The sequence below is a fragment of the Marmota monax genome, unplaced genomic scaffold (genome assembly GCF_021218885.2).
Source record: "Marmota monax isolate L192 unplaced genomic scaffold, Marmota_monax_Labrador192_F-V1.1 WCK01_AAM20220418_F8-fsc00031, whole genome shotgun sequence".
Lineage (NCBI taxonomy): Eukaryota > Metazoa > Chordata > Mammalia > Rodentia > Sciuridae > Marmota > Marmota monax.
This window is the reverse complement of record NW_026695197.1, coordinates 2,826,597-2,889,963: the sequence shown is the minus strand read 5'-3', so window position 1 is coordinate 2,889,963 and position 63,367 is coordinate 2,826,597. Positions and strand designations below refer to the sequence as shown.

At 34.5% G+C, this 63,367-nt stretch overlaps 1 protein-coding gene across 2 annotated transcripts; it reads left to right on the top strand.

Annotated features, from left to right (window-relative positions):
• The first annotated feature begins 31,325 nt into the window (after positions 1-31,325).
• Positions 31,326-58,692, top strand: Dsc1 (desmocollin 1). 2 transcript variants are annotated; one of them, XM_058573866.1, is made up of 17 exons: positions 31,328-31,758; positions 34,159-34,243; positions 35,548-35,750; positions 37,320-37,439; positions 38,275-38,430; positions 40,922-41,066; positions 43,101-43,267; positions 44,229-44,363; positions 45,045-45,230; positions 46,237-46,499; positions 46,848-46,990; positions 52,949-53,161; positions 53,837-54,079; positions 55,636-55,757; positions 56,485-56,733; positions 57,456-57,501; positions 57,586-57,802. In XM_058573866.1, the coding sequence occupies exons 1-16, from the start codon at positions 31,696-31,698 to the stop codon at positions 57,489-57,491; spliced, it is 2,529 nt and encodes an 842-aa protein (XP_058429849.1). In that variant the 5' UTR covers positions 31,328-31,695; the 3' UTR covers positions 57,492-57,501; positions 57,586-57,802. The 2 variants fall into 2 exon arrangements, with proteins under 2 accessions (XP_046284321.1, XP_058429849.1); XM_046428365.2 differs by lacking the exon at positions 57,456-57,501 and having other exon boundaries at positions 31,326-31,758; positions 57,586-58,692.
• The last annotated feature ends 4,675 nt before the right edge of the window (positions 58,693-63,367 follow it).

Genomic DNA, 63,367 nt, shown 5'->3' with positions numbered 1-63,367 from the left:
GTTGAATGAGTAAATACACAGGCAAATATACCTTTATAATTTGTGAAACCAACCTCTCAGGAGGAAAATGGAGTTTATGAGCAGAGCTTTCTAGCAAATTATATTTAGTCCTAATACTACAAACATGCATATCATTATCTCTACACTCCTTATTTGGGGATGATAGTTATGTTTGTGAGTTCTGAATGCTCAAGCCAATTTATGAAATTTGAGCAATATTAAATGTGACAGTAGATGGCTCCTGTTTATAGGTTATGGTGGTAATATTCTAAAAGCAAACAGCTTGATTGTGAACTTCCCTTTCAGAGGCAATATAATGTGAGGGGTGAAGGGAATTACTTCACTTTTTAAAAAGAGAGAGAATATAATCATCTTATAAAGTAAGGGAATGTTGTATTTGGCCCATATGTGATTACATTTAGAAATAATTTTGGGGACATATTATTATGAATTAGGTAAAATAAGAGGCAGTTAAATTTAGGGAAAATGACTTCTGGTTTTAGAATATACTTCTTCTCAAAAGATAATTTCACTTGAGGAAAGCATTTTTAATGTCAATATATTAAAATATTAAGTCTTTGCAATGTCTAAGGTCTTTATCAGTTAAGCAGATGTTTAGTTTAAGTTCTGTCTTACAGATCAGCTGCCTGAGGGCTTTAGAACTTCAGAAAGGAGAGCTAAAACTATGAATTGATGGAATGCCTATGTTAAAGGTGTTGGTATACTTATTTCTCTTAATAACTCTGCATGAGGTACTGGGCCTAATTTCCAATTTACGGAAAAGAAAATTGAAACAGAACAGCTTGTTCTCAATCACAAAGAAACTTTATGGTAGGGGGATTGTCCTAACAACTCCTGCTCTTCCTAACACAGCAAAGGAACAGTAATTGCATTCATTTTAACTGAGCTCCAGCTTACCATTCCCTATAGTCAACCATGTCAGCCTTACTCAAGTAAGTACAGGTGCATTCCTGAGGAAAACAGGCTAGCAGTAGTATATGCAACATTCTCAGAATGGAAAATTTCTGGGAACAGAATATCTGGGTTTGAATTCTGATCAAGTTGTTTAACCTCTCTCTCCATTTCAGTTTCCTCATATTAAATAGGAATTAACAAATTTATTGGGTTCTTCTGAGGATTAAATATTATAATATACATAAATTGTTTAACTCCATAATGAGCACATGGTAAATGTACTTCCAAATATTTCATTTTAAAGCATGATCATATTTTTTATTTATTCGTTGAAAGTTTGATATTATTGCGTAACACATTTTATTAAAGAAATAAATAACCTATTTGTGCATGCAATCAACTTACTAAATTATGTAATATGTTATTATGAACCATTTGAGCCCCTGATTCAGAATCATTAGTTGGTCGATGACACTTTAGAACTTGTAAGATATACATAAACATGGTTGCCATCTTTACAGTTTGGAAATAATTTTCATTTGAGAGATACTGAGATAAACACAATGTACCTGACTAAGGTATTTTATGTATCTTTTTGCATGTCTTTCTTTCTCCTTTGATCTCTTTTTTCAAATAAAATGAAACAAAGATAAATTTTATCTCACCATACTGGAGCTCCCAGCCTTTTAATTATGACAATCTTGACTCTGCGACTACAGAGGTATAGCTATTAATTCAAGTTGCCACATTTTAGTATGTTATACTGCTTTTTAGGAAATTTAAAATTAAAAGACAGGTCACTATTTCCCCATGCCTCTCAATAGATTTTTACATATAATCTTATTATGGTTAAGTTTGATTCATTCAAAGATATCCTATTTTATGCTTGAACACATAACTTAAGGCAGATAAACACAGGTACAAGACTTCCCCTCTTGTTCTGTTTTACATTTGCAAAACTCAGTTTGTTCTGGAAGGTGCCAAGATGGAGATTTTAAGTAATTTTTACCTCCTTGTTAAGCAAGGTAAACTTATATAGTTCAATGCTTTGTTTGGTCATAAAGAAGTTAGGAATACTGGGTAACTACACATTTTTAAATTAAATTTCCCCCTTCTAAACCTCATTCTCAGATTCTAAAAGTGTTTTCATCAAATGACAGTTACAAAAACAAGTGACATTTAGACCAATGGAACAGAATAGACAGCCCAGAAATAAATCCATGCTTTTAGAGTTAATTGATTGACTAAAGAAGCCAAGAACACAGTCTCTTCAATAAATGTGGTTGGGAAAACTGAATATTCACATTCAAAGGAATAACATTAGACCTTCATCTCATATCACCTATAAAATTAAACTCAAAATGGATGCAAGACTTACACCTAAAACCTGAAACTGTGAAAGAACAAAAAAGAAAACATGTGGATAATACTCCATGACTTTAGGCAACAAAAGCAAAAAAAGACAAATGGAATTGCATTAAAATAAATAACTCTGTACAATGAAGGAAACAATCAACAGAGTGAAGAGACAGTTTCCAGAGTGGGAGAAGAGATTTGCAAACTATATATCTGATAAGGGGTCAATATCTAAAATATAGAGGATACTCAAACAATTCAATAGTAAGAAAACAAGCAATCTAATTAATAAATGGGCAAAGGGCCCTAATAATTATTTCAAAAGAAGACATATAAATGGTTAACAGGTATATGAACATATGGTTAATATCACTAATTGTGAGGGGAATGAAATGTGACACCCGTTAGAAAGACTATTGTTAAAAAGAAGAAAGATGGCAAGTGTTGGTGAGGATGTGGAGAATAAGCAAACTTTGTATACTGTTGATGGGAATGTATTCTTATAGTCTTTTATGCAAAATGTATGGAGATTCCTCAGAAAACTGAAAATAGAACTGAAATCAGTACATTGAAGAGATAGCTGCACTCCAAGTTCACTGCAGCATTATTCATAATAGCTAAGGTATGGAATCAACCTAAGCATTCATTAATTAATAAATGGATAAAAATGTGGATGAAAAAGAGCTCCCTTCACCTCCTATAATGCACGAATGAAGACAATTCTCAGCAATAAGAAAGTGTCATGATCACTCTAATGGGATGCACGTGTAGTCATTGTGAAGAGCCCTAGAGGAACCCTCCAGAGAGACTTCAATTCACATCAATGTAGAACTCAGTCTTCTTGGAAAGAACAAGAAAAAGAAGATGCTCCAGGTAGACAAAGGGTGGGGAAGTAGAAAGGAACCAGTTCCCGTTTGAATAATCTACAGCCACATTAGAACACGAACAAGGGTCCTATACTGGGCTTCCTGAGTGAACGCTTTCTTCCTCATCAACATTGCTATTCAGGAGAATGGGTCCCTTATTGAAATTCAAATTTTCTTGGGTGAAAACATACATTTGTGGAACTATAAACCACTGAAGAAAGAAATTGAAGAAGACCTAAGAAAATGAAAGATCTCTCATGTTCTTGGGCAGTTAGAATTAATATCTTCCAAATAGTCATATTACCAAAAGCGCTATATAGATTTAATGCAATTCCTATTAATATTCCAATGACATTCTTTATAGAAATGGAAAAAGCAGTCATGACATTCATTTAGAAAAATAAGAGGCTCATAATAACCCAAACAACCCTTAGCAAGAAAAGTGAAGTAGGAGGCATCACAATACCAGAACTTAATATATACTATGCAGCTATAGTAACAAAAATGGCATGATATTGGTACCAAAATACAGATAGACGAATGGTACAGAATATAAGACACAGAGACAAACCCACATAAATACAGTTATCTCGTACTAGACAAAGGAACCATAAATATACATTGGAGAAAAGATAGCCTTTTCAACAAGTGATGCTAGGAAAACTGGAAATCCATATGTAACAAAATGAAATTAAATCCATATGTCTCACCCTACACACACTCAACTCAAAGTGGATCAAGGACCTAGGCATAAGACTAGAGACCCTGTGCCTACTAGAAGAAAAAGTAGGCCTAAATCTCCATCTTGTCATCTTGGGAACCAAATTGCTTAACAAGACTCCTAAAGAGCAAGAAGTAACATCAAGAATAAGTAAGTGGAATTTTATAAAACTAAAAAGTTTTTTTTCACAGCAAAGGAAACAATCAAGAAAGTGAAAAGAGAGCCTACAGAATGGGAGAAAATCTTTGCCACCTGCACCTCAGATAGGGAATTAATCTCCAAGATACATAAAGAACTCTAAAACCTTAATACCAAAAAAACAGTTGTGGCTCAGTGGTATAGCACTTGCCTAGCATGTGTGGGGCACTGGGTTTGACTCTGAGAACTGCATATAAATAAATAAAATAAAGGTCCATTGACAACTAGAAATATTAAAAACCAAAAATACAAATAAACCAATCAATAAATGGGCTAAAGAATTGAATAGATACTTCACAGAAGAAATACCATCAATCAACAAATGTATGAAACAATGTTCAACATCTCTATCAATTAGAGAAATGCAAATTAAAACTACACTGAGATTTCATCTAACTTTAGTCAGAATCACATTTTCAAAAATATAAGTAACAATAACTGTTGATGAGGATGTGGGGGAAAAGGTTCATTCATACATTGCTGGAGGGGGTGCAAATTGGTACAAACACTCTAGAAAGCAGTATGGAGATTCTTCAGAAAACTTGGAACAGACCACCATTTGACCCTGTTATCCCACTCTTTGGCATATACCAAAAGGACTTAAATCAACATATTATAGTGACACAGCCACATCAATGTTTATAGCAGCTTAATTCACAATAGCTAGGCTACGGAACCAACTTAGGTGCCCTTCAACAGATGAATGGATAAAGAAAATGTGGTATATGTACACAATAGAATATTACTAAGCCACAAAGAAGAATGAAATTATGACATTTGCCAGTAAATGGATAAAACTGAAAAATATCATGCTAAGTGAAATATGACAATCCCAAAAAAACAAAAGCCAGATATTCTCTCTGATATGCTAATGCTAATACACAAAAGTGTGAGGGAGAATATAAGTTCATTGTATTAGACAAAGGGGAATGAAGGGAGGGAGGGGGATAAGAAAAGGAAAGATAATAAAATGAATCAGGTATAACTTTCCTGTGTTCATACACGAATACAAAACCAGTGTAACTCCACATCATATACAACCACAAGAATGGGAAGTTATATTCCATGTATATATAATATGTCAAAATACATTCTATTGTCATGTATACCTCAAAAAAGCAAGTAAAAAGTAATAATAATAAAAATAATACCTTAAAAAAGTACATTCATGGGGTTCAGTTGACAACAGGTATTACATGTTCAGTATCTCAAGCCCAGAAGGTGAATTAAAAGTTGAAAGAAATGATATTGAACTTGTTTCAAATTCAGCAGTTCTTTCTTTCTTTCTCTCTCTCTCTCTCTCTTTCTTTTTTTTCTTTTTTTCCTGGAGACTGAGTCCAGGGGTGCTTAACAATTGAGCCACATTCCTGGCATTTTTTAATTTTTTATTTTGAGATAGGGTCTCACTAAGTTGCTTAGGGCCTTACTAAAGTTGCTGAGGTCGGCTTTGATATTGTGATCCTCCTTCCTCAGCCTCCTGAATTTCTGGGTTTACAGTCATGCACCAGCATACCTGGCTCAAATTCAGCTATTTTGCTTTAACAAGTCACAACAGTTAAAAACAAGTATCAGAAAATTTTTGGACAACATCTTTGTTTCTAAAAAGGACTAGTTCACCAGGCAGATGGATAATATCAGAGTTATCCAGTTACAGAAACAAGATCCTGGGTTATTAGGATAATTTGTAATATTTTGATGAGGCAATAAAATACCTCTATTGAAAAAAAAGTGGCATACACACACACACATGTGTGTATATATACACACACAACGGGACTCTATTCAGCCTCAAAAAGAAAAAAACTCCTGTCATGTGTGACAACATGGATGAACCTGGTGGACATAAGAAAGATTAAGTAACATAAACCAAGCACAGGAAGATAAATAATGCCCGATTTCACTCATACATATAATGTAAAAAAAAAGTAGAACTCATACAAACAGGGAGTGATGTGGGGATTGCCAAAGGCTGGGGCAGGATGGGGTGGAGGGTTTGGGAAATGTTGGTCAAAGGTCAGAAAATTTCAGTTCAACAGATTTATTGTACATCATGAGGACTACAGTTTCTAATGATGTATTGCATATTTGTAAATTGTTGAGAGAATTTGTTTTAAGGATTCTTAGCCCCACACCAAATGATAAATATGTAAGGTAGTATGTATGTTATAAAGCTTGTTTTAGCCATTCTATAATATGAATGTGTATGTGCGTATACATATGTATATGTATACATGATATGTAGAACATGATAAATATATACAATTTTTACTTGTCAATTAAAAATAAAGACATACATTCATTTCTCCAATTGCCCCTCCACACCCCTTCCCCCCAAAAGAGCAAGTCTGGATTCCTGGGTCCCTCTGACTTGCTGTTTTACCTGGAAGAAGCCCAGCAATTGCCCTTTAATTTCTATTCTCCTAAGGTTGTCAATATTTCCTCGTTAAGTCTTCAAAATATTTCATACTAACTACCTGCATGAAAGGCAGCTCAGGTCAATTAAAATTAATCACCAGAATATTCATAAGCTGCAATGAGAATAATAGAATAACTTGCTGAAATACAAATAATACAGGGCCTTATTTTCTTTTTAAATTTTCATTCTGGATTTTAAAAATCTGTATGTGTATTCCTTTAATAGGACACTCATTTCAAATACACAGAGCACACCCTGAGTAGTTTCTTTAAGACACGAGAGTCACGAATGTAAATATTTTTAACACTAGCTTACTTTGCTGTGTATTTTATGCTTTAACAATGTCAAGCATTTTCATATGAGCTTTATGTCCTGAAGCATTTTCATATGAGCTTTATTTCCTGGAGGAGTCCATAAAGAAATTTATCTCTGCTAAACCTTGGGTCAAGGTTAATAGCAACAGAACTGTCTACTCCCAACTTCCTGAAGTTGGCAGGGTTCAAATTTTCAAGGCAAAGCTGATAGTGTCAAGGTAAACAGGAAGGTTTTTGATATGGATACCGATCTCTAGGAAGGCACTGTGAGCTCCCACAATTATACCATGAAACCACCACTGCCACTCAGATGTGCAAACGACATCACGTTGTTCCTGATTATCTCAGCCAGCAATCAATACTTTCGCCTGGGTTTGGTCTGAACCCAGGAGACTAATGGGGCAAGTCTCGATAAGGAGGAGCTGTGGGTCTGGATGCCAGGATGGAAACTTGTTCAGGGATGGGTCATAGAAACCATCGCCAGCAGGACACCTGGAAGAGACCTTGAGGCTGCCCTGACATCTTGATCGCTGCTGCTCCCTTCAGACAATGGACACTGGACACAGGCCAGAAATACAAAGTGCATTCCTGTGTCGGTATTCAACACACCCAAATCTTGCATCTTAAACAGCTGTCAGACATTTTAGCTTTCATGTGCTCTAAAAGAGTTTTGATTTTGAGATTTGTCTCTTTTTTTTCAATTTAGAGTACACTTAGTAAATGTGCATTTTAATTTTAACTAGACTAATTGTTCCATATGTAAAGATGGATTTGCATATGTCAAAAGAATATTTTTGGCTAGGTGAGAGAGATGGCCTGTTTCTCTGACATAGCAGACCTTGAGTTGTCACCTCTTTGCAAGGATCATCATGAAGTCAATTGTTGTTAAAAGGAGCATCAGAAGTCAGCTAGAGTCTTGGAAGAAGATCAAGTTTTATCGGCTTAAATAAATCTACAAATGTCAGATTCTGAACTCTTCAGAGCTGGAAGATTTGAATTTGAAGAATTAAGACCCAAGAGAAGGGAGGAGGTAGTAATATTGGAGCTGCTCAGATGTCTAAGGAAATCTTAGATTTTAGATCTGCACAGCAGGAAAGAACATTTTCAATGCGATTGATCATCTTACTGTAAGCAACGTATTACTAAGACCCAAAGTTAAATTTTCAATATATAATCTGATTCTTGATGAATAACTGATGAGGGGGTGACTTTGATTCTGACTCAAGTAAATGAAAACTGGAGACAACATAAGCACTGCTTGTGAAATTTACCTAGATGAAGCTATTTATCCTAAATAATGTACGTGACTATTTCTCTTCTACTTGTGGTTCAGTGTCTCTATTAATAATTTTAAGTAGGAGAAAAGTGGAAGAATGGTATTGCTATGGGTCTTATAGAGTGTAAGAGAGACTAAAGATGAAGATCATTTCAAAAGTTTAAACATGATTTGTAGTTTCACCACCTGAAATTCTAGCAATCACGGATGAATATTTAATTGACAACAATTTTCCAATTGAACTAAAAGGGAATATGCATAAGGTGCAGTTTAAGAATCATAAAATAAGGGAGCGAGGTGAAAATGTAGAACTTGCCTCTTATCAAAAATAATATTTTGGGGTTAAAGACAATCTGACCTGTGTGAGATTCTGGGAGGTTAGAATGTGCTCCCAAAATGAGATGGTCCTGAGAAGTAATAGCTTAATCTGTAGTTTGTTTTATATTTTCCCATGATGATAAGTGAGGGAGAGACCAATGGGAGAAAAGCAAAGTTGTGTTTCACTTGAGTGGATGCCAATTGCACAGTGACTCACCGCGTCCTAATCAGACAGGTGTGACATCTCACTAAAAAAAAAAAAAAGAAGGAGACTCACCCCACCCATCCTGGAAACTGTTCTTTGCTCAAGCTCAGCACACTGAAAACTACTTTCTAGACATGTCACCGTGCCTACCGTGGATGGGCAGGAAGTGATATGACAATGCTGACTGAAGTAGGGGTTAAATCAATATATGACTAAAGCTGGTTTTTCAGATTCAACCATGAGTGCGTGTGGGTCTCTATGTGTGCACTTTTCATTAAAGAACTAAATTCTTTTATTTTTGGATTTGTGGTCTGCTCTACATTGTCTAGCACTTTATATATATGCTTATTTATATGATCCAAACAGTCTATTTCTGGGGGAAGGCTACTAGGATTGAACTCAGGGGCACTCGACCCCTGAGCTACATCCCCAGCCATATTTTGTATTTTATTTAGAGACAGGGTCTCACTGAATTGCTTAGCACCTCACTTTTGTTGAGGCTGGCTTATGAACTCTCCATCCTCCTGCCTCAGCCTCCCAAGCTGCTGGGATTACAGGTGTACGCCACCATGCCCGGCATGATCCACACGCTCTTGATGAAAATTGTAATAGATATCTCTGCTTACATTTCTTTTTCACATCTAATTTGTAGAATTATATAGGTTCAATAAGTTTATGTCTTAAGGAACTTTTTAAAATCATGTGATTTAAACTTGTCATTTTAAAGATGAGAAAAATAGGCCTATCTACTATTATATAAAATTGGGCTTTGGTCAGCATCATCTAACAGCCAGGAAAAATAATCCATTCTTCTCTACTTGTCTTCTCATTTTTAAGAATGGAGTTATTTGAAGTTTTACAAGACGAATTTGCTTTACACATTATCATCAATGAAGTCTGCGAAGAGATCAGACATTTGGGTTTAGATCCGTGGCTTCCCGACATGACTGTGCATCTGAATCATTTAGGAAATTAAAAAAGAAGCCAATAAAATCCAAAGCACTGTAATATTTTAAAAAATCTCTAGTTGTGTCTGATGCAGTGTGTGTGGACCAGTATTTAAGAAATGCCAGTGTTGAACCGGCACATGTTTGCTTTCAAGATGGTTGGATGGAAAGTGGGCTAAAGTATCCAGCCATTTAATAAATGCAATCCTAAAACTATAGCTTGGGGAAACCCCAGTAGTTTTAAATTCAAGCTGTTACTTTCGAGGTTTTCTGCTGTCACTATTTCATTATGGCCTATGTAAAGGAACCTCTGAACACTAAAAGTTATTAGATATGTGCATTGACTTCTTAACATAGGACTTTATAAATGATTCCATAACCAAAATGACTACTAAAAGCTTTTAAAGTAGGAACTTAGTGATTTGATTAAATCCTGACTCCAACAAAAGTTAATGAAGACCATTTTTTTTTTTGGTTAGTTGCAATATAAAGATCTCTGTATTGATTGCTATCTAAGAATAACAAAAAAGACAGAGTCCACTAGGTCATGTTATTGATCAAATAGCAACTATAGCCTCAAGAATGTCAGGCAAAATCACAGGTCATGCTTGAGGTGTAGATGATACATTTCACATAGGATTTTATAAACTTGGGTATTCTTAAAGCCTTTTTCATTCTATTCCTAATTGTGCCCTGCTTATCATTTCAATGAGCCACATAATTAGAAGATTAAGAAAGATGTTTCTGATTGTGTCACTTTTTGATACCCCATTTAGGCTAGACTGCAGCACGTTGGACCCTGGGGACACTTATTCATCACAGTGGACAGCTAATATTTCTCTCCTTAACACTCTTCCATTCTCTTGGGGCAGTACTTCCCTTCCTCTGGTAATTCATTCTCCATTCCTTTAAACTCAGAGGGAGATTTTAATCCTAATGTTCCTTTCATCAGGCCACTGTGTAGACACACATGACACATATAACTCAAAGAATAGCTGCACAAAGTTTCCTTGGGACTAAATGGCAGTTTAAAAAGATCTTCACTTCTCTACTGGAGAAGGCACAAGGCAATTAGGAATTGGTGGAGGCAAATGGAGGGGAAAAAATTAAAAAGGGGGACCACGGGCAGTGTAAGAGTCCCTTTCCTATCATCCTGTGGGCCTCCTATATCCTCCCCTCAATTTTGTTTTTGTGAAGCAATAAGTTTTCTTTTTGGCCTCAGTAGTAGAGACTAGATTTTTATAACTTGCAACCCAAGGAGTATGAGTTCAATAAAAATTCAAACGCCCTCAATTTCTTGTACCATAAGGGAAAATTCACATTATTTGCCTTTCTCCCAGAATGCACCTGTTTGGGAGAAGAAAAGAGACCAAGGCAATTTTACTTCAAGTTATTCTCAAGGAAATTCTTATTGTTGCATATTCTCTGGAAAAATAGGAAGACAAGAGAATGACAACAACCATGAAAGCCTCTTAGAAAATACAGGGGCAAGCCAAGAGAGGGACAACAAAGAGCAGATCTTGTCCTTACTATATTTTGTATTTACGGTTTGTGCAAATATAATTACTTGCACACCTCAGTTTTTAATAGAATACTGCATTTTAAGTTCTACATACCAGTAATTTTGGAAAAACGTTCCTAAGAAAACTAAATTTATTCTTCACATAATTTTAAGTTCTGATAGGGTCTCAGAGACGTTTTCTTCCATTGAAAAGACTTTGAGCCAGGCGAGGTGGTGCATGCCTATAATCCCAGTGACTCAGAAGACTGAGGCAGAAGGATTGGAAGTTCAAGGCTAGCCTCCACAATTCAGTGAGGCCCTAAGCAACTTAGCGAAACCTTGTCTCAAAATAGAAAATAAAAAGCACTGGGGATATAGTTTTATAGTAGTAAAGCATCCCTGGGGTTTTATTCCTTGTACAAAAAAAAAAAAAAAAAAAAAAAAGGATTCTGTGGTTTAACTAATTGTGTTGTTTTACCAAAACCTTCTTAATGATTTGAAATGGTCAGTTTTCTTTACAAAATCCATCATTGTTGTCCTACATTATTTAATTTGTATGTACTTGTGTATGTATGTTTCTGTGTAATATTTAGAAAGAAATAAAAGGAAGACTATTCCTTGTGCTAGGCTGACTATCCATCTGCAGGGGAAGCTCCTGTATAATAGTTTCCTGATCAAATGATTAACCCATGTACATTTGACCTGAGCAATGGCAAGGAGCTTCATACCTCTTAAAGCCCTTTATCCTGTCTTAGTTTAATCAGAATGCTTTTTGTGTTCAACAGATTAGTCCGAACAGAAAGTTTTGGCCCCCTCTAGTAGTCTGGCCCCTGCTGTCTACCAATCTTACGATGTTCATTCAAACTGACGTCTTGCCAGTTAGGAGCCGAGCTCTTGTCTTCTCATCTTAAGTCCTCCAAAAAAGGAGTGTTAGGGTCCATGAGGCTTCTTAGGATTGTGTGAAAACTCACATCTCACTGAGAACTCTACAGGATGAAGAAAGGTGCTTCAACTGTCCTATATTCATTTAGAACAATCCGTTCTAGAAATATCTTTTGTTGTGATACAAGAAAAAGGGAAATGAATAGATAGAGATTTGAACTTCTCCAGAGTTTTCCTAGGTTCCAGGCCCTTCATGGGGAATAGGAATTGTAGACTACATACATCTCCAAGTGTGATCCTCTTCATGACACTGTGGAATGAGTGTCATTCTCTGAATTCTTTATGAGAAACTTGAGGCTTAGAGAGAATAAACAGAGTTGAACATTTTCTCTTCATCCATTGTGGCCTTACTACTTCCTTTCTTCTAAAGAAGGGTCTTTAAATATAAAACTATGCATTTAGACAATTTTGTAAATTCTCACCCAATCCAGAGTGTTTGAGAGTGAAGAGGGAGGGGTCAGTGTTACAATTATGCACAAAATTGTAAACTGAGACTGCTTAGGTAAGCCTGGACCCCTGGTCATTGTTACTTAAGGTCACTAGTAAGCTGTCTGGAGATCCTAGGTAGAGTGGTGGTAGCTTGGGTCTTGACCACAGGCACTGTAGCTTTAGATTCTTACTCTTATGGCTTCTGTCTTTAGGCATAGCATGAGATAGTCAAGTCTTACATTAACTTCCACTCAAGAAGTCTTCTCATTTTTATAAGAAATGAATTTTCATCCAAATTCACTTGGGTTCTCAACAAAATTCTGAAAAAAGGATGTTTTTTCTAGTTCCTTAGGACAGTAGTAGAGATAAATGTTAGTCATAGACGGGGCATTATGCTTGCTATTTCTAAGGCAGGTTCCATTTGGGCTCCCCTTGACTCAGTTTCTCAAGGATTGAACAGGTTGGGACTGTTCTCCAACCTTTGCCTGGTCCTCTGGAATTGCTATGCCTACATACCTCAGGAAAAGGGTGAAATTAATGTTTGTAGAATCCTTTTGAGATCTCTGATGAAAGATGTTTTGATAGTATGAAGTATTATTATAGTAAATAGGCCCTGGATTTTGTCTTTGGTGTAATGAACTATACTCTCAACATTAACTCCGTATGAGGAGATGAACTTCAAACATCCACTTGAGAGTATCTTTAAATAACTTTCATTATATTGGATCAGCAAATGTTTTATCAATCCATAATGACAAATACTTTGTATGATGGTTACTTAACAAGAAACTAAAACTTGTTCTACATGCGAAGATAGAATGAATCATATTCTGAGCTGGGATAAGCAGTAATGATGCAGGTAGAAACTTGTTCAATTATATGCCTTGGAAGAGTCAGCTTTCAAAAAGAAAAAGACTCAAAATTTGTCAGCATTTCCAAGATGATTCCAGAATGGATGTTAAAGTTAACAGAATCTTGTCCAGTTAATTTTCTCAAAGTGTGCACATCTTAAAAATGAATTCTGATTGTTTTGTTACGTTAAGCTACAGAACAAGGAAGTTGAAGTTGAAATTTTCTAAAATTAATTTTTATGCAATTAAAAGGTCTAAAATTAGGAAATGCACTGTGTAAAAATGAATTGACTATTTTAATTTGTATGTTTTCCTTAGTTCTCATCAACTTACAACTTTTAGACATCACTTTTTTAAGCTCCATTATATTTTGGATGATTTGAAGGGTCTTGCTATGATAAGTAATAGAATTGTAACATAACAGATATTTTTGCTATGAAGATTTTAAAATATTTTTATAGCTTAGTATTAGAAGATATGTTTTCAATCATAAAGCAACTTTTAAAAATACATGACTTGATTACAAAAGCATATAGTGAAATGTATCTCACATGATTGGAGATACTTTAGAGCACCAAGAAATCCTAGCAGAAGGCAGTATAAGTAAATTAATGGATTTTTAAAATTTTTATAAATTTCTCTGTATAGATTCAATAAGGTTAGGTTACTTATACTGATTTTTTTTGAGGTATAACTGGTTCTCACCTGTAGAAAGAAATTGAGCTCTCCAACCTGTTTCTTTGCCATATCAAAGGAAAAAATTGAGCCCTAATGTAGACAAGCTGATTATTTATGATTCTGTCCTGTACTAGGCCTGGAGAATTTAGGTAAGTCTCTTCACTTTGCAGTTATTTCACTAATGTAAGCCACAACAGAATATTCACAAGCAGAATAGTTGTAAAAGTGGTGATTTGCAAGCTAGTTTGCATAAATGCTACCTGACCTGCTTGCTAAACATGTAGTTTCCTTGATCCCTCCTCTTTCCCAATCCCAGGACAGATTCTTCTGGTCTGGAATGAGATCAAGAATTTCAGGTTTACAAGCACTTGGGTGTTTCCCAATGCTTGTAATTCAGATGCCACTCAGAAAACCTCCAAATTATTATGGACTGAAACAAGGGTTGAAAATTTAAAGCAAATAAAGTGAAGGTAGAAACATGTGCTGTTTCTCATAGCCTTGTCTAGGGGGATATAAAATTATGTGAGAATCAAAATTTTAAAAAATGTATTGTTTTGCTGTATCACTTCCTTTATTATTAACTCCTTTTTCCCTCTTTTTTTCTAGGATGATACCTGGTGTGAGTTTATAATGAGCCACTTTCCCAGGGGGTGTTTCGATTTTGTTAGGGCATTCTGAATGTATATTCCCCATCAAATGTGCCTCTATTTATAAGACAGGGAGTTTAGCATAATGGCTAACAATGGATTGCCAGGATTCAAATGCTGCCACTGTCATAAGCTGGTTGTGTGTCTTTAGATAGTCACTGTATGCATCAGGTTTGTTATCTTTAAAAAGGAATAATAATAGCTTCTATGTCAATGTCTGCTAATTTATTCACTCACAATTCCTACCTTGTGAGAAATGAATAAGTGAATGTGTAAAACACTTGGAACAGTGTGAAGAGCACATCAAAGCTGGGTAAATGTTACTCAGTAGTTACTATAGTTAAACGAGTGCATCAATTATCTGGACCTAAAAAAAATTGATATGATACTTGAGTAAGGTTTTGAGTTTTGGATTTAGAGAAATGAAGAATATTCTGTACATTTGTCTTTAGAAACCATTGGCTTCTCTACATAAACATAAAGATATAAATATGCAGAGTAATCAGTCTAAAGGAGGCATAGAAGGATTGTGAGAATAAGTTGAATATCTGTAAACAAAATTGAGTCTCTCTTCAATATATAAAATAATAATAAAATTGTTTCAGAAGATACTCAACATAATTCGGTAGCTATTTCTAGTAACATTATTATTATTTTTAAATTCTAGGCAGAGAAGTACATTGTATTAACTTTAATAAAGCTCTGCCAGCTTAACAGTTACTAGAATACTTGCTGGATTGCCCGATTTTGCCCTTGCAGGTGATTGACAGTTGTGGTGAGACTTACTTTGCTTTTGTACCAGAGCTTTGCTTTAGGAATGAATATTTTATTTAGGCGAATGCCTTAAACAGCTTGTTGGTGATAGAAGGTAAGGACTTAGAGAAACAAGCACTGGGAGGAGATCAAGAAGCAAAGAACTGGGTAAACCTTCAACCACCCCTAGAAAAATAACCACAAACTTTAAAGGAGGATAGAGAAAAGGGTGAAGCCTAAGTAGAAGAGTAAAGAGCAAGAAAAGAGAAGAAATCCATGTATTATCACATGGACCAGAATCTGAGAGTTATAGAAGTGACTAAGATATCCCTGTTATGTGGTTGAGTAAATGGTTGGATTTTAAGAAGTATTTTTAATGTTATTTGAAGTTTTGTTTCACCATTTCTTCTTCTGAGTTTCTATCATCTACTCTTATTTATTCAAACCTCCAATGAGGACTTTATTTTAATTTGAGTGGGTTTTGTGGTCAATAAGGGACCAAGCCTATGAAGGACCATGATTGCACACAGATACACAGAAGAGGAGGAAATTGACCAGGAATTCCAGATGGTACATTTCTAGAAAGTTTAGTAAGTCATATGTTGTGGGCATATACTGCATGTCACAAACTAATTATGCAATTTACACACATTATCACTTATACCTCTCAAGCAACAACTACTAGGTAGATACTATTATTATGTTTTTGGACAGACAAGAAAACAAAGGCATAGTCACGTTGATTCACTTGTCCAAGATCACATAGCCAAGCAGAACCAGGATGGCAGAATCAGAATATAAAGAAAGGTGCCCAGATGTCAAGCAGAAGTGTGTCACTCTTACCGTGGCATCATAAGCTTTGGCTGACTTTGGAGTGGGAGGAAGATAGCTTGGGTTATGTATGACGGTAGCAAAGTTGAACATTTAGTGGTGTGGCCTGAAAGTGGGAACTGGAAGATAATAACACATGAACAAGAAGAGTCCTGAGCTCAGCAATTTGTGCAATAGCCAAGGCTACCATCTGCAGGAGAGTTAGACCCAGAGTGTTGGTCAATTCCTGGATTTTTCCACTCATTGTGACATGATTTCTTTGACAAACAGCTCCATTTATAGCATGTAAAGAAGGAAGAACAGAAAATACTTATAGGTGAGATTTTGTGGGTATTCCATTTTAAATCAGAAATGAAAGACAAATGCTTCACCTCACCATTGCTTAACATTATTCTGATAAATGAAATACGACCTAAAACAGAAAATAAGATAGAAAATTGAAAAGCATTGGAAAAAGAGAACAATTGTAGCTGTCTGAACCTAACATTTTAATCATCACCTTATTGAGCATAGAAATTAGTGAACAATTAATAGACAGTTGTTTATTAGTGTCCCACAGGAAACCTTTGTGCAACATAGTACTATAATTTATTTTATATAAATATTTATGGTCAAGTAACTATAGTTCCTATTACTGTACACAGGTTTAGTCATTCTTAATAAATTCTTTTGCCTTCTTTATAAGTTCTTGAGTGTACCTTTGAGGCATTGTTAACTGTAAGTACATGGTCTTGATGGATCAAAATGTTGATACCTAGAAACTGAATAACATCAGCTAGTATTTCTGCCTCCCAGTGGAACTTAGTCCCAATCAAATGTACTAGGTGTTAGTGGAGAAAGGACAATTTCAAATAGTGTTAAAATGAAAAGGTAAATAAATTAGTAAAAGCCAATATATTTTAAAATATATATTTTAAATACAAATATGTTTTAAAAACACCACCCCCCATACATACACACACACACACACACACACAAACATGTGCCCTTATACACAGAGGACATGGTATCCAAACTTTTCTTTCTGGGAGGCACAGTTTCATGGCAAGGCAAACAGCTTGATATGAGAAGACCATGGCCAGGTTTCACCTTCGACTGTTACCCTGATTCAGGGAAAAACTGTAATAAACATGCAATAGATTTGTGAAAAGAGATCTTATTTGCAACAACTTAAAAATATGTAATATAGGACTGACCTGAATAAAATATAAACAGAATCAATATGAAGAAAATTATAAACATTTACTGATAATCATAAAATAATAGTCATTTCTTGTACCTGAATTGGAGGAGTAAGTAGTTTAAAAGAGTCAACTATTCATGAAAATATTTGTAGAGTTTAGAAGCTTTCAACTAAAATAGAACAGGGCCCAGGGAACATGGAAAGATTGTTTCTTAAGTAACAGACCCATTCATGGACCTTGGTTGACTATAACACACCCCACAGAATTCAATGTCCTCCTCAACTCACCAAGGTTTTATGAAGGACATAGCCTCTCACATGGGGAAATCTAATACAAAACAAGAGAAGGGAAAAGGCTGAGAATTTATTACATAGACTGACTTAACTCTGCACACTGTTGAGACACTGAGATGAGACTGAGATTAGTAGAGGGATATAAAATATCATTGTTTATTTTTACTGCTTCTTTGACCATCTCTACCTTCTCTGCCTTCTGGACTCTCATCATCCCCAGTGTCAGTTTTTTTGTGACACCATTTTTTACCATTAACTTCCTCCTGTAAGGGACAGCCATCATCATTCTCCTTAAAATCACAGCTTCCTTGCATCAGTATAGCCTTCATTTCCTTAGTTTGAGGAGTGTCCTCTCAAGGAACAGAACATGGTAGTGGGTTCTTCCATCTAGCATAATGAGTTCATTCAAATATTTTCTTCCCAAACCTTTTAGTACCCAGCTCCCATCATCTCCACCTCATTTACTGCAGACCATTTCTATTTTCAAATTCAAAGAACATTCTCAACAGCATGCTTAGACCTGCTCTAAGTGTTCTTGGCCAGATCATTAGTTCATGGTCACATATCAGAAGCATTCTCTCTTATCTAGTTTTATATTCTGTCTACTCCAGTCCAACTCCAAATTCCACATGCAATCCCATGGTTCCTGCAAGAAAAAATGGACTAGCATTTGCAATTCCTTTCTTATAAAAGCTAATTGATTCCAGAGCAAAGACAGCATTTCCCCATAAGTCTGTGTTGACATCAGTGATCTGTCAACTTAGCTAGTTTATGGGATCAGTTGTTTGATAAAACACAAGTCTAGATGTTGCTATAAAAGCATATGTTTAGACATGATTAGTCAGTAGATTTTAAGCTAAGCAGACCCTCTTCTTGCGGGTGGACCTCAGTTGAAGGCTATAAGAGTAAAGACTGAGGTTCACCGAAGTAGAAGGAATTCTTCTCAAAACTCAACATAAAAACTCTATCTGAAAAATCTCTATAGAATCTGTCTCTGTCTTAGTGCCTCTGGAGCGCTTCCTTTCTCAGTCACTTACTTTAAGAAAGGAGAGTCTATCCTGAGGTTTTTGTCTTCCAGGGTACTTCTTATTATCACAGCCTGAATTCTCCCAGAAGCAGAGCCCAAGACAATGAGGAGTCTTCAGTGCAGTGGTTTGAGAATCAATCCTAGGGAGCAGGATGAGGGCAGAAGGGAGAAACATGGGAGAAGGAAAAGCACTCCCCTGGAATTACTACAGAGTTGGCACCACCATTACAGCTGACTGATGCTTGATGTCATGTGAGCTCCTGAGGAGACTTTTGGAATGCCCCCCACGACTCCTTGGCCAAGAGATGAAGGGATGCATCATAGATGCAAAAGCTTGCATCTTCTAGTATTTATCATGATTTTCCATGTTGTACATACATGGGAACCACATGAATTTTCGCTTCCATGATGAACCTTGAAACTTGTCACCCACAACTACTTTCAGAGTAAAATAATGAACTCAAATATTCTGTTCAACAACTGTAACCAGTCTCTGGTAGTTCTCTCTTAGTCCCATAATCTATTTATCTTCTTTCCAACTCCTAATCTTTTGGATTCTGACATTTTATTCCAAACAGTGTCCTAGCTGATGCCAAACAGTTTCAAATCCTGTCTCACCATTTATATTGACTTCTGTCCTTGGGGAACTTACTTAAATTCTCTCAGTGTCAGTTAACTTGTCCATAACCTTGGATAATGACAGTACCAACTTTATGGATTTGTTATGAGCATGATTTGAGATAATGTATATAAAGTATTTAATAATATGTATAATGAATAGAAACCAGTTAATAAGTGATAGCTATTATAATTATGATGGTGCTTATGACGATGAAATTTGTCTAGCTTAGGTACCATAGTCTATAACTTAACTTTTGACCTTGTGTTTCTGTTGGACCTGACCAAGAACCTTCCAATTTGAATTTTTTCATGTTTCCAATTCAATCACACTATTGAGCAGTGTTAGATATAATTACCAAAAGAGAGAAGATGAGGGCTTATATTATTCACGGTTTGTAGCAAAACTATTGATTTTCATATAGGAGTAACTCCAAAATTTACAAATCCTGCTGGCTTTCATTCTATCTTTGAGGTGAAGGTCTTACTTACTCTGAAAAAAGTTGAAATTAAGGCCTAGAATACTTCAAATCTACCTTTTTTTTATACACACATACTTTGACATCTCCACCCATCTTCTGCTCTTTTCCTCTCATCTTGGAAGATGTTTTCTACTATTATTCCCTTCAAAGAATTCAACATTTGTTTAGGAGCTCACCTGCTCTGGTCTTCTCATTTTATTTCATCCCATCAACACACCATTACTACTTAGGTAGGCTGGTCATGGAGACCCTGCCTTACAAGAGCTCCAGAACCTGACTGCCCAGGATTCAATCTTTGCTCATTACCAACAGTGCAACATTTAACAAGTCACTCAGTTCTGTAATTTTTTTAGCTCAGTCTCTACTCAAATGGAAAAAGAAGGTGAAGTTAATGTCTACAAAGTGCCTAGAACAACGCTTAGAATATAATGAGTATGTAAGAAATTTCTGTTTTTATTATTCTTAATGTAGGGGATATGTTCATCAAGAGACTTACTGAAAGGCAGAGATCCCCTTTCCTTGCCTTCTGGCATCCTGAGCCTGAGCTAGGATATTAGGTACCTTCTCCCAGAGATTCGATATTTGAACAAGGAGAACAAAGACTGATTGACAAGTGAGAAGACAAGGTTGCACCAGGATTGGGCTTGAAGAATGTCTATGGGTGGCAGTGTCCAGTGCCCTGGGGGGATGTTGCAAGTGAGAGGTCCTTCACTGTGTTTTCTTGTGGTGAAATCTCCCTGGATCCCAGCCCCCCCCCTCCCCGCCAACAAGGTTTTCTGAGTCTGGTTCATCAGCTTTTCTGTTGATTCTATGGTGTACTTAAAATTATTTTGATAAATTCCTCTTCTGTCATGCCAACTGGTGTCCATTCTTCTTTTCTTCTTTTCTGAATCCTGGTGGTCACTATAGCTTCATGAAACTCTTTTTTTTCCCCCTTAGGGGATACTTTTATTTTATTCTTACCTACGTACTGCTCAGATTCACTTTTCCCCTGATGTCTCTGTCAAACTCTTTATAATTTTTCTCTGGTTCCTTCTTGGATTTTCTTTTTCTTTTTCTTTTTTCCTCTTTCTAAACACTCCCTCTGATTGAATTCACCCATGTCAACTTCAAATTTAATGTAAATGGTTCCTATACTTACATTTCCATTTAAGCCTTCAGTCCTACATTTCAGATTCAAATTTTGATTTCTTACATGTTATGTTACCTGGATACATTCACTGTATCTTTCACATCTGCTCATATCGCTGTCTTCTTGGAGGAAGTAATGCATAAGCCAAAATCATGCCAGAGTCATCCTTGGCTCTTTTTTTTTTCCTGTTTATTCCTTCTGTTGCTATTGCTTTACTCTAATTTCTCTTCTTTAGGCAAGACCTTCTGAACCTGGGCTTTCTCAAGTGCAAATCTGATTAGTTCCCCTACTTCGATATTTTGGATGGTTCTATTTATTTTTCATATCACACAAAATAATTCTAGTCAAATTACTTCAATCCCAAACTAATCAACTCAAGGATCTCTCCAGTGGCCTATGAGGTTTGAAGTACGAGAAATGAAGAGATACATATAAATGATTCCTTCTTCTTAGTGAGTCTTCTAGGAAGGAACCTCACCAGGCACAAGGCATATCTTCCATTCCAACTCGGTTCCCCCTTACCTCATCCCAGCTCCCTCCCAGCCCTGCATGGTTCCTAGTAGATTTCTCATGAGCATGCAGATGGACTTGGCCTCCTGCTCACACAGAGAAGCCTCTGCCACTCCCTTTCCACATTCCAGGCATCCCACTGGATTGGAATGGCATTAAGTCCTCGATAAATCACTCTTCAAGAAAATGAACTATTAATATCACAACATTTAAAGCACATCAACACTAATTATGAGCAGAGCTTAAATCAGAGCAACTCCATATGGCACATTGGAGAATAATCAGGGATTTTTATGTTTATATTTTTAGATCATCTTTAATAGACTTCCAGCTTAATAGACTGACAGTGGGAGGTGTCTTTATAAAGAAAATTATTCCAACAAGCCCAGAGGCAACTTTATTGTGTCAATGGCATAAAACAAACATCCTAAGAATATTGTTTAACTTTATTTATGGGTGACTACTAAGTCATTAAGTTAAAGCTGGAATTCCACATTTAATAACCTTGGCAAAATAAAAAGGAGCCACAAGAGTTTTAATTAAATATTCCCTCTCTTTCAAATGAAGAGGTAAAAACAATCAAAGTCTTTTGACTTTCTATCAGGAATGTGTTTGCTGTGAAATGTACTTTTTAGAAGACTGAGTATTTGTAGAAGAAATCAAAATGTCTGGACTATTTGGCTTAAATACTAACAGGTCAAAGCTACGATATTTGTTGGCTTCGTTTTTGACTTTTCATGTTTTTTTATTGTGAAATGAATTTAGACTTATGGAAGACTTGGATCAAGAGCATAAAGTTCTCATACATCCTGTATCCAGCTTCCTTTTACATTCAACTCTTACACAACTAGAGGGTCATTCTGGAAACAAACAAATATACCTTGGTACAGTAATATTGATAAAACTACAGAATTTTGAGGGATTTTTTTTCGATTTTCCTACTAATTATTCCATGACCCAATCCAAAATATTGTTAGGTTTTGTTTTTGTTATTTTTGTGGTCCTGGGGATTGAACTCAAGGCCTCCCACAACCTAGGCAAGTGCTCTACCACTGAGCCACATTCTCAGCCTGGTACTGTGGTACACATAAGTGTACTACCACCATCTCTTCCAAACCATAACTCTTCCTTAGTCTTTTTTTCTCTTGCATTTCTTTGACGTTTTGAAGAGTCCTGATCACTTATGTTGGAGGGTGTGCCTCAATTTAGGTTTAGCTGACTTTTTTTATTTTCATGATTAGGTTGAGATTATGCATTTTGGCAAATATTTTCAAGTTTACAAAGTATTAGCAATATACCTACACAGAAAAAAAATTTATTTGTATTTTCATGTTTCAAATAGTTGACAGCAAGCTTCACAAATTAAGTCACTGATTTCACAGAGAAGTTTCTATATGAACTTGGAGTATGTAAGAGCAAGAGGCAGAACAGCATTTTAATATAGGTCTGTTTGACTTTAGCCATTATACTAGCTGGATACATTTTCCCAGGAGCTTGGAAATGCTTCTTCCTTCTTTTTCCTTCATCTCTTTATTTTTTTCAGAAAACAAAATTGCAATAGATTATTCTTGAGAAAGGATCTTCAAATTCAGAATACAATAACTTATTAATCTCTCTTAAAAGGAAAAGAGAAATAAGGTATTCAATATTTTTTTCCAGGTGAAACCACAGCATCAGCAAAAGGTACAAAATCTGTGTGCTGGATACTATGCTAGATTCTAGGGCTACAGTGATAACCAGATTGTCATGGTCCTGCCTTAAAGGAGGGCACATCCAATGGAGAAAACAAAGAAACAAAAACAAAGGAAATCTTAGGTTTCTTAGGTTATAATAACTTCTAAGAAGGAAATGAAGAAGGGGCTCCATGATGGTAAGAAATTTTTCTTATATGTATATATGTATATATATATATATATATATATATATATATATATATATATATTTCTACTTTTCCCATGAAGTATGCATACATTTGACTTCTTTATTCTTTCAGAACATTCCAGAATCCATTTGCACATAGATGTCCTCCAGGTACACAGGATATAAAAACAATAAACTAAATAGAGGTAAAATGTCTGTGCATGCTTAGTCACTCCAAATATTAAAAAGACCCTTTCAAATGATGTGTGTGTGTGTGAGTGGGTGTGTGTAGGAGAAGCATCTCTTTCTTTATAATCAGACACTACCTATGTTCTGATTAATTCTGAAATCATCATCTTCTATTCAAATCAATTTGAGATTCTTAATTGGCATTCTTGGAGTGTGACAGCACTGGTGTAGAATGCTACATCATCAAGAGCATGTTCTTTGGTTTCCAAGTCTTGCCTCCCAGAACACCTCACCTTCGTTCTCATTAGGGAGCTAATTGGGGTGGGCAGGGACCTCCATTCTGTCTATTGACCTTTTCAAGTGGCCCTGCCCAGTGGACTCCTTACAAAGATGCTTCTTTTTAGACAGGTGTCTTTCAACTAGGAATCAAATTGCTGCTATCAAGTCCAGGTGGGTGGGGTATGAAGGAAGAAACTCCTATATTATCATAATTTAAAAATTATGTGTAGCATTCTAATTCATATATCTGTTATGAATATTTGTGTTTCTCAAGTCAGCACAGAACTCTAGAAGTACACATTTCACTTTGTGACTTATTTTAAAAGAAGAAATACTTACCTAGTAGGTGCTTCAGACATAGGAGGTTTTCCACATTTAGCAAATGAAATAAACTTAAATGAATAGAACAACATCATCATCAAGGACAATAACAAAATAACATACTTGATTAATAGTTCATTAGGTTCTCATTCTTTATTTTTCTTCTTCATTATACTCTTCCCCTTTTACTTATGGGCATTTTTCTCTTAGATCTCAAAAATTGTTGCAGAGTTTCTTAAACTGATGCTTAATATGTTTATTCTATTTTGATTCTTCAATAAGAAAAGTAACTATGTTCATGGAGCATTGGCACATGTCTCTAGTCACAGTGACTTGGGAGACTGAGGCAAGAGGATCATAAGTTCAAGGTCAGCCTCAGTAACTTAGGGAGACCCTGTCTCAAAAAAATATATAAATAAATAAATAAATAAATAAAAATTGAATAAAATGCACTGGGCATGTAGCTGAGTGGTAAAGTATCCCTGGGTTCAATATCCAACACCAAAGAGAGATAGAGAGTTTGTGTGTATTTAAGGTCACAATTAAAGATAGAATAGGATTATCCGTGTCTAAAAGCATACCAGAGCAAAAGGAACAGCTAATCAGTATTTTATTATTAATGTTTAACAATCCAACTTTCTAGAAAAAAATAAAATTTGGATTCAGAAACTTTGATGATTTCTGTGTTGTAAGTTTTGAGTGCTTTTCTACTTTTTAGCATGGTTTGAAACAAGTGGATATTTATGGTTGCATTCATTGTCAATAAAAAGGTTTTACTGATATTCTGCTTTTGTGATGTGAGTAAGCTTCATATACCAAAAAAATTGTATAAGATGCCATGCAGCAAGTATGGATTCTTGATATATTGTAATGAAAATGGTATTTTTCCCATCTAATCATAGAAAAAAATCAGCAAATCTCAACAGGATGTACTGTACTTGACCAGTACTCTTTAAAACTATCAAGGTCATCAAAAGCAAGGACAGCCTGAGAGACCATTAATCCAAGAGGAGCCTAAGGAGACATGACAACTAAATGTAATGTGGTGTCCTGGATGGGATTCTGGAACAGGAAAAGATACTAAGTCAAACTAAGGAAATCTGGGGAAACACCTGTAGGCATTCACCAGTAATACTGTATTCATTATTTCTAACAGTACCATACCAATCTAAGTCTACCACTCCAACCTAAGATATTAATAATGAGGGAAATGGAGTAAAATGTATGGAAACTCCCTGTACCATCTCTGTATTTTTTTCTGTAAATATAAAACTAATCTAAATCAAAAAGAAGAACAAAATAAGTGTAAGCTTTCTTAATTGATAGTATTTGATACCAACTATTATCTGATGTCATACTGAATTTTCTTTTCCACAGGTTAAAATTTCTCTTTTTAAACCATTCTTTTCATGACACAACTTCATGTTTTACCTCTATCCCAGAAGTTTCTGATCATTTCCTGAATATTTTTTTTAATTTATTGGTGTTGATCATACACATCTCTGAACACTGTTTTTCCTTTGACTCCTTTATCTGATTAACTTCCAACAACTCTCAAGAGCCTTTAAAATACCACTTTCTCCTCGTGGCGAATTGAACCTATAGCATTGCTCTCCTTGACCACCATGCTGTTACTTTCTCCCTTTTCTGTACTCCTGTCATCTGTACATGGTTGTTACTTCCTCACACTGGGTCATGATATTTTTCTCACATTGGTTCTTTTATTACACAGTGAATAGAAGCCATGTGAAATCCTACAAAAGCCATTCTGAAATCCTAGAAAAGCATCAGATACATAAAAGGGACATGCTAAATAGCAATTGAATACAGTTGGTCCTCCATGGACTGGCTTTCTCCTCCAATCCATTTTTTTTCATCCCCTTGTTCATGAATCTTTCTGAGCCTCTCCTATTTCAGGGGCTCTCTATCGTTTTTTTCTGCTTATCTAATTCCTATGTATGTGTCAAGTCTCCATTTACAGGATATGTTCATGTCTTTCTTAACCCTGGCTTCATTTAGTCAGGACACCATGGCTTTGACTCTCCTTGTTTTAATGTCTGTTTAGTTAGTCTGAGTTCAGGATCCTTGTCTTACGTGTGTATTTCCCACAGTCACTTGGTCTTTATCTCATTCACATGTGATGGTTGTCAATATCCCAGTCTCTATTGGATGACCCTTTTCTGAATGCCTGATTCTATACCTGTATTTAGCATGTGATTGTATATTTATCGTTCTGTTCTTTCTTTGACACATGTTTTTTCTTTCTGTTTTAGCAGTACTGTACTCATTTTTAAGGTATAATTGTTTTTTTCCTATTCTTTTTGTTTTTCTCACATTTTTTCACAGTGTTTTAGATACAGGTAATTATTTTAAAAGAGTAGACTTATTCTACAAAAGCAATGAGAACCTGGAAAAGCATTGGGCCCACCCATTCTAATTTGAATCCAAACTCTGAGACAGGAATCTGGGAGTTCCTAACCTCAGCATTTTCTAGACTCATGTTCCCTGAACACTCCCACTGCAGGAGAATTGTCTGTTACCAATTGATTGCAGAAGCATCATAATGCAATAATGATTTGAGCCCAGTGGCTAATTGAGGCCATTTCATAAAGGGAGTATGCTTTATGGGTGTAGTTTCTTTTGTTTAATGTTAATCACTTTTAATCCATTTACATAAAGGACACCACAGTTAACACAAATGTAAGTGGAGAGATGTATTCTTTTTTTTTTTTAAGATTTTTTTTTGAGAGAGAGAGAGAGAGAGAGAGAGAGAATTTTAATATTTATTTTTTTGTTTTCGGTGGACACACATCTTTGTTTGTATGTGGTGCTGAGGATCGAACCCGGGCCGCATGCATGCCAGGCGAGCACGCTACCACTTGAGCCACATCTTAATGTGGTTTAGGCTAAAAATATTTGTAGGTTTCTGTCTTCTTTTTCTTTCTGTGTCTCATATACATTGCACACTATATCTGAAATGTAAAAGTTCTTACATACTTTGCCAATTCACTAATAGATGAAGTATAATGGAAATATAATGGGTAAGAAAATATTTCTTTCTAATACATGTTTTGTCTACAAAACATTGACGATATATAGGATGCAACCAATAATATTTGAAATTCTACCGGTGTTTGCCACTTCTTTTAACTGAAATTCACTAGGAGGTTTGCAGAATTTAGCAATCTGAATAATATGTTGAGATACTACAGTACCCAACATCCAGTTCTAAAAAACTTTATCTTATAGTGCTGACTTCTTATTTTCATCAAGTTATCTACTCAACCAATAAGCCAGATACATCACCAACTTTTAAACAAAGATTTAAATTCTGGCCTGACCTAAGACTGTTAGTATCAATTTAGGCAAATCTTCTTCCTCACAGTTTTGTCATTTGTTAAATGGAATACTAAAGTGTGTGTGTGTGTATCAAAATTTTTTACAACAGGGAGAAAAATCCAAACAATGCAAAGCATGAAAATCCCTCTCAAGTCTGAACATAATAAATAAAATAGGCGTAAGTAGTCCCTCATAGATCCTTTAAATCTCATATTTTAACCCAACTTCTTGTCTTCTGTTGTTCATGAGGTGAATGTGTATAACTTACCTCTTACTCGCAGAATGATTTTCTAACAGTGAGGGCAGAGGACATCCCTCTTTGCTAAAAAAAATATGCAGAACGCAGCAGTACAGAAACATATTCCCTAGAATACAAATTATTCAGTTTCTAATATCATCTGCTGAGTTTTAGCAAAACACGCTCTACTCTAAGGTACCTTCCAGAATAGTGGTAAGTAGCAAGAGAGCCAGCAGAGCAGTGCAGGCTAAGCTGGGGTAAAGTTCACCTTTATCACTGTGCCTCAGACTTTCCATATGTCTTAGGAAAAAGACTAGTAAGCATTCACACACATAGCCAAAGTGCAGACAAAAAGTCTCAGAAACTCTAGTTCAAACTCATAAAGGAGGAGAAACTTTTACCAAACATTTATACAATCTGCAATATTCTCTATCCACAAAGTAAAGACCGTTTTATTTGATTGTGCAGAGAAGTTTCAGTTTCTCATTTTTCTGTACATAAGAAATAGTGGTAGTTCATAGTAACCATTGGGAATACTGGTTGTCTAACTCTTCATGTTTACTCACAGACCCGCAAAGCAGCACCAGGACCGTTGAGATTATAACCTGTTTGTTCATTTATCACCAGACAAGATCAAATTCTTAGAAGTATTTCATGAAACACCATTCAGAAGCTGATCAATAGCTATTTATTTCTGTCACATCCCAAACCAGCTGCAGGAAGCTTGAGAAATGGGGTTTACTTTTTGTTCAATGGCAAAGAAATTGAAAATGATTCTTTTGAGTATGGTTTGTTATGGGAATGACAACACTTGTCTTTCAGTCTAGCCCACAAATCCAGCTATTTATTTTCTTCGTTGACCTCCAAAGTTGAATGATGGATTTAAAAAAAAAAAAATTGATGGACTTTAACTACCAACATTTGATTTTGGAGTCCAACAAAGAAAAAAATAGTTTGAGGAATTAACAGGAAATGAATATAAGTATAAAACATTTGTTATATTCTCTTCATCAGAATTTTAATCCCAACCACACTATGAATTACTTGAGCTAATATTCAAAATGTATAACAGATTATAAGTTCCATGAGGGCAGAGATGATGTCTTCAGCTTTGTGTCACCAGCACCATGGATAGGGGTTGGAGTAGAAAAGGTGTTAATAAAGCATGAATGGATTATTGACTGGTATTATTAAAGTTACAATAAAGGAAAGGTTGATTTAATGGAAATCTATAGAACTTCCTGTCTAGCCACTATTTCTACTTTTTTCTGTCTGTAACCCATTGTCATCCTTGAGTAATGGCTTCTCTGCCACTTTGACCCCTGTGGTCTGAATCACCTCTGACCTTTAAGCTGATGCTTAAGATTCAGAAGCTCTGCTCAAATTATTGGGAATGAGCCATGCTCTTTCAACAATGAATTGGTAAACAAATAGGATGCGACCTTGGAGCACCTGGTGGCCATCTTTGCCTATACACTGGAAAATCAGTGACAATGAAACAACACAAAGAGAAGCAGAGTAAAGCGATGGGAAGAGCCTGTCCCCGAGTCTAGGATAGCCCTTGACTTTCCAGCTACATGACTCAACAGATCTCTTCAACCTAAGCAATTTTGCTTTGTTTCTCTTAAGCCAGTTTGAATTGAGTGTATGTGCTGATTAGAGAGAGTTCTAAATTCCTTGGCTATATGTGCTAACATTTCTTTTCATAGGGTTTCCAGCAGTTTTGATAATACTGGGGAGTGGTCCTTTTATGCAAAATTAATCAGTATTCTATGCAAACAGCCTCAAGAAATAATTTATAGTAATTATCAAGGCTCAGACTTTACTTCTAATTTTCAATAAGCCTTTACCCAGATAAAGTCTATGAGTTCCTTGGAATTGAAGGGACTTTCTGCTGCAGGAGGCTCATGGGACCCAAGAAGTTTTTTTCACAGCTAAGATTTTTTTTCCATTGTTCATCACTCTTCTCATACTAAGATTGCACCTCTGTTTTCACCCCTGTGGTTTCTGTTATCTTTGGTCATGTGTATTGAATTCAAAGTGCCTTGTTGTGGCTTTATTTATAAGTGCAGCATTGTGACCAGTCTAGTCTTTTAGAATAAATTGGGTCACCTGACAGACCATACTCCTACCTGTAAATGATTGTTTTAAAGTCTTGAATTTATTTATAACCAGCCCTTTCTATAAGTTGGCCATGCAAAAACAATTCTTAAGAAATTTGCTACTTTCTCCTAAAAAACACATAAAATCCATAGAAAGGTATGCTTTCTTGATCAACTTTAAGCTAACCATTAAAGAAATACAAGTGTCATGTGGCTCTTTATATTTACATCTTTCTTTTTTATGGCCATAAGTCTGTGGTGGAAAACAGACTGTGCAATATTCATATATTAAAATAAACTCATCTACTTGAGTCTTTAAGACTTTAATTATCTATCATTAATTTTCCTCTTAATTGCTAGGATATTTAACATTTGCTATCAGATCTTTTTCACATCCCCCTTGAGAAGGTGCACTATTTTTTAACATAAGATTTACAACCTCCTTTTTGATCTGAGCATGGTGTTCCTCTAGCAGAGGACAGAGCCCAGTATAGAGACCCTTAAGTATTTGTTCAATGAATAAACATCTTTGCATACCTTTAAGTAGTGTCTACAAGTAAGCATACTGACAAAAATAAGAGTAGCAATTTAGTGACTGAGATCTAGGTTCAGATGTCCACTTCTCCACTTTATACTCATGGACAAAGGACATGTTTTGCAATCCTATGGTTCCATCATCTCCTAAAAGGAGCCCTCCCTGGACTGTTGGGAAGATTCACTGAAATGCCTGCTATGGCTCCCGATTCATATCAGTGATCCAGTAAATACAGATTTTAGTTTTTTTTCTCTGTAGCTAAAAGTTATCAATTAACATTTGAAAATATTTATCCTCCTCCCTTAACTCCATTTCGGCCCTTGAGTACCACTGATATGATTGAGCTCACTGAGTTGTGACAGAAAAAAAGTGATGTTAAAGTCATTACAAGTCATTGGTGTTCAGAAAATCTAAAAATGATGGCATTCTTGTACCATTAGGCTAGGAGATCTGGGATACAACTTGTAATGCACAAGTAATTAGAGGTGAATAGAGTGATTCTAATGAGATTTGCTCTCACCAATTGTAGTTATCCTAGAAGAAAAAAGATAAGAACAAAAAATATGGCTTCGTGTGTAACAAAAAGCAAACAATAAGAAAATCATATCCTAGCTACTTCTTTATTATTTTACTTTTATGAGGTTGAGACACTCTGGGGGAGTTCCTTGTGATGTCTAGAGGAGTAAACCCCCATAGACAGAAAATAATAGGGAGCAGACATTGTACCTGCGAAGCTACTGCTGTAGACTGGAATGCCAGATCTCTGGCACAGCCACAGTGCTCTATGTGACAGACTACACCTAAATGCTTCGATGGCGAGATAAGACCAGATGAATGTGATTGCACATGCTCATGCCCTCTGATTTGCCAATAGCCAGCCAAGGAGGCATCACTTCTGTGCACGGAGTTTGTGCACAATTTACGTTTTTACCCAAGGGCAAGGCAGGTTAATAAGGCCAAGAAGGAGGGGAGCCCGTGGGAGTGGGTAATAACTGGGGAGGACTTCATAGCATCAACCTGGGGGTAAAGGGAGGAGGGCTGAGGATGGAGGGTGTTCCCTCTTGCTTCTGCCTATGTGTTAAGTGGCAGGAGAAATTTTGAAAGCTGCTATGAGGAGGAGCTAGTGACTAGGTTTGGGGTGTTTTGTACCTTACTCTCCCCACTTGTAGGAAAACCTCTTTACATTCAGAGGTCATTGGCTTGGAAGGAGGAAGACTGACCAGAGGACAGGGGGAAAACAATTCTCCTGCGGCTCCTCCTGACATCTATCACTTGCCTCCTGTCTCTCTTCCAAAGCCAGCTTAGCACTGTCAAGGTGGCTGCAGAACATCTTGACAAGTGCCAGCATCTGCTTAGCTGCCCTGTGCATCTCAGGCTACCCCATTGTCTGGTCACCATCCCTGGCCATTGGGACCACTTCTGATGGCTGTGGCCTCCGCTGCCCCAGGGAGCATCTTCTGTAAGCAGCTCCTTTTCTCTCTTCTGGTGAGTAACAACCCGAGGATTAGGGACTCAAGCATGTCACTACTGGCTTCCTGCCTCTAGTTAGGGCTTGAAAGAGAGAAGAGGTGGGGACGGAAGGCAGGGAAGATAGACTGGGCAAACAAAAGTAGAATGAAGAAAAATTCAGAGAAGAGTGGAGAGACTTGTGGTCCAGGATGGGGCGTGCTTAGCTTACGGTTCCAGTGCCTGCTGCCAGGATATTAAAGTTTTTCAAGGGAATCTCTTGTTCTGTCTTGTTGTGATGTTTTCCTAAGAAGTAGTGGAATACATTCAAACCTTAGGCATTTGGCCCAGAAGTTTCTGAGTTTTACTTTTGTCATTAAATAAGCTCATGTATTTAACATGCTTCCTTCTACTGAGCTGCAAGAATGGGAAAAGGATTTGGGGTGAAGGTATGAATTTTCCAGGTCTTTCTTACTTTACACAGGAAGAGCTAAGAGAAAGGCAGAACTCATAGTTAACAAGCAGTTTAATTAGGAAACATAAAAAAGCAAAATGTGACAGTTATTAAAAATACCATTAGCCTTCTTTCTTTCTACTTGAATTTTTCATAGTTTGCAATTGCATGAGTTTTTTTTTTTTTTTTTTTTTTTTTTTTTTAAGATGGGAAGGGAGGAGTTTTCCTATATCTCTTATCCAGCATCTCTGAACTGAGAATTTCCTTTTTCATTATTTTGGAAACATTTTATTTTCATAATTTGAAGGTTTTGCTGTATGGGGACAAATATTTTTGCGTATAAATTATATATGATGCAGGGTTGATGGTGAACTTCTCATCCTGTAATGGCTCGGGGAGACGTGAACTCAGAGGCCATCTTAAGTTAGTATTAACTAAAATGTAGTGGTATATTTCCAAGGGATTTCACACACTTTTCTTTCTTTCTTTTTTTTTTTTTGCTTTTGGCCTATTTCCTGCCTCTTATCTTTTGATTTATTCTGTGCCCATTTATCCTTGATTCCCATACTGACAAAAAAGGTGTCTGACCACAACTCCTCCAAATCACTTAGTCAATGACCCAACTTGAAGGCTGGAAGACCACTAATGATGGGAAACCTGAGGTGGGGCATTAGGACCGGAAGTAAAGAAGATAAGGATGGGAAAAATAATGGGATGCATCGTATAACAATGTTATACACACAGACACACAAACTTTTATGGTATATGTACAAGTATATGCAGTTATGTGTATATATATGTATACCTATGTATGTATATATGCATGTAAATTTTGCTCTTTTCACCTTATATATTTAGACCACTTTTAGATTACTACTAATACAAGGCCTTATCTTTGGAAAGTTCTTTGGATATAATTTAGCACATTACTTTAAATAAGAAAGTCAAATAGGTAAAAATTTCTCCTTTTTTAATAAGTGGTTTTACAAATTTAAACATGTATGGCTTTTAAAATTCCAGCTTTTCATATTGTCTGGCTAAAAAAGCTTTTTAAAATTACAGTCTATTTGAACAGGCTGCTGCAATATATTCCATAGACTTGAGTTGAGTTGGAAAGGAAATGCATATCTTTTAATATTAATATCTATCTATTCTTTCATCTACACAAATAATGTGTCCATTAACTCTGGAAATATGTCTTTGGAGAAAATCTGATCATATAAATGACCTATATGGTTCTGGGAAATCTAACTGATCTACTGTCTATTTAAATAATCAAAATGCAATCATTTTGATAGAAGAAAAATTAAATAAAGTGCCAAGAAAAGAAGAAAAATATATTTTGGACTTATTGAAACCTTCAAAGGGATAACTTTTATTTTTCAGATAATATGTCTTCTTTGAAATACCTAGATTTTTAAAACAATAACTATGTCTTGAATTTAATTTGAAATCTTTACTCAAAGGGAAGTCTTTATATTTTGAAATATAGTCCTTTTTAGACTAGTTGTATGACTTGAGGTCATTTAGTCTTTGAAGTTTTTGCCACGATAGTCTGAAAAAGTAATTTGAAAACAGAGAATATACCCTCAAATAGTGGAAATGATGATTTGAGAACCAGTACAGATAATGTAATTACTGAATTCTAGAGTTAAATAAGTTCTTCAGGCTAGATAATCAGAACATTTACGTATGGTGTTAGTGGCAACAAACTCCATATAAGGTCAATGGATTATAACACATTTTCTTGCATTTATACAATATGAATAAGACGAACTGTTCACTTAATTTTCCATTGATATTCAATGACTATGGTGACTCTAAAGTCATTCTTTGTTGTTTTTTTTTAAATGATTATGAAAAAAGAAGGGATTAGAAGGTTAATTTGCTTTCAAAATTGAAAATATTTTTATAAGACAAAACTGCAATGTAAAAATGTATTTCAAAATGCAATTCTTAGGTTTTCTTTCTTTCTTTCTTTTGAGGTTCTGATATTATTTTGTGATGCTTGTCAGAAAATTTCTCTTCAAGTTCCTTCTCATCTTCAGGCCGAAACACTTGTAGGCAAAGGTAAGAAAACCATACTGAGAATTTAACAGTTGTAACTTGCTACATTTTGCTTCAGGCTGTTTTTATGAAGTTTGGGATAAAAGCCACATAGTAGCTACTTGGCATTAAAATTGGCCATACAATAAAAGATAGTCTTCTTGTTTTTTGTAGTGGTTAAAAATAATTAAAATAACAGTTACTGGTATGCTTTTCTTGCCAAAAAAAAATTAGCAAACATCAGAGAGTTTATTAGTCCAAACAAATCAAGACACCAAAACCAGAAGCACATTTCAATTCATATCAGCTAATCTACTGTCAATGCCAAGTGATTAGAGATGAAATTAATAATTCCTAATTTAAATGTTCCAAATAAAATTTGGACTTGAGGTTGATAACAATGAACAAGTATCCACCAAGAATGTATATGACCTACTTCACAAACTAGCTTGTGAAAGTCAAACAAAATTTCAGGGTATCTTACCACTGTAGTCATCAATACATATTAAGTTCTGAGTTTCTTTAATCTCAAAAAGGTATTATAAAAATATTATTGGCAATATTAGTGAGAAATATTGCTTAACAATAGATTTGTTGCAAGATAGTTTTAACTGTCAAAGATTTATTGCAAAATCTACTGACATCATACAGTTATAATATCTGTGATATAAGATAACAAATTTGTGAATGTGTATGCTCTAGATCTATCTATATCTATTGTCTATCATCCACAGCTGCTTGACTTAAAATGGGATCATAGCCCTATTGTAAATGGAAAATCTCAGAACTGGAAAATGCATTTAATACACTTAAACTACCAAACATCATATCTTAGCAACATCTGCTGTAGATCAGCTATTGATTTTCCTGCTCACATGGATCACTAAGAGCTATTGCTCAGAGCACCTGCCCAGCATCACGAGAGAGAGTGCTACCCCATATGGCTAGCTGAGAAAACAATAGAAATTAAAATTCACAATTCAAGTAAAGTTTCCATGGAAGGTGTATTGCTATTGCACCCTTATAAAGTCAAGGGCCATCTCCACATGTATGTACAAACCTGTCAGTAGGAGGTAAAGCGGAAGAAATAGACCAGATTCAATGTCACCAGGAAAATTGTTCCCTTTTTAATTCATGAGGATAATGGGAAATCTGTCTCCACTAGTTTAATTATTTAATTCTTTTGGCTCCTCCATTTTAGAATAGCAGGTGCTTGCCTGTCACCACCCTTTCTGATTCTCATGCATTAACTCTCAGTTGTCATTCCTGTAAAACTTGTTCTATTCCTGTTTCACCTGACAAATTGCTGTGAAATTTCTTCTCTGCAGTGAATCTGGAGGAGTGTCTCAAGTCGTCTAGCCAAATCCTGTCCAGCGACCCTGCCTTTAGAATTCTGGAAGATGGCTCCATCTACACAACACATGACCTCCTTTTGTCTTCTGAAGGGAAGACGTTTTCCATTTTACTCTCAGACAGTCAGAGGCAGGAACAAAAGGAGATAGAAATCGTACTGTTGGCAAGAGAAGAAAAGGTATACTAGATAAGGATTTAAATAGCTTCATATACTAAGGTCCTTATGAGAATCCTTCGTTTCCTACACTTCCTTTCAGATTAAAACTACTTTCCTTGAGTAATTTTTTTTTTTGTCTTTTCCATTTATAATTAATATCTACAAATACTAGACTGTTAAGGAGTTCTACAGCTGTTTACACAGGTGTGTAACAATGAATGAATCTGTAGCAAAGTCAGGGGATCAAAGGTTTTCGTGAGTGCTTTGAGGTGTGGCTCTAAGAGATATCCACCTGAAGAACAAGGACAAGGGAGGGGCCCATCTCAAGCTGGAGGAGGAGGGGTGAAGCAGCCTGGAGATGAGGCACTCACTCTGTGTGGCTCCTTCCCAACCAACTGTGGATTGAATATTTGTCTCTTGAAAGAGGAAAAGAGATGGTCTAAAACTTACTCCCATATTAGTAGACAATCCCACAGGGTTCCTTTCTTCAGAGAGTGGAGGTGTGATCAGGCCAGAAGATTGGTATGAGTGTCTTGGATGGAGCCTCACTTTTTTGCAGTGAAGGAAGAGCAGTGATTAGTCTGGGAGTGAGGAGGGAGAAAGCTGTGGAAATTCACATCTCATTTAAGCCAACTCAACACAACGATTTTGGTCTTATAAAATCATTCATTAATAAGTGATCTAAAAAAAAAAGAAAAAGAAAAAGAAGTAACTCAATTTAAAAGAGTATTTCCCAGCAAAATTCATTTTAATTATAAGAACTTCTTTTCACTGAGTTTAAAATATGATCAAGCCTTACGAATATTTTTTAATCGAAATTGCAAAGAATCACCACATTATATAAAATAAAATGTACTTTGAGCAAACACTGTTGTATATCTCTATGTAGGTATAAAAATGCTCACATTGTAAGATTGGTAAAATTTGGAGCCCGGTGTGGTGGTGCATGCCTGTAATTCTAGCAGCTCAGGAGGCTGAGGCAGGAGGGTCACAAATTCAAAGCCAGCCTCAGCAAAAGCGAGATGCTAAGCAACTCAGTGAGACCCTGTCTCTAAATAAAATACAAAATAGGGCTGGGGATGTGGCTCAGTGGTGGAGTGCCCCTGAATTCAATCCCTGGTACAAAAAAAAAAAAGATCAAATTTGGGTTTTACCATTCTTCATGAACTAAAATCAATTCTTTTTATTTGTTAACGGATCATCTATTTTTAGGGATGTCTACAGTATCTCAAGGTGATATTTTCCCAATGCCCTATAAATTTCTTATTCACCCAAAATACTGTGCTAGATTTTAGCATTTATGTATAAAGAGTATGCCTATAAATTTCTGCTTGTTGACTGGTTAAATCAGGAAACAGGTGGAACGAGAGACTATACTGAGTCTAAGGTTTTAGTGTGTGTGTGTGTGTGTGTGTGTGTTATTATTGAAAAACAAAAATTCTTTGGAGATTATCCATCATATTGTTAATTGTTATTATCCATCATAAGGTATGGACCTTACTTATTTTCTCCATGCTAATGTATATGTGAAAATTGTATTCCTAAGAATGAAAAACAATGCTGTACTTCTTTGTTTCTCATTAAACATAGGCATCTAAGAAAAGACATACCAAAGACAGAGTTCTCAAGCGCAGTAAGAGAAGATGGGCTCCTATTCCTTGTTCGCTGATGGAGAACTCATTAGGTCCATTTCCCCAACATGTTCAGCAGGTATGTTTCATCTTATTTGGTTTCATATGTATAAAAGATTTTTTTGTGGTTAAAACTTTCCATTTGAATGTTGAACAATATATTGAGTCAGAACTTTTAAACTATTGATAGCAATAGAATCATCTATTCATCAGAGCTACGATCACATAGAAGTGATCCAATATATTTTATTACTTTCTTCCAGAAATTGTATTTAAATAGTGAGAATCAGGCTTTACATTTTGAATTTCTTGTGTCCATATTTTGCATCTAGGTTCACCTAATACTATGATAGACTTTTTAAGAGCTTATGTACAGAGGATTGCCTAGAGAGTTTGCGTAATTCAACTTTTGCTTGAACACTTATCCTCCAAAACATCATCACTTTCTGTTTACTAAGTAAAGTTGTCTCACTTCCACATAGCTGAGATGCAAGGATGGACAGTTTTGGAATTTTGAGGTTTTTAAATAATTAATTGTGCAAAGTTGAATTACTTTGACAATATTTTTAATCATGTAATTTTCAATTCCAAATAATTCAAAATCTCTGTACTATATTTTATAAAGAAATAAGAATAAGTGCATAGGAATTATAAAGGCATATTACTCCATAAATTTTGTTGCTCTGCAGATATTAAAATAATTTAGTGTGAAGTAAGTGACAGAATCTGTGGCTTTGAACATTCCAGAATGCAAATGAGAAGTTGAAAAACATGGGAAATGCTTAGTAGATAATAAAAGTAATAATAGTAGGTGAGTAAGCAAGAGAGTGATACAAAATAAACTCATAAGTTAGGTTGAAGGTATTGATCACAATATATTTGATCTGTTCCTAAATTGTCACTTGTTGTTATAGATCCAATCTGATGCTGCCCAGAATTACACCATCTTTTACTCCATAAGTGGACCAGGAGTGGACAAAGAGCCCTTCAATTTATTCTACATAGAGAAAGACACTGGGGATATCTATTGTACTCGGAGCATTGACCGTGAGCAGTATGATCAGTTTTTGGTAGGATTACTGAAATATTTATTCAGAACTGTATCTTTAGTTTTGCTTGAGTTATATTCTTGGTGTTGCATTTTTACAAATTAAAAAAATCAAATACTTAATTTAATATTTACAATGTTACTAATGTTCAACATAAACTTCAAATAAAAATTAGTGCCATTGCTAAAGTGAGACGGTAGATAAGAGACATAAAGGCGAGGGAAGGTATAGAATATATAATGATAGCATTTTAAAGGACAGACTTGGTTCTGTACAATTCTAGAGAAGTGACAATAAATTGTATTGAGTTCAAATTTCTTTATAACAAAATACCTTAATTATTCTCAATTATTGTTGTAAGCAGTAAATCACATAAGAATTTTTTTAAAAAGTAAAAAAAAAAAATGATGCTTGGGTCCATGCCCAGAAACTCTAGCTTAATTGTCCTGGGCTGGAGTCAAGGTGATCTTAAATACATTTTAACTGCATTTGCTGCCTCAAACCATGGCATAGCATGGTGCATGTTTTCTTTTCTCTCTCTCACTGTTTTTGAGTAATGAAATCCTTGGGTACCATGTTATTTCCTTAGTAAGCCAGAAAAACTTTACAGTCTTCTATCTTATCCTATCCAAAGAATTCTATCTCTTCTGAAAATTTAATCTTTTTTTTTTTTTACTTCAAATTTACATGTCTCTTCAGCATTCTGATGCCTAATCTGATATATAGCAAACATTCCCAGTGGTATTTTGGGAGGATGATGAATGATTTTGATTTACCTCTTATTATCTTGAATTGTAGGAGAGTATAAAGAAGTTTTTTGCTAAATGACATTATGTAAAAGAAACTTACCTCATACGTGGGTAGTCCAGAGAGTGATATCTTGCAGACTACTGAGAGTTGGTGGTCACATATAGGCAACTCTGAAAGAAGGTAACAATATAGGGAGAGGGAGTGAAGAACTAAATGTTCCAGGAAGCTACAACCCCATAGAAAGATCTAGTGGTTAGGAAGAAATCAACAAAAATACAACAAACCCTGGTTGGAGTTTGTCACTAGGGAAGAATGTGAAATGCAAAGTTGGAGAGCTCAGACCATAGGAGAGTTAAAGACCTTGTAATTCATACCAAGGAGACTGGGCTCTATCCTAGAATGTCCTCTAAAGCAATCTATAAGGCACTGCACATTTTAAAGCAATATAAATTTCATTTAATGTATTTCATAATTAAGTACAGTGATATAATTTCTTTATAATTTTATGTTCCCTCCCAAATTTCCTAGATTAAACACATTTTACTCCTAATAATATAAAACAATTGCTTAAAAAGTATTTATCCAAGCTCTTTTCTAACCCCTTTTTTATTTTTATTTTTTGGTACAGAAGATTGAACCCAGGGCTTTAGGCTCTACCATTAAGCTATATCCCCAACTCCATTAACAACCATTTTGATTTTTATTTCCATAAGCAAAATAAATAATTGTTAAAGAACATATTAATTCCATGCTAACTTTACAGCATATTCATAAGAAGTGAAGATATGGCATTAGAAGCCAGTCTTGTGAAGAGATAAAGAGCAATCTATTCTGTATGTTGCAATGTACATTTAATTATCTATTCTGCTATGGAATCATTTTAAAAGAAAAGAGAAGATGCATGATAGAGGCACAAAATGCAATACTCTTGAGAACTTGATGACTGATTAATAAAACTAATTTGAGAAAAAGAAGAGTTTGATATCTTGGATTTGAATCCTAGTTCATTTTAGAAATGTTTACAGTAACAAAATCAGGAAACACTGTAGTAAAGAATTGAGTTAATATGGTTGATTTGGGGGCAGCTTTAGCTGGTCCTGTCAGTGAAGGAAATCTATTTAATACAACTATGATTTATTGAATGCTTACTTCACACAAATCACATAGGAAAAGTGCAAAAAATAATTTAAATGTGAAAAAAACATTAAGTCCTCACAGTTGAGGTCAAGATATATCACTCTGAGCTGGAGTTTGTGATACATGCATGCATTTATTAGCATTTTTATTAGGAAAAAATGCACGTTTATGATAGAAAAATGACAACCGGTAGAGATATCACCCAGAGATAGTTGTGATTTTTTTCTCTTTATCTATCTAACTTTTATTACTTTGAAAGTTTATAAACTTAAAAAAAAACTTGTTATTAGAATATCTGGATAAGAAATCTACATACATTCTAACAAATAGAACAGCATGCCTTTATTTCAGAGAACACCTGTAGAACCCATGGTGCTTGGCACACACAATACTTGGAGGGAGACTAATGAGAAAAGGAGAAAAAAAAAACCCACACTCACCTAAAGGGAATTGAAGCCATATGGCAGGCATGCACCGTGCCTGGGTGTTATCTTTCCATTGAATCATTTATTAGTTAGAGAAACCCTTGTGGATTATTTTTTGAATGACATATTTTGCCCTACTGGTAGGCTTACTTTCATGTTGTCATTTGAGAACAAGCCAGAGGCGTTCTTCTTCCTTTTAGGTATATGGCTATGCAACAACTGCAGATGGCTATGCACCAGATTATCCGCTCCCCTTGTTATTCAAAGTTGAAGATGATAATGATAATGCCCCATATTTTGAAACCAAAATGACAGTTTTTAGCGTGCCTGAAAATTGCCGATCTGGTAAGTTCATATTTTATAAGGGTATAAGGAGATTAATTGACATTTGGTATTATAAGATAAAATGTTTGATTTTATCATTGCATTTAGAGGTTCTTTTGTGTTTTTGACTATACATATTCTTCCTTGGATATTGCTGTTAAATGACATCCCTATTAAGGCTCAAACTGTTCTGAGCAAGTTTGTAAATTTAAGCACTTCCATAAGATAGAATTCCATATGCATTCCCTTTTATATCATGACTTTATAATTCTTTTCTTGACTCAGTTCTCTGTAGGGTTGGCTGTGGTTGAAATGGAGTTTGGTCTAGATATGTATGCTTAGAAATTCTGTTGTGGAGAGAGGTGGCTTAGTTTCCTAAGGGACTAGCTAGGAATCCTTCATGACTATGAAACAGAAGTTAAGAATGGGCCCCAAACCACTTGTCTTCCAGCAAAATGAGAAGTTATTATTTTATAGATTCATTGTTTGTTTTTTAAATTATGATTCACCTGAGGATATTTGAAAGGCTGGATGTAGGAAAAATTCAACTTTCCTTTCCAATTCAGGAAGAGTAACAAAGTAAAGTGACATAATAAAACATATAGAAAACCCCATTTTATGGTGCCAGGGAATATTTTTTAACTGATATTTGAAATACAAAGAGGTTGACTTTTACGCATTATATATACCACATTTTATTGAAACTTTGCAGTTCAGTGTTGATTTCTTTATTAATTAACTGTTGGATATTAACCTTTATTTCATCCTAAACTTGTAACCTGTGCCTAATAGGATGGAAATTCTAGGAAAACACTAGACTTCAACTTCAATTGAATTCCTTACTAATGTTTTAAAAATTATAGAATACTAAAAACACTTGACTTTCAAGAATAAATGACGTACAACTTTCTAGTTTTATAAGATCACACAGTTTTCAAAGGCAAACCTTGTGAGGTTCACTTTGCTATGCACATTTAGAAGACTGCTAAATAATATGTAAAGTTTCTATCTAGTTAATCTACTTTGGATCTGAATGTGCAACAGACAAATATTTATATTCTCAGTTTTTGCCATGTATATGTGATCACAAGTGTTTTATAAAACAATATATAATTGGAAGCTCTATAAAGTTTCAACATATTTTCAAGGACCCCAAAATATATCATAGCATAAAAATCCTACGATTTTCAAATCCCAGATTTGTAACAACATATGTATTGCTTTTCATGGCATATTTTCCAAATTGAAAAAAAATAATTTGTTTCATGTTATATGAAGCCAAGATTATAACCTAGGCCTTCCAAAGAACATAATAATATAGTGTAGTTTATTTTAAGAATCAGCAAGAAATGCTGTTATTTCTTATGGCCTCCTCCATTCTGTGACCAGGCACGTATGTATGTATATTAGTCTTTCACAATCAGTGGCTTGTTGAAACAGCATTTCATAGCCATGTCTGGGCTGTGAAGTTTGTCTAAAAGTTACTCAGACTAATGCATAATGTTTATTTCTTTCTTATATTAATAATCACTTGCATATACTAATAACTCAGAAACTCTGTTTATTAAAATATAAAAACATTTGTTACATGCAAAGTTGTGCCTTTTCTTTCATTAGCATTATTAAATAGAGATATAAAACAGAATATTCAAAGAAGGTCTTGTTCAAAAATAGTCCATGAACTGGGATAGTATTTTAGAAAGAATTTTAAAACTATGGTTACCAAGTGTAGGCTCTGTGACCAAGGGTAGGGTGGGACCTGTTCTGGTTTTTGTAGAATACAAATCCTGTTAATCACAGTAGCCACTTAATTGGAGTTCAAGACATGGGGCTTGGAGAAGTCTTGTAGAACATGTATACACTCCTCACATTATCTGTAAAACTCATCATTTTGTGCTTTTCTTTCTTTCCTAGACAGTTTAATATAGCAATGCCTTGATTTTTATTTTTGTTTATAATTTTATTTTTGTTTAAAAAATCCTTTTGTTTATAATTTGATTATATTATAAACAAAAGGGTTTTTAACTTTCTGACAATATTGGATTTATCGAACAGGAACTTCAGTGGGACAAGTGACTGCCATAGACAATGATGAACCTGGAACCCTTCATACTCGTCTGAAATTCAAAATTCTACAACAAATCCCTGATCATCCAAAGCATTTCTCCATACATCCAGATACAGGTGTCATCACTACAACTACACCTCTGCTGGATAGAGAGGTAAGAAATTAATCAACTTCTCCATCACTAAACTACATGTAAACTGACAATTAACTCTCAAGACAATTTGCAATATGGCCCTTGTGGCCCCTTCCTAAGTTTTATTCCGTGGACTAGGGTTAGGGCTTCTCTGGAGACTTCCCTTTGCTCTACAGAGATAATGGGAAAGCACAAGGTGTTAGACAAGGTCTAACAAATTTACCTAATGTGATGTGGTGGTGCTAAAATTGTTTTGTTTATTCTATTTTTGTTTTACGAAAAGTAATTTCATTTGACTTCCAATAGATGTAATTTTTAAAAGTTAAAAAAACTTGATTTGTTAAAGCAGATTTAGATTCACAGGCAAATTAAATAGAAATACAAATGGTTCCCAGGTATCCCCCGCCCTGACACATAGCCTTATGCGCTATTAACATCTTGCACCACAGAGATACATTGATATCATCAATGAACCTAGATCAGCGCATCATTATCACCCAAAGTACATCATTTCCATTGGATTCACTCTTGGTGCTGTACATTCTATGGGTTGGGACAAATCTGTAGGGACAGGCATTCATCATATAGCGTGATCTCACTGCCCTTTTGTACTCCTCCTGTTCCTCTTTTCCTTTTCCTCTCTCTTGAAATCTACATTTGCAATGTTATATTAGAAACATCAGCTTCCCATTGTATGGATTGGCCAGTCTCTTGTTCTGTATTTATATTATGGTGTCCTTTTAAAAACTGTATTAAAGGTTAAGATAATACCTCAGTGGTAAAACACCTGCTTAGCATGTGCAAGGTCCTGGGTTCAATTATTAGCATCAAAATAAATAAATAAGTGTGTGAGAGTATATAATTTGAACATGAATATTTGCAAAGTATTTTTAAGATAATCACAGCAGAAAGAGTAGTTCTCATAATTATAAGTTAGAGGAAACAGAAGTGTTCATCAATGTACCCTTTTCCTTTTTTTCAGAAATGTGATACTTACAAGTTAGTAATGGAAGTGCGAGACATGGGAGGTCAACCTTTTGGCTTATTTAATACAGGAACAATTACTATTTCCCTGGAGGATGAAAATGACAATCCACCATATTTCACGGAAACTTCTGTGAGTGTATCTCTGTATTCATTTATCTGGATGCATTTACGTTTTCAAAAAAAAAAAAAAGACAAATATGGAACTTGGTAGCTCTGGGAGATCATGCATTTTGACTTAAATAGTTGCCACTTACAAATAATAGAGAGAAAAATATGATTTTTGTAAAAACAATTGAAGTACCAGTCATTTCTGGAGGCTGTGGAAATAACCATGCTTGTGGCTACCCAAGAGCTTTTCCACCCTTGAGGTGGCTCATGTGTTCAACATTTTCTTGGTTGCTAAGCTCCAGGATCAGATTGCTTGGATTTAATTTTTTTTATAAGGTGAAGAAATAGAAGAGTCTTTACATTTCAAGTTCTAAGATGAAAAATGGTTTAGCTTTATCTCTTCTGCTGGACTCACTACTTAACACAGACTGTCACTTTTGAGCAAACTTTCCCAGTAAACAATGTAAGATATATAGACATAAATATAAAAACAGATATAGATGATATTTATGCATATATATGATAGATATATGCATATCTTATATTTAGGAGAAAATAAGTAAGCTATGAATTAAACTTGTAAGTTATTTCCCAACATATGGGTATACATTCCATATCTCTTTTTCTTTAAATATGAATTTTAGAGTATAAGACCATATTGTAAAAGCTATAGATTTCTAATTTAAAAAGGCTTGCTTTTCAGTATTTTACAGAAGTAGAAGAAAATAGAATCGACGTGGTGATTTTACGGATGAAAGTACATGACCTAGATTTGGCCAATACGCCTCACTCAAAGGCTGTGTACACAATCCTACAGGGAAACGAGAATGGAAACTTCAAAATTAGCACAGATCCAAATACAAATGAAGGAATCTTGTGTGTGGTCAAGGTAAATTAATAAAATAACCATGTTTTAAGGCATTCAAACTTAAGCTTTTGTGCTGATAAAAATAATTAATATTTCCTTATGTATATGACTAGAATATTGCAGTGTGGTACTGAAATCTTTCCTATTATTATTTTACCCTCATTTATTTTCTTAGAAGAAAGTCATGTCAGGCATAAAACTCATTGCTCTACATATGAGGAAAATCAAGGCAGAGAAATATTGAATATTTTATCAGATATTTGCCTTAGAATTAATCTTAGTTACTCACCTGGTTCCTTTCTGAGCCCTTCTATCCATAACCTCACCAACCTCTTGCATAGTTATTTTCCATCATAAATTTCTAAAAGACAACAGATATTCCCAGAATCTTTATGTAGAAATTGTTTTCCTGATAAGATTCCCATAAAATGACCTTTAATTATTATATTGCATTTTCTTTCTCTTTTTTTTCTTCTAGATTTCTCTTTTTCTTTTTTTTATCACTTAACTTTTATTTCAAGAGTGTTTCTGATTCTTCAGTTTAGAATTGAGCACTTTGATTATAAACTAAACAGACCTAAATTTCACATTCTTTAAAAAGATGCTGCTAAGTAATACAATGACATCTTTTACATGGTAGCCAAATCTCATCAAATTATTTTATACATTAGCCTGGAAGAATTTCATGTATCATTACTATTTCATATGATAGGTAATGACATAATCTGAATTTTTTCAAACATTTCTTCTGCATTTCTATTCATATTTCAATATTTAATATAAAATGAAGGTAGGGTCTTCTAAAAGAAAAGTAAGAAGAAACATTGGTTGAGTCAAAAACAACAATTTTGTGTTGGACAGCATTTATTATTTTGGAAAGCTAATTATTAGTTTTTGTATTAGCAACAACTTTTGGTAACATTTTAAATGTGAAAATGTTATTCTCTTTATGTTAAAACTTGGGAATCAAAATCATAAGTCCACGTTGTGTATATACTGACTGATTAAAGTTATGTTTACTGAATAGCCATTGAACTATGAACTCAATCGCCAAGTTGTTTTGCAAATCGGTGTACTTAATGAAGCAGAATTCACTAAAGCGGCAAACTCGCAAACTCCTCCCTCAATGTGTACTACCACTGTGACTGTTAAAATCAAAGACAGTGATGAGGGCCCTGAATGCGAGCCACCAGTGAAAATTATTCAGAGTAAAGATGGCCTTCCAGCTGGTAAGGAACTCCTTGGATACAAAGCACTGGACCCAGAAACACGCAGTGGTGAAGGCTTAAGGTAAGGTACCTTTCAAAAAGTTCCTTCATTTTTATTGAAATCTAAAATTCTTTTCTGGTACTGGGGGATGGAACCCAGGGACACTGTGCTGCTGAGCTGCATCCCCAGCCCTTTTTATTTTATTTTGAGACACCATCTAATTTGCCTTGGCTGGCCTGGAACATATGATCTTCTTAGTGTCAGTCTCCCGAGTTGTAGGGATCACAGGAATGCACCATGGTGCTAGTCTGGTGGGATGTAAATGGATTGCAAATTTAGGAAAATTCTATGTATTTTTCAAAATGACAAATTGTAAGATTATGTCTGCTATTGGGTGTCATCCTTTATATATTGATTTCTGAAAATTAGGTATCAGAAGTTGGGAGATGAAGATAACTGGTTTGAAATCAATGAACACACTGGAGATTTGAGGACTGTAAAAGTACTAGATAGAGAATCGAAATTTGTAAAAAACAACCAGTACAATGTTTCAGTGGTGGCAAGAGATGCAGGTAAGTGCCATTTTCTAGAAATAAATATAAAAGTAGGGTATGTTTCTAAGAAAACTTTGGGTGGAATCTGTTCATTTCTGGATCAAAAGTTAATGCAAGCCATGTTTGCATTAATGTAATCATAAGGCATACTGCAAAAAAAAAAAAGAGCAATGTTTGTGTTATGATTGGAGTCTAACCAGTTCAGGCTCCCAAGCATCAGTTATGCAGAGCTACAAGGGAATAAATGATCAGTCTAAGTTCTGAGGAAACAGTGGCCTATTCAAGGAACTCTTTTTTTTTTCAGAAATGCAGGTTTAGATTATTATGATTTGAACATGCTAAATAGTTTCAACCCTCCTAAAACAGTTAAGTTCCAGATAGGTTTGTTCTGAGCTTTTCTTAATGGAGAACAAATCATTTATCCTCTTTCCTAAAGAAGGGATAAAAAGCTATGGTTTGTAATCTCTAAGGTTAATTCTAAGAACTAATCTGTAAAGAGCATCCTTCAAATACTGTAATGATCTTTAACCCTTTTTGAACTTATATCAATAAATCAATTTCATTATGTTTGTAAATATGTTGCAAAGTGTTTGCTAATGTTTTATTTGTATACATATACTACTATGCTAATGTATTGTATATATCATAGAAATACACAAAATAAATATTAAAAGTGCCAAAAATATAAATAGAAGTTATGCTAATTTACTTCATCATGGCAATTATATATTTACTCATTAGAGGAAAAAATTTCACAAATAATAATGAACTTCAGCTTTTCTGACATAGCTAATTCTTTTGACTATCTTCCTGACCCAAGAAGGTTTCCACTGTTTTCATCTACATAAAATATGCTGTTTTCTCAGCTATTATACCCTACTTATTTTTTTTTCTTGTTGACATAAAACAAAAGCCATATCTACTAAGAGAGACATAAAAAATTTAAACTAACGGGGATGCTAGGTGCTTGCGGTTTATATGGAGAAGGGGAGCTGAGTCAGACATAAATCTGCCCCATCTAGCCTTGTTTCAGTCTGTGGCCCTTGGTGTACAAATACCATGTTGCACACTCTAATTAGTGCACTGACCAAGCTACAGAACAATTTTTGTGAGCTAAAACATTTGGGTTTCAAAAATCTGAAATTGCCTTTGAAAGAAACCCTAAATATGAATATGATGAATTAATCACCTACATATGATCTTTCTTTCCTCTTGATACTTCTCATTCACATACTTTTTGAATTCTTTTATGTTTTAATTTTTTTCTAATTAGTTATACACCACAGCAGAATGCATTTTGACACATCATACATAAATGGAGTGCAGCTTATTATTCTTCTGGTTATACGTGAAGTACAGTTACACTGGTTGTTTAATCATATGTACACATAGAGTAATAATGTCTAATTCATTCTATTATCATTCCTACCCCCATACCCCCCACACCCTTCACTCCCATCTTTCTAATCCAAAGTACCTCTATTCTTCCCTAGCCCTGCCTGCTCATTGTGAATTAGTATTCACATATTGAAGAAAACATTCAGACTTTGATTCTTTGGAATTGGCTTATTTTGCTTAGCATGATGTTCTCCAGTTCCATTCATTTACTGGCAAATACCATAATTTCATTCCTTTTTTAAGACTGAGTAATATTCCATAGTGTATATATACCACAATTTCTTTATCCATTCATCTGTTGAAGGGCACCTAGGTTGGTTCTATAGTTTAGCTATTGTGAATTGAGCTGCTATAAAACATTGATGTGACTGCATCACTGTAGTATGCTGATTTTAAGTCCTTTGGGTATAAACCTAGGAATGGGATAACTGGGTCAAATAGTGGTTCCATTCCAAGTTTTCTGAGGAATCTCCATACTGCTTTCTAGAGTAGTTGCACCAATTGGCAGTCCCACCAGCAATGTATGAGTGAACCCCCATATCTTCTCCAACATTTATTGTTGATTATTGATGATTGCCATTCTGACCGGAGTGAGATGGAATAATACACATATTCTTAATATAATTTTTAAATGCAATTTTTTGGGGAAAAGACCTGCTAAAGAATGGGGAAAACCTTCCCTAATAAATGTTGTTAATTTACTATTACTCTATAATTTTGGATGATTTACTCTTCTTTTGTGAGTAAAAATGAAATCTAAGTGGTTTGGGAACACAATAATGACAAACAGGGAGTCCTATTTACTCATTTATTCTTCTATTAGGTTCTAAGTACCAGGCAAGTTGCCATGGAAAGTAGGAATCATAGGAAAAAATTATGCACAATAAAGTATAAAAAATTAACTTTGCTCTTTAGAGCTAAAAAGCACGGTTTATAACCACACTGAACATTGTCCAAGGAAATTAAAAGTTTACATTAATCTACCTCCCAGGGTCATAGTTAACCTCAGTAATAGAAAAATCATGTGGCAATATGAAGGATTTTGCTCCTTTGAACTTTAATCTGTCTATCTATCTATATTTACATATGAACATATATAAACATTATATAAGACATGTATTATATAAATATAATATATAAACATATGCTTATATATATAGCAAGGATTTTGTTTTGAAGCTCACAAATATTTCTGGATGATGACCTAGTTATTCTTATAGTTTTCTTAGAATCAAGTTCATGTTCTTGTATTTCTAGTGTGCGTCCTCTTTGTTAGGCTGATTTCCCTGCTTATCAATCTAGAAAACACTATTTTATATGTTTTCCACCTAGAATACTGTTGCCCCTCCTACTTTAAATTCAGGTCCATTAAAGTCTTAAAGTGAATGGCAATAACAACTTCTATGATCTTGCCCACTAATCTTTGGTCTGTTCTTAATACCTTTTCACATTCCTGCAGTGAGACTAATATGCTAATTATCACATATGATGTGTCTTTACTCTGAACAAGATACTTTCATTGTTTCCATGTATATTCTTTCTCTAAATTATAATAAGGATGAGCTCCATTTTTAGTAAAGACTTCTACACTGCCCTATTTATAAACATTCTTTCATATAGCATCTAGCATAGAATTTGGCATAGGTTATTCAATGCAGATACCAAAATGTCTCATTCCTCATTGTTTGAGGGCCCTTTGAATCTCTAGGCCTACGTTATGAAGTTCATTACCAAAAGCTACACAATTTCAGGGGCATGTTTTGCATTTGGAACAAAAACTAGTTCCAATGTAGAAAATTGAGTTCAAAAATTTACAATGTATTTTGGGATTCTGTAAAGATAATTTTCCTAAAATAGCAAATGTAGAAGGGTTGTCATGTGGAAATTAATAGGAGGTATTTGTGGCTTCAGTTCTGTAAATATTTCAATGAACTTGACACAATCTATTTAAATAGGTTGGAAATCATCTAGAGCTTATATATATATATTATGAATTAACAATATAATTATATTATAATTGTTACATTACCATTCTATATTATATTATCATTTAATGGCATTATGTATCATTTTTATAGTTGTCCACATCTGGAGTGATAGATTAAGAAGGAAGAATCTGAAATCTTTCCAACAATTAATTAAAACACTCCATATATGCTTCCCAGGCTGGCTCATGATGCAGTGAGCTTCCAGTTACTGAAAACATTTAAGTATCACTGGAGAACTATGGCTTCCAGAGACCCTCTTATTGAAGCATTATCAGTTTGAATTTTACATAGTCCACATGTACTTAGCAGCTCTGACTCTATGATGTTCCCATCTCACTGATACTTGTCATTTAATTCTGTCCTTTCAAGGTAGACAAATGTAGTTATTTACCTTTTCATGATATTTGACGATTGTCAGTTATTTATTTTTGGACTATTTCCTAGGGATAAGGCACTTTGATTGTTTTGGTTTTGACTTTTTGTAGTTCTGTCTTTGACTGACATCCATTTAAACAATTCCAAGCATCTTTTATTCTGTTTTCACCAGCATGTTTAAAACAGACCATAATAGCAAATGATGTCATGTAATAAATGTTACTTGAATATAGTATTAAGTGAATCTTGATTTGTTTTCCTATGGTTGCCGTATTTTTATTAGCTTTTTAAATTGTGCTCTTTATTTCTCCATAAAGAGAAAGGCTGTTTTTTTAAATGTAAAAGGTAAATCAGTACACATCAACTCATGTGTAATGTCTGTTACTACATTTTTTTAACTTTAGAAAAGCTTCTTTTTTACATTACTCTTTTTTTTATTAGTTTGCTGATTTTGAAGTTGTTACTCATATTCAGATTTATTTATAATTTTCTGGTAGCCTTAAAATATTTATATTCCATTGTAGGTATTTTTCCCTAATAGTATCTCTCTCTTTTATTTTTGGATATTTTGAAACTTGTTTCAGCAAGATTACTTTAAATATATATTTATACATATAGCATATATATATATATAGTAGTTATTTTATAGCATTCATAAGTTTAAGGCCATATTGAATAAATAACTTTTGTTGCCATTATTTAACAAAAAAATATTTCCTTGAAATATAAAACATGATATTACTTAGATGTTATTTCAAACTAAGAAAAAAAATGAATTATATTTGATATGATTTATGGTAGACTTTATAGCATTCAATGTAAAAAGTATGAGAAATTGGATATTTTTTTTGTTTTAATTCCAAACTCATACCATTTATGGAAGTTTATAATCTTTTCACAAATGATAGAATTTGAACATGTTTTTAAACATGTTCAAACTCAAATTATGGGATATATATATATATACATATATATATATATATATATATATATATAATTTATATATGCAGTGAGCATCCAATATATACGTGTATGTGTGTGTGTGTGTATTTTTTTTTCTTGTACTAAGGATTGAACCCCTAAACCACAATCCCCAGCCCTTTTTACTTTTTATTTTGAGACACAGTCTTGCTAAGTTGCTTAGGGCCTTGCTAAGTTGCTGAGGCTGGCTTTAAACTCATGATCCTCCTGCTTTAGCCTCCCAAGCCACTGGGATTACAGGCATGTGCCAAAGCACCCAATATGAAGAATAGTTTAATTAGACATATTTCTTAAGATTTATGTGTGAAACATTAGGACAGTAATGGTGGTAATCAGCAGTTGAGTGAGAGTTTCTATTAACAATATTATATTGATTGAATTAGAGTGAAAGTACACACTCATTTTTTGAATTATTCAATTATTTTTTTTTCAAAGTATAAAAACTATGTCTGTTGTGGTAACATTCAGCTATAGCGAGCCAAGAAATACTGGGCTCTCAAGATGAAGGTGACTCACTGTGTTACATGCTCAATATTTAGTGTGTCATCCAAGGTAGGAGCAAAGTGTTCTGAGAAAAACAGGGTTGTGACATCGTTGTCTATAGAAGTCACAGGTTTCATGAGGCAGTGACATTTTAGTAGATTCTTAAAGATAACTGGATTGGACAGGAGATATAGCTCAAAGGTAGCACATGCTTTGTGTGCATGAAGCCCTGGATTCAAAGCCCCAGCACAGACAATAATACTAATAACCATAATAGGGTTTACCAGGAAGAGGAGAAAAATATTCCTGGTAGAAGCGACAGAAAGTACCAAAGCAGAGAGGAAATAAAGCACCTAGAGGTTTTAATGTGAAGTTTTACAAGTTTTGAGCAAAGAATAAATGTAGAAAAGGAGAAAATCCTGAGAAGGTAATTTATGACAAAATGTAAAGTTTTTTTATTCTAAGGGTGAATATATTTTTTTATAAAACAAGTGTACGAAATCGATTTTATTTTCAACAGGTGTTTCTGTAATGACATTGGAATCTCACACCTTTTAGTTTTAAAAAAGCACCTGAAAAGATCATCTGATCCAGCCACCAGTCTTCTAAGAAGAGTGTCACTAGTTTGTATTAATAGTGTCTGAGATTTGGGAAGATAAATGAAAGCAGATGTCAACTGTATATTACATAAATTGTTGAAAATAAATATATTTCTTAAGTTTTCATAACTTATTTTTAAACTCTCTCCTAGTTGGCCGATCTTGCACTGGAACACTCGTAGTTCTTTTGGAAGATTTTAATGATCATCCACCAAAAATTGAAAAAGATGTGACAATTTGTAAGCATGATAAAGATTATGCTCTTCTGGAACCTGAAGATGACGATGGGCCTGATAATGGTCCACCTTTTCAATTCTTTCTGGATAATTCTGCCAACAAACTTTGGACTATAGAATCAAAGAATGGTAAAGAATTGTGCTAAATTTTGTACCCAGTAGTGGTTTGAGATGGCAGATGGTCTTGATTTTCACCTTAGTTTCTCATGATAAACATGTTAATTTTAGGAGATTATCTTGTAGATCCTAAAAAAGGAGAATACTTTGCTTTAAAAAAAAAAAAAAATATATATATATATATATATATATATATATATATATATATATATATTTATGTTATACTTAGTTTCTTATTGTAAATCTCCTAAGAAAATTTATGAATACATTTTAAATGATCACTTGAATAACATGGTAAGTTTAGGTTAATCTAATGTGAGCACAAAATAAAATTAAATTTGATTTTCTGGTTTACTGTGAAATCGAAATAATTTTTAAGAAAGAAAAATGAACAATTAAGAACAGTGGAGAAGCTGAAGAATGTAGGGGGGGAGAAAGTTTGAGAAAGAGGAGGAGAGCAGAATGAAATTAGCTAAACTATGTCATGTACATCTATGAACATATCACAGTAAATTATACTTTTATATATAATGATAATACACCATTTAAAAAATAAACCGATAAGGAAGAAACATTAGAGTTTTATTTCAAATATACCCACCTCCATTCCCAAGGATACCAAGTAGGAATAATATTGCTATGGAAAGGTCATATCAATTTATATTATTTCTACCTTTTCCTCCCTAGGTAAACAAGGTGTTCTTCGTGCAAAGCAAAATCTTGATTACAACTATTATTCTGTGCCTATCCAAATACAAGACAGACATGGTTTGTCTGCAAAACATGTGTTGTCAGTGAGAATATGTGACTGCACAACTCCATCTGACTGTAGAATGGCTATTAAAGATGAGAGAGATATTAAACCAGGAAATGTTATACTTGGAAAATGGGCTATTCTTGCCATGGTGTTGGGTTCTGCATTATTATTGTGTAAGTATTATCATATAGAATTTGTTAACCCATGTTTTACCTAATGTTTCTGTTGATTTTCCATTACTATAACAAAATCACCAAAGGTAACAATTTATAATGAAGAAAGGTTTATTTTGGCTCATAGTTTCAGAGGTTTCAGTCCATGGTCAACGGGCTCTGTTGCTTTTGGGCCTGTGCTGTGGAACATGTGCTGGAACAAAGCTGCTTGCCTAGTGGTAGCCACGAAGTAAAGAAGTCAGGAAGAGGCCAGAGTCTTCATATCCCCTTCAAGGTCACTCCCAATGACTGGATTTCCTCCCTATGGGCCCCACATCTTAAAGAGTCCACCATCTCCTAATAGCACTATGAGCTGGAGGGCCAAAAATTTAATGCATAGCCTTTGGAGGATGCTTAATTCAAATCATGGCCATTTAGAAAAAAGATAATATGACGATTCTTCAAATTAATTATCTGTATAACCTTTGATACATGTTCTCTAAGTCAAAAGAAAAACATACCAATAAGAGTAGATTGAAATTTTTAAAGTAAATGCCAGAGGCAGGAGCCTCAGTTCTTCAATAATGTTTCACGTTTCTTCTTCTTTGAACTCATTTTTTTCATATGTAAAATGTAGAAGTTGGATAAAATTACTAAGATTCCCTCCCATATAAAATACAGTCTTCCAAGCAGTAGTCACATTTACATAGAGAATACATAAATACAAGAAGATAAGGTAGTTCTAAAATTCTAGATATTTATGTTTCATACTAGTAATAAAGTGATTTAGTACATATCATAAGAAGATCCCAATGAGTGAAAAAAAAATGATCATATGTTGGGCCACTAAGGGGACATAATGCAAGCAAAGGAAACTTAGATTTTGCATTCTACAAACATTTTTTTTAAGTATTGGAGAATGAACCCAGGGCCTCATGCATGCTAACCAAGTGCTCTGCCACTGAGCCACAGGTCTAACCATTACAAATCATTGTTTGAAGACACAAAACTAACGGCAACCTTTCTCAGACTTCAGCTTCTGTCTCTCAACTACAAAGAACAATTGCATTTACAAACTTGTCCCATAGCCTTTACTGTGTCCTAATTCATTTGAATTTGAGTTTCAGGATAAACTGGATGTTCCTCATAACACTGGATTAGTTAATATACACTTTCAAAACCAGACACTGGTTTTATGTTATTGTCTTGTTTATATTTATGTCTAAATTCTTTGTTTTGTTGTTGTAAGTCTGTTAAGTGTGTTCTGTATCACTTCAAATACCAATAATACTATCTTAAAGCTCAAATGAAGTCATTTTTTTAAATATAGAGAATGTAAGAGATACATATTTTTGGACCTAGGAAAAGAGGTATTATTACTCTAAGACAGAGATTGTATAGATGAGTGCATTTTACAAATATTCTGCTTTAAATTTTATGACCAGAAGTGACCTCAATTTGTGGAATACATTTTAAAAAGTTGTGCAAAGAAACTTCAAAACAGTCTGATAATCAAATTATTTAGTGTATACTGGATTAAAAAATACTATTTTACTTCAATCTTTTCCTTTTTTTAGGTATTATGTTTACATGTTTCTGTGTTACTACCAAGAGGACAGTAAAGAAATGTTTTCCAGAAGATGTAGCACAGCAAAATTTAATTGTATCCAATACTGAAGGACCTGGAGAAGAAGTGACGGTAAATCGGATTTAACTTCCCTTGAATTGTGTGGTGATCCAGTGACGCAGTGTGATGATTAGTAATAATGGCAACAATAATAACCAGTAATATTTATGGAGCACTAAGCCAAGCAGAGTTCCAAGTGCCATGTTTTCATTCCTTTAAACTTCAGGAGTCTGTTGAATTAGTTTCAAAGGACTGCATAGCAAATTGAGTGACTTAAACAATAGAAACTTTTGTCTCACTGTTTCGGAGGCTACAAATCAGAGACAAAGGTGTTGGTAGGGTCATGTTCCCTCTCAAGGCACTAGGGAAGGACCTGCTCAGGTATCTGTCCTAGCTTCTTCCAATTCCTTGTCTTATGGCAGCACAAATGTTGACATGACATTCTCCCTGGGCATGTGCCTATACCCAAACCTCCCTTTTTCTAAGGACATTGGCCATATCAGATTAAGGACTCCCCTAATCTGGTATAACTGCATCTTCACTTAAGCAGTTGCATCTACAATGACTCTATTTCTATCTAAGGTCACATTCTAGGTCCTGGAGGTAAGGACCTCTCCATGTGAGGTTTTAGGGACTCAATTTACACCATAACACCTATGATGTGGCTATTGCTGTAATCCTGATTTGGGGCCACTAGGGCACAGAAAGTAAGAGCTATGTCTGTGGTGAGAAATTTGAAATGAAAGTGAACCGTGAGTTTCAGTTGGATTCATCTTATAACTCTCACTTTATTTTTTAGGAAGCGAATATTAGGATCCCCACACAGACATCCAACATTTGTGACACAAGCATGTCGGTTGGTACTCTTGGTGGCCAGGGAATCAAAACGCAGCAAAGTTTTGAGATGGTCAAAGGAGGCTACACTTTGGATTCCAACAAAGGCCATCACACCTTGGAGTCCAGCAAGGGAGTAGGGCAGGGAGGTGTAGACACCGGCAGATATGCGTACACGGACTGGCAGAGTTTCACCCAACCTCGGCTTGGTGAAGTAAGTCTCAATGTCTTCAAGTTCACGTGACATGAAAGTTAGACATCATTTATGACCCAGTATTTCCCCCAAATTTTGCTCCTCACACCTGGAACATATCACTTTTCTAATGTTGAAGGAATTGTCATATAGATGGATGTCAGGTCCAAACCTCAAAGCAAAAGATCTGAAAATTTTAAAAATACAGCTTACAAGACTTTATCTAGGAGTGACATATGTTGGAATATTTAAGACTGAAACCTTCTTTCAAAAAATTACCGGAAAAAAAATCTAGAATGAAATATGTGTTATAAACAACAGATCATAAATTATCAATAATTTCAGTATATTTGAGTTCTGCATATAGTTATGAAGTCCTGGCTATCAAAATAAACCGGGTAGATTGTTGAACTTGTATTCTGGGTTTTATTTCATTACTTTGATTGTTTTGTGTTCAGATTAGTCAGTACAGGTTGATATTAGCCAGTACAATATATGACACTATTATACTACAATAGTGTATTCTAAGAATCCTAGCCTATATTGGTTTTCCCCATATATGTGAAAAGGCTACAGAGGTAAATTTCTACTATACACATTTATTTTCAAATGGGAAGTTTTAAGTCATGTGATGTATATAAAACCTTAATTTTATAAATGTGTTCACTGGGAGCATTTATTTATTTGCTATATTTTAAAAATGAATAGAATACAGACCAATCATGTGCATTTTTTATATGTAGGAATCCATTAGAGGACACACTCTGATTAAAAATTAAACAGTAAAAGGTAAATCAAAGACATCATTTTTCTGCTAATATGTTTAGGTGTTTTTAAAAAAATAATAATAAAATGTGCTCTTTCTCGAAACAGAAGGTGTACTTGTGCGGACAAGATGAGGAACACAAACATTCTGAAGATTACGTTCGTTCTTACAATTATGAAGGCAAAGGCTCTATGGCCGGCTCAGTAGGGTGCTGCAGCGATCGGCAGGAAGAAGAAGGGCTGGAGTTTCTAGATCACCTGGAACCCAAATTTAGGACATTGGCAAAGACATGTGTACAGAAATAAATGTTTTTTTTTTTTAATGGAGTAACATCTACCGATATATTTGTAAGAGTTTATTGAATGTAAACTGATAGCAGCATCTGCTAATTATTTTGTTTATTGGAGACAAACTTCAAGTCTCATAGACAAGGGTACTGTAACTATGAGGCTCCCCTAAATTCTCCTTGTCTGACAGAACTTTCATATTCTCTAGACATAAAGTTTTCATTGTTTATTTTCTTTTACATGCATGTATATACGGCCCCTTTGGGACTGCACTGTGTGCATTCTGGCATCTTCCATGGTATTTGAAAACTTATGCTACTTTGTGTGCTATGGAAGACTATGTGGGAAAGTTGGGTATTGTGGAGGCTAATCAGAAATGACTTTTTGTTTTTAGCTGTACAAATTAAATACTTTCTTTAACATCTTGGGGAGAATTATGTTTTTATAAATATTTTCTCTAATGCCAGAGAATTGCTTTCTTTCTACCTGACTGGTTTAAGAAGGATTTTAAAATGTTCTCAGGTGCAGCCTTCTGTTGGGTATAAAAGCTCCTTTCTCCATACTTTCCACCCCTCAGAGGTGCTGTTTCTAGCTCTGTCTTCTTTGGGAGCCTTTAGGGCTTAGGGCTTGGATCTAGTTCATATTGAGGTGTCATAAGGTTCCTACAGATTCTAGGATTGTTGGAAAGACATAGAACAGGACAACTCACAGCAACTTGAGTTGCAGAGATTTGTCAAGGAGAATAGGAGAGGATTTCTATGAAAGACTATCAAACCTGATGCCCATGGGTTGACTTCAACTCACAAATATGTTCCATTTGTCCATCAGATAGACTCTTGGCTTAAAAAACTGTATGAATGCCTTGGCAATAACACTTGTAATGTAGTTTGACACAGACCCACGGATCTCTGCAGCTCCCACCTCGCATCTTCAATTATTTGTACAAGCCCTGAAAGCATTAGGCTGTAGCTCTGATTGACAGGGCTTAGCACTTTGAACATGCCAAAAATTGAATTGGCATTCATATTGGAACTTAATGCTCATTCTGCATTGGTAATTATTTTAAAAACTAGAAAATTAGAAATAGTGTTTGGTTTGCATATGTTAAAATATTGAAATCTATTAGAGTAACACTGACAAAAAATTTGTTGACTGGTAGATATATGAACAAACAGTTAAGTAAATAAGTTATTTTGAAGGCATAAAATATTAATAGAATATCATGTTTTATTGATTTAGAGAAAACTACATATTTAAATAATGTTTTATTAGTCATTTGTGGCAAATTCTGAATCTATAAACAATAGTAATATATAAAATGGGGCAATTTTTCATTCAAAAAAACCTATTTTTTAAAAAATTTGTTAACTATTGAAAATGAGTGATAACTGTTTTAAATATTGTGAATGGTCTCTTATTCTCAGTTTCTTAGAAAAGGTGCTTTTTGATAGGAAATTGGATATTGGAACAAAATGTAGTCTTAATAAGTTGGATTTGATTTTATAAGATATCCATAATGTGCGATTTTTACAATCATTATAAGACAATTTGAGGGTGTAATGTAATTTTCATTTCATGACGTACATGTTACTCTGAAAATAATATGCATTTAAAAAATTTTAAGTATAGCATTATAAATTTAGACATATCATAATATTGTCAATTATATTATTAGATGTAGGTATAGAATATACTCTGAGAAATCAAAAATTGTTTGCTGAATGTAAATTTATATGTGTTTGTTTGTCTTCGTATTTCTCTTATGCTTGTTTAAGTATGGAAAATAAAATTTATAACTCAACATAAAAGTACAATTAATGTCCATAGTTAGATTTCTCAGCAAGCAAAGACACGTTAAAAGTATTATAAGAAATATTTTTAAAATGTGGAAAATGAATTTTGTATTAAGTAGTTTGGATTTTATAAGTATTATTAAAATGTGTCTCACAGCCACGTACAGTGGTGCATATCTGTAATCCCAGTGACTAGGGAGGCTAAGGCAAGAGGATCATAAGTTTGAGGCCAGACTCAGCAACTTAGTGAGACCCTGTTTCAAAATAAAAAAAATAAAAAGAACTAGGGATATAGCTCAGTGGTAAAGTTCCCCTGAGTTTAATTCCTGGTACAAAATAATAATAATAATAATAATAATAATAATAATAATAATAATATCACAGAGAACCTATAACTGTTGTTTGATTTATTTCAGCAATTCAAAATCATTTTCTGTTTATGCACAAACTAAGTCTAAATTGTATGATTGGTGAAATTTGCGAAACCCCACCAGACTGCTAATAAATTAGTTTGTTAATAAAATGCTATATTTCATGTAAGTTGTCAGCTAATTGTCAATTCACAAGCTAATAGTTATACTTAAGTCTATAATGAGGGAAAAAACAATTCAAATTTTCTCATCTTGATTCAGATTTCAAACATTTCATGTAAAAAAATTCCATGAGAACCCCACGTAGATGAAAATTGATCCGTGTAATTTTTTAGAGTTTCATTAAACACTTCCTAACTTTGAACTTTTAATTCCTCCTGAGTTTATTAAAAGCATTTCATAAAACCTGATACCTATGTATATGTTTATTTGTAGAAAATGCCATATGTTGTGCTATTGGGAAAATGTTCAAACTAGGTGTTTTCGAGTTGAGGATGTTCTTGATCCTTTTTGAAAATGTGTTGGTTATGAAAGTCTTTACCCATTGAAAATCTTAACTACATTGCTGCATTGATCTAGCCTCTTTTACCGCTAATAAATCTGAAAGTGTCTGACCAAATAAATTTAATCGTACACTGCCTTTGTCTTTTTGCTTGGATATGGAAAAGGAAAAAGAAGTATAGCAGGAGATAGCATTACTAAGGATAGGTATAATGCCCTTGCATATTTTATAGGGCTTTAAAACTCTTGGAATAGATATTGTTTGCATAAAAGATAAAAATTATACTTACCTCAAATTTTTAGTACCAACAATATGATAATAACTGCTTTCAAATATATAAACAGAGACTGAGTATATAAGTTCTATGAAAACAAATGTGTGAAGTACATTCAAAACATATATTTTAAGAAAAAAATGATTTTTAAAGTTTTTACTTCTTAAGGTAAGCTTTTGATTGATGGAAATAAAATAGCCTTTGATCAATGAATTTAAAGAATTAGATATTGCTTATTCCCTAACTATGGTGGAAAACCAAAAAAAAAAAAATCAAAAAACAAAAAACAAAAAAAACAAATGTGGCCCTCCTTTGATTTGCATTTTACCTGAGAATACACAGGCTTTAAAAAAAAAAAAAAAAGAACTCTTATATAATTGTCAGTGTGCAATCGAGATCTGTAGTTGTGGATTTTTTTGTCCATGTTTTAGGAATTTTTAAATGACAATTATTAAAACTAAAATGAAAAGTCAAGACTTCATTTTAGAAACATGATCTTTTATCTAGAATTCACACTTAAAATAGATGGAGAGTTATTTCAACCAGGTGAAGTTCAATAAAAATTTTAAAACAAAATAACAAACACTCATCCAAAGTGCAAATGAAAAGATTTCCTTTATTTGCTTTTGCCTTCCTGAAAATATATAATTAGGAATTAAAGGGTAACTAAGGAGTGGATAAACTTTCAGTCTCCTTTATAATGGAAATCCATCAGGACATTTTATCCATGGTAGGTATCCTACAAGGATGTGCGGCTATTCTAGACCTACCATATTTCTCTTCTAGGAGTACCATAGTTAAGAAAAATAAAAATTACATTTCTGTTGGGGATTTAATTCCAGACCTCACTTTCTACCCCTGAGCTACAACACTGATCTAAACCTGAACTCTCAAAAAACCCTCAAAACCCCTCAACCCCTATACTAAAATTCTAAATCACTGATTCCAGATGTGATTCTTGGACCAACAGGATCAGCATCCTCCCTACACTGCGTTGATATGTTAGAAATGCAAATTCCTGGATCCCTTGCCCACATCTACTGCAGAGGAAGCTCCAGGCTGTTTTAACCAGATCCCAGGGGGTTTCTGATGTCCTATCAAGTCTGAAAATGCCTGTCCTTGTGACATCTTTCTCCTCAGCACCAGCTCTTAGGTTTCCAGTATGCTATGCAGCCCAGCAGCACTTGGGGTAGTGGATTCCTGAGACCCACTCAGCCCTGTGGGATCAGAATCTGCATTTTAACATGATCCCCAGGAGGTGTGCATGCACTGGCATCTTTGATAAGCACTGCATTTATAGTTAAGTGAGATGAAAAGCACCAAAAACTAGTAGGTGAACATCATAGTCAATTAGAAGGAACAACACAGGCAGCCTAAGGCTGCAGGTCCATGACCAACCTACAGGGAAGCAAGTTTGTCCTGGCTCAGTTAGACACAAATTCAGGACCTGAGGAGTCTCAACTCTCACAAGGCAGTAACTCCTCCCTCTGTATATCCTCACCACCCTGGACACTGATTTACACTTAATTACTGGACCACATATTGGAGGGTCTACAATGACATAAAATAAATCAAATTTAAGAAAATCATGTATTCATTTCCACTTTACAGAGTAAATTTATTTTGATAATCTATAATTAAGAAATCATATTAGTTTTGGTCAAGCCTATCCAACAAATTTACCAAATTATGTTTGAAAACTAATGTAAATATCTCTGAAAGTTGATTAAAAAGTCCTGAGATCATTTTGACAAGTAGGTGCCTTGATGTAATCTTTGCTTACTAAACCAATTTATCCCCATGCATGCTCTAAAAACTTTAAATTTGTGGGTGTAGCTGACTTCTAATACCACAGGTGTGGCTAAGATGTTGTCAGAACCAGTTATTTATATTAAGCAAATATATTCTATGAAGATTTTTTTTTGACCTGGAAATCATGCAAAAAAAAATTGACAGGTTTATAACCATTTTAAAATTGCAACATTTCAATGTAATATTAATTGAGCATTAATTTTGTTGCTAAATGTTGTTAAATATTCAGTATAAATATGTTATCTAATATAAGTAACAATTATTAAATATAACATATTATTTATCATATTAAAATTAATTTAAAGTTAATGTCTTAATATTAAATATATTCACAGTTAAACATTAAGAGGACACTTACCACTAACAAACACAGGTCCTTTAGTATCTTATAAGAGTCGTGGCAGTGACTCCCGGCTATCTATTAACTGTCTCTTAACCTCATTCTTTCCTGGAGATTAAGAGTTTCATTAAGAGTGGCTCTGTGCCTAGCTGAGAGACCATTATTTCCCAACCCCTTGAACTAAATGTGACCATTTTTTAAATTCTGACCAATAAGAAGTGAAAATGTTATAGATGAGACTTCTGAGTATGTGTCTGTAAGGAAATTGATGACGTTGGAAGATTTATTTTCCTGCTTCCCCAATTGTATTTCATAATATTTGAAACACAGATGTGATTCTCAGTGGCCATTTGGTCATTTTCTGATCTTCACATTGGAAACCTGGGACTTCCCTGCCTTTGTTTGCTCATGTGAGTGAATTAACTTCTGTGTGTTTAGGTCAGAAAATTGCAGGTTTTCTATAATTTATAACTGAGTCTAATTTGACATAGGGAGGAAACAAAGATTGTA

Bases quoted from the DNA above. Each gene is read 5' to 3' on its own strand.
- Dsc1 (XM_046428365.2), top strand. From the start codon at position 31,696: ATGGCTGTGGCCTCCGCTGCCCCAGGGAGCATCTTCTGTAAGCAGCTC. The intron at 41,067-43,100 runs GTAAGTTCATAT...TTTATCGAACAG, and splicing joins GCCTGAAAATTGCCGATCTG to GAACTTCAGTGGGACAAGTG. The intron at 46,500-46,847 runs GTAAGGTACCTT...TCTGAAAATTAG, and splicing joins CGCAGTGGTGAAGGCTTAAG to GTATCAGAAGTTGGGAGATG.